At 32.9% G+C, this 72,089-nt stretch overlaps 1 protein-coding gene and 2 long non-coding RNA genes across 3 annotated transcripts; all 3 read left to right on the top strand.

Moving 5' to 3' along the window:
- Positions 1–34,613: 34,613 nt before the first annotated feature.
- LOC141717185 (uncharacterized) lies at positions 34,614–37,668 on the top strand. Its single transcript, XR_012573549.1, has 5 exons — positions 34,614–34,896; positions 35,628–35,723; positions 36,780–36,968; positions 37,084–37,389; positions 37,486–37,668. It is a non-coding gene; the product is annotated as an uncharacterized LOC141717185 (long non-coding RNA).
- A 3,863-nt stretch (positions 37,669–41,531) lies between these two features.
- On the top strand, positions 41,532–43,467 carry LOC141717184 (uncharacterized). The gene is made up of 4 exons (XR_012573548.1): positions 41,532–41,627; positions 42,685–42,873; positions 42,989–43,296; positions 43,393–43,467. It is a non-coding gene; the product is annotated as an uncharacterized LOC141717184 (long non-coding RNA).
- A 7,500-nt stretch (positions 43,468–50,967) lies between these two features.
- LOC141719733 (uncharacterized) lies at positions 50,968–51,834 on the top strand. Its single transcript, XM_074522109.1, has one exon. It carries the CDS (start codon positions 50,968–50,970, stop codon positions 51,832–51,834), a length of 867 nt encoding a protein of 288 aa, XP_074378210.1.
- The last annotated feature ends 20,255 nt before the right edge of the window (positions 51,835–72,089 follow it).

Genomic DNA, 72,089 nt, shown 5'->3' with positions numbered 1-72,089 from the left:
GAACCGAATCCGTCAAAGTTATTTCTAAAAACATAAAAAATGGAGATCTTTTTCCCGCCCTTTTCGGCTAAATTCAACAGAATCAAAATGGGCGATCCTATTTGTCAATTTATACGACCGATTTAATACAACGGTTTTTAAATATGACCACTTGGTGTCATTTCTTTGTTTGGCATTGTGCAAAATTTTACTCTGTTCACCCTAAATATGAAATACGATTGAATTTCATTAAATTTAGTCGCAGTCATATTAAATCGGTAATTTATAGCATTAGTTTCTTGTAGTGGGCGGTTATTTTCTTATATAGGCATTTTAGACAATAATGTTCAAAAATGGTGTATTTTCGCAATATATGTTAAATAATAAATATAAAAGAATTAAATTAATATGAAATTTTAAGAAAAATGAAATATATAAATTTAGAAAATTACTTATTTAAACAATTTGAAATATAGCGCTCTAAATTAGTATATTTAGTAATCTTTATTAATAAGTGAAACCCATTTTTAAATATTACTATTAATTTCGTTTCACCAATTTTTGGTACAACCTACTTTTAGTTTCACTTATTCATTCATTTATATCTTATTATTCTTCTTTTATATGTCTTTTAATTTTACTAAACTTTTTATTACATCATTTAATTCCATGTATTATGATTATATGAGGTTTGGTTTATTTTTGTATCTTATACTTCTACATGTCTTATGATTTTATTAATTTTAGTATTATTTTTGTTTACTTATATTTCTATCTATGAAGTTTGGCTGGCTTTCACATTTGTGTTCTTAATTCCCGTGTTGCTAATTTAATATATTATACATGCATGTTTGATTTTATAAACTTTTGATTTCAGTCTTTTGGAATTTAATTATAACTCTAAATGTATAATTTTTATTCTTTTTTTACTTATATATGACTTATAATATTATATTTATTATTTTACCCGTTTTTAATTGCAATTCTTATATTGATTTTAACTCATTAATGAAATAATAAATTTTTTGAAATCGTATAATAGTTATAATTTTTTAATTATAATCATAACACAAATATTGTACTCAATATTTTGGGTTGGATTTTCGAAGTAAAAATTAAAAATTTTGACATGCCACTTATACTATCAAGATTTTTAAAAATTATTTAAATAAATTAAGTGAGCGGTGCTTGGAACGGGTTATCAAATAGTATTACTAAACAAGGAAGTGTTCTTTCTTGTTAAAGCGGCTGCATTAGAAAAATGACAACTATCTTGGTCTAAAGATTTTGTACACTTCTCAATTGAAACGGTTACAATTCTACCACCCTCGAACATATAGCCTATTGCCTTTAAAAAGTACATAGGTCATTCCTCACTCGATTTCACTTCATTAGCAATCATGTCAAGTACAAGGGGAGCTGGAAAACCAGACATCTCAAGATACAGATTTAAAGTACTTGTTTTTTCACTCTAGATCTAAACTCACATATGTTTTTAAACACTGACTTTTCATTTTATTTTTGTGAAATTATTTGATTAGAGTTTGTGTTCATCTTTTTTGCTCTTTTTTGCTGCTAATATGCCAGGAGAAATAAGCTAGCGCGGCCGCCAATTCGAATGGAACAGGAGAATGATGGGCAGCAGCTAAATAAAAATAAGCCTGAGAGGTACAAAAATTTAGAAAATGCTGTTACTATGATTAATTGAATATTTTATCAAATGTGGTGCATAGTTAATTAGGGATAGACATCCTCATCACATCCCAATTTGAGATCAGGGAAAATTACCGTCACATCCAGCTGACAGAAGTATAATTGATAGGGCAGGATCACCCTCTAGTCAAGACTAAAAATTCTTGCCTCCACTTTTTACTATCATCAATACCATATCATGTGTGTTTCACATTAGTGTTGCAAACAACAATACCAGTTTTTATTTGTATAAACAATATTTTAAATATAAATATTAAATATAATATTAGAAATTAATAAATTTTATTTGTAGTATGAAACATTACAATTTTTTATTCACTTCATGGTTTGAAAATTATTAGAATATTTGAAACTGAGTTTATATATATTAATATTGGCTCCTTCAAGGAAGGTCATGAAGTGGAAATTCCGAATATAGTAATTATTAAAAAAGAGGTAATTAAAATTTTTATGAGAGGAATTGCTGTCAATTAAAGTAAGCAAGGGTGTGGGATATACGGACATATAGTGTTCCTTGTTCCATTATAGAACTTGTAGTTTGTTTTCTTAGTACAGATTTTTTGTGTTAGTGGGGTCTAGTGTTGTTCTCACTTTATAATATACCGGTAATATATTAGCTGGTAAGTGCCTGACATTAAAAAAAATTTCAAGTTAATTTTACATAAAATTGACTTATAATATTTCTTTTTAATACTAATATAACTTATAAATCTAATTATAGTTCTAATTATGTACTTGTTATATAAATCTAACATATTATGTTTTACTAATACGATTATTATAGTAACAAATAAAAATTAAAGTAAAAACAAAGTTTACAGAGAGAGTAGAAATAAATTATTTTAGTTGAGATTTAATTATATAAAAGTTTAAAAATAGTTATTTAATTTTTTAGTGAGTACCAAGATTTTTATTTTTGTGTTCTAATATAACAAGGTTATGCTTATTAGCATACATTATTGATAACGTGTACCAATCATATTAAAAATATTGGATTAATATTAGTAGTGCCAAACATCGATCTAAAATAATATTATTTAATATTAAATATTAAATACGTACTTTGATAATTTGTTACTTTTGTGCACTAATAAAATATGGTTGATTTTGCTTATTAAAAAAAGTATAGATTGGAGTAGAATAAGTGATTGGTTTGATAATTAACATGTAAGTTTGTTGCAAGTACTCTTTGTTGATACATGTAATTGTGTGCATTTACACGCGCAAGCAGTGTGAGCAAGGATGATATCTTAAAACAAAAAATCAGCAAGGACTCTTGTATGGGCTCTAGATATCATCAGAAATTAGAAACTGTAAAATCAGAAGAAAAGCTCCCGGATGAGAATGATCACATGCTAACATTATCTTCAGATTACATGGTAGTGGCCTCTCAAATTCTGGCACAAAAACCAGTTGAACACCTAGAGCCACTGGACAAGCTGATGAATGTGGACGAGGTTCTCACAGCATCGGCTGAGCAAGAGTCGTGGAAGCAGTTCGAATCAGAAGCATTTGCAAAATCTAAGTGAAAGACTATGTATTATTTTTAATGTAATGATATGCCTGAGTGGTTTAGTACCAGTCGTAGGTATCTTTAGTAATTTTAGTTCTGCGGAAAAGCTTTTTGCAGTTTAGCTTGGTTGTGGTCTGTGGAAGAAAATCTTATCATGTACTACATGGTCTTGTTAATACCAATCTATCGGCCAAAACTTAGTAAGGAGATTTTAATTATTTTAATTACTAATTTTTGAAGTTGCAATTGTGTTGATTGTGATTTATTTTGGTTGCAACTATGGTTGCAAAGTTAAGAAATATATTTTTACATATATATTTCAAAAAATGGTATTCTTGCAAAAGTATTCATGATTCATGATTCAGTTTAGCGTATTCATGATTCATGATTTAGGATTCTAACATATACATTATATTATAAAATGCTAAACATATTAAAAATCGGATATTCGGTCGATACTTGCTAAAAGTACTTAAATACACTTATTAATTAATATAATATTATGATGATTAATATTAAAGTAGACTTCTACTTTTTATATATAATTTAATATTATAATACATATGCTTTTTATTTTGATTAATCACCAATTTTCAATTAATTCTGAATCTGTAACTCGACCGATCTTTCCCCATTCCCGATTTTTTCGACACTGCCCTCGAGTGATTGTATGATCGAGTTTAAGTAGTTTTATGTAAATTATATAAAAGATATTGATGTTCTTATATTTATAATAAGATACTTTCTCGATTTCATGTTAGATTGCCACCTAAAAAAATCACACAGTTTAAGGAAAATTGAATGTTGATAAATTAATTTCATTAATTGACCATAATATGTGGAATGAGATTTATCTATAAAATATGAATATGAGATTTGAGAAATACAGTTGATTTTGGAAGTATAAATTCTGAATAATTAAATTGAAATATATTCTTTTTTTTTAAGTTGACATGTAATTTTAAAAGGAGGAAGTATTAGATAAACAACTATTGTACTTTCCATTGGGATACATGAAAATTCATGTACGCATAGTAGTGTATATATCTAGATTTCATCTAGCACGAGAGATTGATGAAAGTAAAGGGCTGCAATTTCACAATATAGAAGAGAATCATTTTCTGGATATAGTTTGGTGTTCAAAATTTCATTGGGGACAAATACAACTTGGTATATGAATGGGGTAAAATTTCAATTTCACGTCCAAATTTCTAGTGTCTTTCTTTTACTCACAATTTGCACATCGATTTTTTCATGGACAATAGATTAGGGATCAAGTGCAAATCACAAACTACAAATATTGGTTAAGCAATTTTGGTAGGAAGATACAAACGTCTACACATTATTTTCCATCCAGTATTCATCAAGGCACATCACCGTGATCTGATCAATTTTACATTCACATGGCACAGGAAATTGTGCGAGATTCGAACTTATTCATCATTACTCATTTGAAAGTGGATTTTAGGTAAGTCATATGTTAATAATACCATGGGCTAAGGTTTGTTTGGAATATTTTTAATTTAGGTGATCTTATTTTGGTTTGTTTCAAATTAGTATTGATTTTTACATATACGTCGTGTTGTTCATTTCACTTTTTACGTATCTTTACACGCACACACAAGCCGAGAGTCTTTTGGGAAACAGCCTCTTCATTCTTTCAGAATGAGGGGAATGTTGCGTATATCTTACCCTCCCCAGACCCTATATTAAGCGGGATATATTGGATATGTTTGGTTTGGTAAATTTTATACTTTCAGAAGAAGGCTTGATGAATTAGTTTTTTATATATTAGACCCAGAAAAGTTTGGAGAACCAGGAAGTCGCCTCCCTGCCCTCCTCCATGACCGATATACATTTCACCCTTGCAAATCTCAATGCTTCTATCCATCAGTCCTTAGCTCATCATTATTTCCCGTTTGAATCATTGTTTCACGTTTGAATCATCTCTATTAATATGTGCTCAAGAACAACAACATACCATTCTTTCCCATTTTTAAATTTTAATTAGAATATTTTTGAATTTTTTGTAATATAAACTTGCAAGCATGTACCGTAACAATTTTAAAAGTGAGAAGTCTCTCAATTACATTAACTGAAAGAAAGTTATTGATCGGGAAAGACATAAATCAAAACTCTAAATGAGGGCTTAGAGTTGTTTGGAAATGATAATTTAAAGATTTTTTTTGCATTTCGCACCCCTCCGTTATGGTGCTTTTTTAATTTGGTCTCATACTTTAATTATTCACAATTTGCACCCCTTAACGTTAAACAGTATTACAGTTTGCAGCCTTCCGTCAACTATATCCGTTAATGTTAAAATATAAAGGGTAAATTAGTCTTTTGCTAATTAAAGTGGAAGTAAAACAATCGTCAACTTCTGGAAATTGAAAAAATCGATAATTTTCCCACGCACCTCAATTCACCACAATTCAGTATTTCCCCATGATGTGTTAACCCAACTACATTTATATAAAAGATAGGAGAGGGTAGGTTATACAATGGAAGAATTTGAGGAGGAGGCTGATGAAGGTAGAGAAGAAAATGAAGATAACATCAGCTTTCAAGGAGACCCTTCTAACATGGATTCAAGTGAAAGCGAAGTTGAAATAGCAATAAAAATGAAGAAGAAAAGGGTTCCTTCACCAAATCCCCCTTATAGGACTAGAGAACAGAGCAGATATATTATGCTTAGGGTAAATGTTGGTAGTCCATTATTTGTTTATGTATCATTTTATTTAAAGTTCATATAAACTGAAATGCATATGTGTGTTATTTCAGGGCCTTTTTAAGAACATTGAGGACAACCATGTTGTATTGGATGATGTTGATGGACCTCCTTCAAGTCAACCTAATCAGCATGAAAATGTAAAAGATAAAAAAATATTGCAGAGAAGTTTAAATTCAATGTTGAACACATAATTTAAGATATGTTTGAAAAGGTTATTCAATAGAGGGTATATGGGGGAGATGAGGTTGTTTATAAATGTGGAAAAAAGGCTGGACATAACAAAGTAGGCAAGAAAAGAGTTGTAGATAAAAATGTTAATGATGATGTATGTTCAGAGGGGATGTTCGACAGTGATGAAAAGAGGATGGCTTTGTCCTTCTGTGATGAAGTTGAAATCCAATTTCCAGAGTTTAATGAGAACACTGATATGAAGGACCCTAAATTCATACTTGGTTTGTTTTTCACAAGTGGTGCTATTTTTAGACAAGCTATAATTAGGATATATGCAATAAAGTATCAAAGACCTATAAAATTCAAAAGGAATTTGTCAGATAAAATGAAGTGGATGTGTACTGAGGGATGAAGTTGGAAATGCTATGAAATAAAGATGCAAAGAACAGATACATTTTAAACCAAAACATTGAACAACCACCATACTTATAATCCAACCGGGGAGTAGAAGCAAGTTAATTTAACCTGGATTGCTAAGCCTTGTGAGAATGATATCCGGATGAAACCTAACTGGCCACCATCTACATTCCAATCAAAGGTGATTACAGACTTGAAATGTAATATTTCAATGTCCATGGTGTACAGAGCAATAAAAAACAAAGGAAAGTATAAATGGGAAGCATGGAGCTCAATATGCTAAGCTTTACACCTTTTCAATTAAAATTTAAAAATGAATGCCATCATCTACAATTAAACTCATATCAGAAGTAGCTGAAGCAGGAGTAGATGGAAGAAGGTTTAAAAGGTTATATGTGTGCCTTGGTCCAGTGAAGGAAGGTTTTCTTGATGGATGTAAGCTATTGATTGGATTAAAAAGGTCCATCTGAGAGGCCCTTTGGGAAGGATTTTATTAACAGTAGTGGGTACTGATCCCAATGATGGGATGTACCCACTAGCATGGGCTCAGGTGGAAGCAAAAAATAATGATAATTGTGACTGGTTCCTTGGCTTGTTGAAAGATGACTTGAGGATGGACAACATTGGCTCTTACACTTTCATTTTGGACTGGAAAAAAGGACTGGTGAAAGAATTGGAGAAGCAAGTACCTCATGCCGAGCAACGTTTCTGTGTGATGCAATTGTACAAGAATATGTACAAGGAGCATAAAGGAAATGATGTATGAAGACTGTTATGGTCTGCTGCAAAGTGTACTACAGACTACTATTTTAACAAACACATGAATAACATGAAAAAGGTATACAAAACTGTCTCTTGTATGACCTAACTTGGAACTAGTTACATGCTTATTATCTTATACATATCTGTTTATAGGTAGCCCCAAGGGCATATGATTGACTAGCTGCAAAACCAATATCCTAGTGGTCTAGATCTTCCTTTAGATATATATATATATATATATATATATATATATATATATATATATATATATGCAAATCTAATATGTTTGTAAATAGTAAGTGTGAAATGTTCAAAAATGCCATAAAAATATTCTAGGACATGCCTGTTATCACAATTTTAAAGAACATCCACATCACACGTATGGAGAGAATACAGAGGAGAAAAACTAAAATGGAGCAGAAGAACACAGTCTATTGCAACAATGCAATGAAGAAGCTACAAAAGTAAGAAAATACCAATGTAAAATACAAATTTTTATGACATTCCAATTATGAATGCTCACATGTCTTTCATAACATGCTTACAGGGCTATGGAGAATGCTTGCAAGGCTAGGCTAATTTGGAATGGTGGTCGTAAGTAACATGTCACCATGATAGAAGGAGGTTATAATTTTGTTGTAGACCTGCAACATAGAGTTTCTGCTTGCATAAAATAGTAGCTAACAGGTATTCCATGTTTTTATGCATGTTCATGCATATTTTTCCAAAAGCAAGATCCTGTTGATTATATGCATGAGTGTCACAAAAAGGAGTGGTATTTGAGGGTGTATAATCCTTATCTTGAACCCATAAATGAGGAAGAATTTTGGGAAGAAACAGAGGCAACTCCACTTTTAACTCCTTTATTCAAAGTTCATCCTCGAAGGCCCAAAAAAATGGGAAAAAAATCAGATATTGTGCAAACCAGAGCAAATGATCCGACAAGGTTGAAAATAGATGCTACAACACTACATTGTTCTTATTGGAAGGATGCTGGTCATAACAATAGTTCATGCGGGTCAAAGGTAATGACTACCACTTTCACTAAATACACTTTTTTCAATAACATAATTCCATATATCTTAGTCCTTATTGTGCATATGAAGGAAATTGATCAAAAAATACATCAATCCCAAATGGGAATATCACCGTGACTTCTTTTTATTGCAATGCCCCTGGTTATAATACAAGAATATGCCCTAAAAAGGTTCATCATCTTTTCTAAATGACAATAGTAGTTCATTAGATTTAGTCTTTTCTTCCTTATTACATCTTTTTCTAATTTTAGAGAGCTGCTGAAAAAGGGTAAAACAAATGGGAAAAATGTTGTCAAGAACCAAAATGTTGGAACATCATCTGTAGAGAAAGGATCTAATACACTGAAAAGAGAAGCAACTGCAGTGAAGACTAAAATATCGTCCAAAATACCTGTTGTGAAATAAAAGACATCATCTATTACTACTAGAAAAAACAACTTAGACATCGGTTAAAAACCGATATCTAAGTAATCTTACACAACATATCTAGAAAATTTCTGATGTCTAGTTCACATTCTTGTTATGTAATTGAGTAATGTCAAGTTCAGAAATGCAATATTAGGACGATTAGGCCTATTTAAAACTGTAGCACATAAGCAATATTTATGAATTGACATCGATTAAAAATAAAAAATTGATATGTCATACCTATTAGATATCGGTTGTTTCTAAAGAACCAATGTCAATTTGAACAATCGACATTCATTGTTTTCTAAATAATCGATGTCAATTTGAACAATAGACATCAATTGTTTTCTAAATAATCGATGTTAATATCATTAATAGGCATCAGGTGTTTATTTTTGAATCGGTGTTATTGCCCTGTTTACATGTGTTAATATCCCTTTATTAGCATCGAATATATTGTTTGACTGGTGTCTTTGTGATTTTAAGACATTGCTTTGATATGTGTAAACTGATATGTATTTATATTTTTGGACATTGGTTCTAAAAAACTGAAACAACCCTCCTGCAATAAGTTTTACAATGCATGTACATGAATCCGGTAAAGTAATCTTCTACGACTGATGGATACAAGTATTCCTTCTGCAATAAATTTTACAATATATAAATATGAATATCACTAGCCGTAATTACGTTTACTGAAATAAATATTAACAATTTTATATGAATTACATTTGATCAAACGAATAATACAAGAGCTACTACATAGTTGATATCAGACTACTACTAGTATACTTTGTTAGATCATTAAGACACTACTAAATCTGATCTTTTATGTATGTTTAAAAGAGAGAAAATAGAAATTAAATAATTACTACTATAATTTCATAACATAGTAGTTCTCTTGTCTGTTGACCCTATTGTGTGTTCTCTTCATATAGACCCACTAACTCCAACAAACACAAAAAAACACCAGAAAAAACAAAACAAAAACAAACCAAGCAAACCTAACCTCCTACCCTACACCCACCTAGAGACGATCTTTCTAGAGAAGTAAATCTGAAAAATCAAACAAGACAAGAAGCAACAAATGGCAGCTTCGAAGCTCCCAACTCCACGCAACTCCATAACTGCACTTGAGCAAACCATACCCCGCAGCAAAAAAGCAAGCTCAGACAACAATGATTCTCCTGAGAGTAAACTTGCACATCAAAAACACCAGGGAGACAGCTCAGAAAAATAAAAAGTCGAACAACATCACCCCAGAACTCATACCTTTCACCCTACATCTCTCTGCTACACGTTTCAAACAATCCTCCGGAAATCAAAATAGAGAAAAGACAATCCCTCCAAAACCAAAATCCAGCCACACCTTTATTTCAAAAATCAGACACCCAGACAAAAACAACAACACCAGCATCTCCTCGAAACCTCCACCTCCAAAACAAAACCCAAACAACTTCAAAAATACAAAAAACCAACAAACCACTAACGTCCAGCTCGACAAAATTAAAACAAATGAAACCATATAGCACCATACCAACCTCAGGACTAAAAAAATCCTCCAGTTCATCAAAACCTTTGAACCTAAAATGCACCTAAAAAAAGCAAGGTCAAGACAACATGAACAATCTCAAAACCTTTGAACCTAAAAAAATCAAGGTCAAGATGACATGCAAATTCTCAACACGGATTGTTTTGGTAAAATTTTGTAGGTTAATGATTGAACTTAAATGGTTTATGACATATTATTTAGCTAGATATGGTCGAATTTCATATTCAACTAGAGTTGGCGAAATTAAAGTAGTGACATATTCGACTGAGATTGGTCGAATTAAAATTGTGACCTAATCATGTCAAATTTAGATTTGACCAGAGTTGGTTGAATTTATTATACGACCAGAAATGGTCGAATTTAAACTGCGACCACAATTAGTCGAATTAAATGTTTTTGGAGGGATTTTTGAATGTTTTGAAAAAAATTAAAATTTCACCAAATATTTTGGGATAAATATTTACAACGGATATTGGTCGAATTTAGTCGGTCGAATTTAGTTTGGTCGATTGTTGTTAAATTCGACTGAAACACTCATTTTCGACTAGCCTTCATAAGACAAACATATTTTTCCGTCGAAAATAGCCAATTTCAACCGTTTTCGATCAAAATAAGGTAAATTTGACCGGGAAAATTCGGTCGAATTTAGGAAATTTTCTTGCAGTATTGTATCCTCAAACTTATATCAAAACTGAGATAAAAATAGTGTAAATTGACAATCCACGTGGTCAAATTGATGTTTATTTAATGACTTTAAAATGGTGCTCGTGTTTAAGACTCATAACAATGACTTTAAAGTGGCGGTTGTGTTTAAGATTAGTCGGCTTAGCCTCGAGTAGAATCGTTATATTGGATGGAAAACGTAGGAATTAGCTCGGTAGTCGACTTTATATTATTTTTTTGGGTTTTTCACTGGGGTCGTTCATGTAAATGGAACTTTCTTAGACAATAAGTGTTAAATAAAAATTAATTTTTTGATAAATAACCTAGATAAGTATATGTTTTTTTATAATTTAAGATAAATGAATAAATTAAAATGTAAGAAATATATCAAGTTTACGTAAAAATAAATGAATTAGTAACATTTATAGTCAGAGATAAGAATAATGTCAAGTTTACATAAGTTATTTTTTATAGTTGTTCGACTCCATTTTTCAGTAAGGAAATATCAATTATGACTAAAGAACAAAACTCTTAAAAACTCTCATAAGTTGGTTACACTTCAACATTATAATCAATATCATCATATTAATTTCTGTGATTTCAGAAAAAATTATAAAGATGTCATCATATATATACTTGCAAAATGTTTTTGAAAATTTTTGGCCTAGAGAGTTTTGGGACCCGAGACGGTCGCCCTCCCTGCCTTCCAACACACCCTGTTTTTTATACTCGAGAACCCCATTGCTTCAATCCATCAGTCCCCGGCTCATCCATTTCTCCCGTTTGAGTCATATCTATCAGCATGTGCTCAAGAAAAACGGCATACCATTCTACGCATTTTTTAAGTTTTATTAGAAAATTTAATGAGTTAATTTTCAAGTTTATTCTAAAAAATCAAAAAAGGTGCTAACTAGATTAGATTACAGCAATTCTCATAACGGTCAGGGTAGTATATAATGCTTATAGTGATCGGTTATAATAGCTGATCATGTATTGTAATAATTTGAAACTTTCAAGTTCAAATAATAAACAAAAGCAAGATTATCCCAAAAAGGAGACCATCAAAATTATCAATCTCATATTGTTTTAAACTAGGGGTGAAAGTTTGAGAATTACAGTAAATGAAATAAAATTGTTGATCAGGGAAGACATTAATATTCAAAAGTCTAAATGAAGGAATATAGTTATTTCGAAACGATAATTTAAACTAAAAAAAGGACCTCAAAAGTTAAGACCCAATAAATTAAATTAATAACAAACACAAAATATGAGGTAGAGTAATGTACATAATAAATTTTAGAATATATAATTTTACTTATGATTTTGTTTCATTAAAAAAAATGATTTAACTATCAATAACTTTACTTTTGAGTACACAAGCATAATATAAAGTTAGAGTGGGCCTAAATGTTACATACACAAGTCCAAGTCCAAGCCCTATATAACTCTTAGAAGTTGCTCATCTATTTGTATATATACATATAAATAGAGACCGGAGTCATTTCTCATTAGATCCTGTCCACTGTATTCAATATATATATTCGCGGGTACTACTTTGGCTTAATTTGCAATCACCATGTCTGGTAGTGGAGGCTCAGGCAATGAAAAATCATCCAGGAGAATTCCTGAAATCAAAGTATATTTACATTTTGACCTATGGTTAAATTTGTATGTACTGTGCAAATGTTTTAATATCTGCAAACACATTTCATGTTTAATTTACTACAGCCCTGAAATTTAGCCGTCTACGTTCTTTAATTTTGTTAATTAGTTAGAGATATGTGTATGTTTATATGTCTGCTTGTCTTTGTAGCATGTTTATGTTCGAAGGGGGAGAAAGACAGTAGTGCAGAAAGAAACGGAAAACCTTGGGTGTAATGGACGCCAGCCCCAAAAAGAAAAGCAGCCGCAATATGAAAGTCAGCCCAGCAGGTAACAATTTAGGGTTTCCAGACATTCATTTTGATGAGGAAAATTAGAATTTAAATTGGGTGTTTTATTTGAGTGTACTATGTTTTCGTCATCTATTATTTGTGTAACTATGATTCATGTGCTAGGGGGCCATTGAAATTTTATTAGTAATTAGCTGATCTAACAATATTTATTTTTTGTGCATTTCCGGAAAAAGAAGTCCAGGAGATGGTGCCATGTTTTCCGATGCTTCTCCTCCTGTCATCTCAACGTTAAGCAACACACAGTTGCTTAAGTACGTTGAGTTCATGGCTACTGCTAATAACAGGATCCAGCAAAACAAAAAAGCTGCAGCAGATAGAACCGAGACTAGTGGAGAGTAGATAAATTTATTTTGTATTTACATTTACCATTAATTTTGTTGAATTTGTTCATTTGAATGTGATATAATGATATTATATTTTTTTAATGAATCCTTATAGTTATTCTAAATTTGAACATATTTTCTAATAATTAAAAGATTGATATCTAGCCCATAAAAGTGAGCATCTTTTCTAATATACCAGTTAGTGAGAATGAAATACAATGTATCAACCTTAATTAGACAAGCATAACCATTGATTTTTTTGAATGAATCCTTATAGCTAATCTAAATTGGAACAAATTTTTTTAATAATTAAATTATTGTACCTTATAAAATGAGTATCTTTTTTAAGGGAGAATCAAACCCTGTGTCAAGTACACATACCATTACAGTTATCATCAAACTCCTAAATTCAAACCTCTTAAATATTCCTTTTATGAATATCTTTTAGGATTATTCTTAATATTGTCCATTTCATTTAGTTATATAAAACTATTGTAGTTTCAAAAAAAATTAAATGATTTTTTTTATTACATTTAGTTCTCTATTATATTTTGCTTAAATAAGACAATTTTCATGTATAAAGTTAGAAATAGAACAATATCGTTTAACGAAAAATATAGACAACGGCATCATTACTTATCTAACACTTGTTTTATAAAAGAAATATAACAATACTTTTAAACTCTTTTTTTTTTGAGTTGTGATTAGATGTTATTTATTGTAATTGAAAGAAAATAAACTTCAAAATTCAAAAAACATGAAAATAAAATATTAAGGAACAAAATGATTATTTTAAATTCCTGTAAAATAAGATTCTTAAACCAAAAGCCAAAAATGTAGTTAAAAGTATTCAAGTACTTCAAAATCAACCAATTGCCACAAAAAAGAATTAAAAAATAATTTTACAACAATACTTGTATCCCCCTTAATATTACCAGCATTAAAGTTAAAAAAGTTTAAATCACTGATCCAACATGTTTATTCAAAATTTGTAATATTAATGGCATAATCACCAAACACTTATGTATATGGTTTCATCAAATACTTATCCCAAACTAAATACAAATGATACAGGAATCATATATCAATCACAATCTAATGCCACACAAACTAATATGCTATACAAAATCATGTCAAACTCGTCCAAAGATAACTAATCTGACAAAGAAATATGGGATGATCCTAGTATGGCTATTATCCTCGCCTTGGCCACATCCCCAAAATATGTATTCTCATCCACGTCTATGTAATTCTTTTCTTACTCCATGAAGTTCCTTTACATACGCACACATGCAAGTAAATTAAAACACAAATAAAAGTAACACACTGAAAAAAATGAAAAATAAATACTAAATATTACCGCTTCAACACAAGCTTCCCTTTTTTGGACAAGGTTCTCAATCAAGGTCAAGACGACATGCACAATCTCAACGCGCATTATTTTGGTAAATTTTTGTAGGTTAATGATTGACCTTAAATGGTTTGACGGATTATTTAGCTAGATATGGTAAAATTTCATATTCAACTAGAGTTGGCCGAATTAAGGTAGTGACATATTCGACTCAGATGGGTCGAATTAAAACTGTGACCTAATCAGGTCGAATTTAGATTTGGCCAGAGTTAAATGAATTTAGGATATGACCAGAAATGGTCGAATTTAAACTGCGACCACAATTAGTCGAATTAAGTATTTTTGGTGGGATTTTTGAATGTTTTGAAAAATTTGAAATTTCACCAAATATTTTGGGATAAGTATTTACAACAGATATTGGTCAAATTTAATGGTCGAATTTAGGGTGGTCGATTGTAGCTAAATTCGACTAGCTAAATTCGACTGAAACACTCATTTTTGACTAGCCTTCGGTCGACAAACATATTTTTATGTCGAAAATAGCCAAATTCGACCGTTTCCGGTCGAACTAAGCTAAAGTCGACCAAAAAAATTCGGTCAAATTTAGGAAATTTTCTTGTATCATTGTATCCTCAAAATATTATCAAAAATGAAGTAAAAATAGTTTAAATTGACCATCCACATGGTCAAATTGATGCTTATTTAATGACTTTAAAGTGGTGCTCGTGTTTAAGACTCGTAACAATGACTTTAAACTGGTGGTTGGGTTTAAGACTCATAACATAACACATAACCATTTCATCAAATTTCCAAACCAAATTAAATACAAATCATACTGCATTCCAATATAATCACATTTTTATCCCACACAAATTAGTATATCCAAAATCATGTCAAACTCATCCAAAAATACACCACCATCCAATATTTACCATAAAATGTTAAATTAGAACCATTATTATTATTTATTAAAGATTTATGTAGTACGCCTTTTTATTGGAGTTCTCGAAGTCCATCTACATTCTGCAGATAAAATATCCTGTAAAATGTGTTATCCTGCAAAATATTTTTCACAAATATCATTACTTAATCAGGAAAATCTCATACATTTACAAGTACAATATGTATATTCTGCAATTAAACATGTATGTTCTGTAACATGAACATTAATGTTCTGTAAACTAAACATGTATTGTAGAATAATATATGTTTCAATGTTCAAGTTGTAAAATGTATGCAATTCGTAATATTTTCAATAAATTAGTGATGTTTGTAGAACATCATTTAAAAATTAATATGTTTTGTAAGATATTTAAGTTATATTTTACTTGCAGAACATATATGGACTTCAAGAACTCTAATGAAACAGTGTATATATATAGACACACACACAATCAAGTTCTTAAAAATTATTAATCATAATTAATCTGAAAAAGAAACATATGATGATCGGCCTGATTTGTTTTGGCTGTTTTCTTGGCCAGACAATGTTGTTTTGCAACTGATGTTGATGTCGGTGATGTCTATTCTATACATCGGTCATACACCGATGTCTTTTACCCCATTAAATATCGATTTCATTCTGAAAAGCTGATGTCTATGTGGCCAATTAAAGATCACTTTGACCCGATGTCTATATATATTGTAAACATCAGTTTGCACTTACAAAAACTGATTTGTATTTTATTAGCATACATCAATTTTTACACAATAAATATAATGTATATTTAGTTATTACACTACTTACACAATACAAAAATCAAATTACTTTTGGACCAAAATAACTACAAAAATGAATTCAATATTAAAAAAAAATCCAATATTATAATTTTCACATTATTGAGTATACAGATATGACTTTCAAATTCCTCTTCTGTTAAACCAAATTGTTAATACATTGAAATTATTCTCGAAACTCATCTCTCCCTCAGCTTTCTTCCGTTTAATTGTAACTTTACTACCATATTTGAGAAGGCCCAGGTACACATGGTTGCTTCCCTCTATTCCTGTCAAATTAGAGTTGGAGAACTTGTTTATTGCAATTTCCAGTTCAGAGTATGAAAATCATACAAGTGTTCTTTATATTATTCATGTTCTGATCCTGGATAAGAGTGAGGCTTTTTTAACCATCCTGCATGACATATGAGATCACAGATTTCTTTAACATCTACATCGTACAGTGAATAACAAGCCGCAATTACATAAAATTAAACATACGTTCTATAACAAAAATACATAAAAATTACAAATTAAAGACAATACAACAGACGGAGGAGAAAGGACCCAATACTGGATTCTAATATAGCAACAATAAAATAAAATAAAAGTTAAGAAGATGAGGGCAAAGATACATAGTGGATGGTGATACATTACCACTTCTTCTGTAATTTTTACATGGCACAAATTGTATAAACTAATAGATTTATCTTTTAAAGCACCAAAGACAAGAACCCTCACTATAATAGAAAATAAGAGAATAAGCACACGAAATTTGTTGGACTCTCTTTTTTCAGTAGACTCTGCCTCAGAAGTAGACCATGTTGAGTAACAACAAAAAATTACATAAACTGGGAAAAGGTGCAAAGTTATGGAAAAAAATTAATATAAAAGACTAGGTATAACCATATCAAACAAGATGAATCCCATAAGTGAACAACATTTCAAATATACAGTCTCTTTGAAATCTAAATAAGCCTTTACTTGTCATAAGGTTATAGAAAGAAACTTAAAAATTTATCATTTTAGGCACTTCAAAATTCACACAGAATTTTTTTTTTACTATAAACTTGTTGGAGCCTGGAAAGCTATATAATGGAAGAAGCAGGATGGAAAACTCATGCAGTTAATTCACATTTCAAATACGTGTATAAACTACGTAAATCCTTATTCCATAAAATATTCTCGTGCAGCTGCATACGCAAATGAAGCAACTAGAAGGCCTTAAATGTGCATGATCATGCATTTCTAATTCACTAATCAGAGTTACTATACAGGCCAGACAAAAACTGTAACCTGGGCCAACGAACTAGAAGCTAGACACACAAAAAAAGAAATGAGAACTTATAAAAGTTGATAACAGAACTACACAGATATATATATTGAAGGCTGAGACAAAATACATGATACCTAAATAATCATACATCTCACTTAATTAGTTGCATCAGTATCATTTGAACTATATTTCCAACCCATCAAATTAATAGCTATTTATCTAAAAGAAATTAATTCTGATTGAGACACTTTATATAGTAATTCTAGAAAATATTAAGAAAACATCAGAAATGTATTACAATATTTGCAACATAAATATGCACGCTTCTATGCGAGTCGTGTCTCTATAAGAAATAAAATATGATTACCTATTGATGTCTGGGTGGAGCTCACACATTTGATTATCATCACCAACGGCTAATAATATCCAGGCGATGTCAAACCCTGAAACAGAGAAATACTTCCTCATCACAAAACCATTATCGTAAACCCTGAATGCAACAGAAATCAGATACGTGACCACTACATAAATGCAATTCAGATTCTAATACAGGGTTATAAAACAAAATTAAATAAGGAGATGTTGTAAAAGGAAAGAAAAAAAAAAGTTAAACTTAGTATTTCCTTCATTTTTATCATCTATGACGGGTTATACCTCTGAATGCATTTAAAAATTTGTTATCCCTTATCAGCGCTGGACGACTACTCCTATCATCCTTAACCCTGCGAATGAAAAATTTATTTCTCAAAACACCACAAAAGAAACTCATATCTCTTTGTTATCTAAATCCAAATGACATAAAATATTACCATTGTGTGAGGATATTGAACTTTATAACAATCAAGAGTTACAGCAGACAACCATGAACCAGGAAGCATGTTCTGTAAAGAGTAAAACACACATTACTAAATATAAAAATATGAATTAGTATTTTTTTGTTTCCAGCGGCAGCTTTGGGGATTTATTTAACAGTTGTATTCTAAATTTGTAACATGGATGCGTTGTTTTGGCTAATTTTTTTCTTGATATAACTTTTTTAATAATAAAATGACCAAAATAGAGATGTATAACTCACAAGTCATGCCTGACAATCATATTCGGCTATTCGTGCAACATATGAATAACACATTGATATTATGCTTCTCTCAAACAAAATAATAAGGGTTATATAGCTGATTGTTTGTAGTTATCTTAACATACATAACCAAAATTATTCACCGCAGTAAAAAACACCTATTTCACTCAAATAAGGAAATCAAACCTGGAGAGGAAGCACCATGAGTGTTAACATCATCAGAGGCCTGTACATCAAGAGATATGATGCTTAGAGTTCTTTATAAATTAATTTTTATCACAAATACAATACATTACAAGCAGAACCCCAATTTAAAAATTAGGGTTTTGATTTAAAAATTTTCAAATTTAAATATGCTTAAAAATGCTAATCTACTATATTTACTCACCGAATTAGGGTGTAAAATAATCAATCCATCCTAGTCAACCGACTGACCTTCTCCACTCATCGAATCGGAGTTTGAAAAGATCAAATTGGGATGAGTACTTGAGAGGTAAAATTCAAGGGAATAGAGGTGAGTAATTGGGTGAGTAGAAGACCAGATTTAGGGTCTTTGATGGTGAGATTCGAGAGGGAGAGAGAGAATGGAGAGAGAGATGTGAGAGATAGAGAGAAATGATATGAGGTGTTTATTTTTAGTTTTTATTTAATGTATCTGAATGTAAAGAGGGAAAAGAAAAATGGTTAGGGAGGGAGTCAAAATATTGTTAAAGTGGGAAATAAACACGGAAAGCGCGCATTTAATTTTAAAATTGAACTTAAGACATTGGGTTTCAAATAAACGATATCTTAAAAATAGAAAGACATCGAATAAATGGGGTGTGATATCTATTATGCTTTAGACATCAGTGGCATTAGTGATCGATGTATAACATCTGATGTCTTTTAACATTTTTCTTGTAGTGAGGGCCGCCATCCTCAACATTTGTCTCCTCTCTAACGCATGTCTTCCTGCATAGAGTTCCCTTTTGCATATGCACACATTTATACAATAAAAAGTACTAATTGATACAATGAAAAAATAGGAATAATTATTACCGTTTCAACACGAGCTTCCATTTTTTGGACAAGGTCCTTAATCAATCTCTCGACGATAGGCACAATCTCACTACAAATGATAGTATTTCATGAAGCCCTTTGACTTGGATCTGCGGATGGATCAAAGGCCTCGAGAGAGGTGTGTGAAAAATTGTCTATCTATTCATCTTCATAATTTAGAGGACTAACAAATTGATGACGATTGTCATAGATCGCCACTAACACATTTCTAACAACGGGAGGAAGTTTTTTCAAGGAGGACTTCATGTTGTCTTGAACCGCATGAAGATGAGTCGGTTTAGCCTCGATTAGAATCCCTATATTAGATGGAAAACGTGGGAATTAGCTCGGTAGTCGACTTTATGTTATTTTTTTAGGTTTTTCTCCAGGGTCATTCGTGAGATTTTGTTGGCCTTGGGGAGAAACTAAAAAAATGGCACTTTCTTAGACAATAAGTGTTAAATAGAATTATTTTTTTGATAAATAACCTAGATAAGTATATGTTTTTTTATAATTTAAGATAAAATGAATAAACAAAAATGTAAGAAAAACAACAATTTTACGTAAAAATAAATGAATTAGTAACATTTATAGTCTAATGTTGTAGGAAAAAATAACAAAAATCGTGAATCTTGGATCATGACTTGATAACTTTGAAAACCCTAATTAAAATATACAATAAAATCAGTATAGAGCAACCATCACTACAAAAATATCAATATCCTCCACTACAAGAAGATCTAAAAGTTTTTCAAACTAATATAGATGTGCAACCTAATCAGACAAGTGAGGTATCGAATTGTTGAAGAAACTGCAAATGAACTTTGAGGAGAGTACTGATGTGATTAAAGAACTAAAAACTGAAAGTTTGATGATAGAGGTTTAAACTACAGAGCTGGTTAACTCTTCTACTACAAGGCAACTCGACTTTTTACCATTACAACTTATCCAACTAGAAAAGGACGAGAGTCTCACAACTCTTAATAATGATCTTGAGGATGATGATTTGTCAATGTTGAATGCTGATGTGAATATTAATTCAGAAGAAGAGCATGCCACTAAGATTAAAATCAATGATGTTGTTATTGAGGACAATGTGAGTGAGGATGATGAAATAAAAGAAAGCAATACCGCGATGATGGTTGTTTTTCTTTCATAAATTGTGCCGAAATTACCCTTCCTGAATCTAGACATAGCTTATATGGATCAACGGTTGGGTATTGATAAATTTTCTTTCACTTTAGGCTCTATTTACAAGGCACCTAAACTTGAGGTCACGTGGTACAAGGTTGTCATGAAGACACCAGTTGTTCAAAATATTTCTCAAACACTGGTTGATGATCCACTTAAAACGACTCTTAAGTTTCAAGCTGTAGAAGAGGGAAAAGATCGAGTTATCTCTTTGATCGTTAATGTGATAAGCCAAGATGTTTGAATGGCTCATGAAAAAGTGAGAAGTGAAGACAAGCCACCACCTTAGCCTCCACCTCATGTGAATGTTAATGGAGTTTGTTCTTCTGTTAGATTTCTCGGATGTTGCTCGTCTGGTTTGGACTGAGAATCAAGAACATTCCAGCCAATTTTTGCCAGAACATGGCATATCGGAATCGGTAGAACCCCGCCGGAAACTGGATTATTTCCAGAATCCGGTCGTTGTTCATACCCGACCCGAACCTATTCTTGGCAACCTGTTTGGGTGACCCGAGTTCGATCAATCCAAACCCAAACCCTTTTTCCCAAAACTAATTGTAGGATTTATATTTAAAAATAATTTCAAAATTCAATATTTAATTTCAAAATTCATTTAAAATTCTAAAATCTTATTTTAAATTCCAAAATTAATTTACTTAATTATTTTAAATAATTAACTGAATTATTTTAATTCCAAAAATATTTGATTTTATTATTTTTGAAAATTCAAATTTGATTTAATTATTTATAATTTGTTTTAGTTAATTATTTATGATTGAATTAATTGATTAATTCATTTAATAAATTAATTTTATTTATAAATGGTTAAATAATGTGTAATTATTTTTAATTAAGCCAAATAATTCCTAAAAATTAATTTTAAGCGTTTAAAATTTATATTTGGATAATTAAAAATCAATTAATATTATTATTAATTAATTTATTTCTATTTAATTCTAATTTTATTCGTAATAAATGAACCGGTTGTCCATTTAATATAAAATGAACACGTATAGGCTAAGAAAAACATTCTGATTCCAATAAAAATGCTTTTGAGACCTAATTTCTTTTGTGTTGTAAGGTCATTTGATTTGTGAGTCATTCTAAGTCAGTATTTAATCGATAAACACTGTTATTGAGCCAATTTCAATTCTAAATGTACTGAGACCTATCGTTTGACGAATTGACTTTGTGTTATATGAATAACATGGTTACGTGTTATGTGATAAGCATGATATTTGTTTATAGTTTTATAATGCCATGATTAGTTATAAATGATCGGGTAGATGTCGAGACGTATAGTTACGTCAATTGAGTTTGGTTCTGTCAATTAAGATAGTCCTTTTGTTTATAAAATTGAGTAGCAAGAAGTCTAGTCAAGTGTTGGACGAAGTTGATAGCCAGCAGTTACAAGCCAAGGTAATAGCGAGAAATTATCGAGCATACTAGGCAAGTATCTATATCTTCACTTATCGTTCAAGTGATATTTATTTTGAATCCTATTATTCTATAATCATATTGTTAATTATATCATACACAATTCCATTTAATTCAGAGATGGTCCAACAAGGAGAATCCAGTTACAGCAGCCTAGAAACTACAGTGAACAGATAGTGACGGATTTTTATTAAAGAATCATATGTGGTCTAGAACTCTGACTTGTAATTTGATTAGAATAATAAAATACTTCTATTATTAGAAGATGACAAATTTTATTATTAGTTTATACATATTAAACACCCGTATGCATAGTTAGGGTCTTATATACAGAGAAGAAAGCCAGAAATTTTGGTCTCGTGACAAGATTGAATATTACAAGTTTTCTTATCTAATTTTCTTACGTGTTCTTATTATTTCAATTATGCTTATTTATTATCTTAGTTGTTTTACTTTTTTGATTATTAGTGGGTAGTCGTTTCTAGGGCATTAAGGGGAAACAATGTTTGAACTATAATCTTAGCATAATCTTCACAGTAGGTCGATTTATTATGGTTAATTCTAATTGATTATGTTTTATTATTAATTTGTGTAATCGTCCGATATCATGAATTAATTGGATGCAATATGAGTAATAGATCGGGAGATTTTACTCACTAGTGGTACACATATAATTAACCTAATTGAATTTAAGAGCGGGAGCATTATTGGATTTCTGAGAGCGTTAATGCTCGGGAGAGATTCACATTGCTTTAATTGTCTGATTAATTAAATAACCAAAAGTTGTTAATGTGTGAGCATATTCCGAGAGTGTTAATACTTGAGAGAGATTAACAAACTCTAGTTGTGTAACCACTTTAGTGGCTTTAGCTTAGAACTCGATTATTGTGTGAACATGGTGGACCTAATTTCCCTAGGTTTTTAATTTTTTTGTTTAGAATCTATTAGTTTAGTGTTAATTTAGTTTTAGTTTTTAGCTGGTAAAATATTATTCATACAATTCCTTAATACAAGGAAAACATATACAATTATCCCATCTAAAACAAGACCTTTCCTCTCACAAGATTGAGAAGCAATTACAAGACCACTTTATCAAAGAAAAAATCTTAAAATTACTAAAACAAATAGAAGTAGAACTTTGTTCTAACTTACCAAATGCATTTTGGCATAGAAAATAACATATGATTGATTTACCTTATGAAAAAGATTTTGATGAAAAGGAAATACCAACAAAAGCGAAACTATCCAAATGAACTCCGACATAGAACAACATTGCAGAAAAGAGATCACCGATCTCGAATCCAAAGGAATCATATCAAAATCTAGATCCTCGTGGTCTTGTGCAGCTTTCTATGTAAACAAAAATGCTGAAATTGAGAGAGGGACACCAAGGTTAGTTATCAATTATAAGCCTCTAAATAAAGCCTTAAGATGGGTACGATACCCTATACCTAATAAAAAAGACCTTTTACAAAAATTAAGATCTTCGATAATATTCTCCAAATTTGATTTAAAATCAGGATTTTGGCAGATTCAAATCCACTCAAAAGATAGATATAAAACCGCTTTTACGGTCCCATTCGGACAGTATGAATTGAATGTCCTTCCATTTGGAATCAAAACTGCCCCTAACGAATTCCAAAGAATTATGAATGACATATTCAATGACTATTCTACATTCTGTATAGTATATATTGATGATGTTCTAGTTTTTTCAGAAACTATTGAACAACATTTCAAACACCTTAAAACTTTCTGCCAAGTATCTAGAAAAAATGGTTTAGTCATATCCAAATCCAAAATTTCCCTATTCCAAACTCGTGTACGATTTCTTGGTCACTACATATCAAAAGGAACAGTTACACCAATTGAAAGAGCCTTACCTTTTGCAACAAAATTTCCCGATAAAATCACAGATAAAACCCAACTCCAAAGATTTTTAGGAAGTCTCAACTATGTCCTAGACTTCTATCCAAACATCAATAGGATAGCCAAACCCTTACATGACCGCCTTAAAACTAACTCTGTCCCTTGGTCATCTGAACATACCGAAATTGTTCGACAAATCAAAGCTCAGGTTCTAGAAATCCCTTGTCTACACCTTGCTGATCCAAATGCTTCTAAAGTAGTTGAAATAGATGCTTCTGAGTTAGGATACGGCGGTATACTAAAACAAGTAGTCAATGGTAAAGAACAAATAGTCCAGTTTACATCTGCACATTGGAATGATTGTCAAAAAAATTATTCTACTATAAAAAAGGAAATACTTTCAATTGTTTTATGTATTACAAAATTTCAAAGTGATTTATCAAATCAAAAATTTCTCCTTAGAGTCGATTGTAAATCGGCAAAAGAAGTTTTACAAAAAGATGTCCAAAATATTGCATCAAAACAAATTTTCGCCAGATGGCATGCATTATTAAGCATTTTTGATTTTGATATTGAACACATTAAGGGAGATATGAACTGTGTCCCTGATTTCCTGACCCGTGAGTTTCTACAAAATAGATAAGTATCATGCCTCGAAAAAGCAGAGGTGGGGGAAAAACCCCAGCCTTTCCCGGACACCTCCCGGCCACTCAACAAAGCAAAGCGATTACTTCTTCAGGAAAACCGATCACATCCTGGATCGATAAGGTAATTGCAGATGAAGAGGGCAATAACTTATTTCTAGCTCTTCAAACCATCAAAGCCCATGGCCTCAACATCCAAAATCCCCAACAATCTCCCAAAGCTCTTCAGAAAAATCAACTAAAGTTACCCAACAAAACACTTCTTCCATCCAGCCTACAAATACTCCTTTTCAAACTACACAAACAGTCAGTTTTCAAAACCCGACCCTCTTAGTTCCTCAAAGATCCATGTCAAAACTAGATATAGTTACCTCAAAAATGCAAAACCAGGAGGTAGTAGTCAACCAGTCAAACTTTTTAAAATCTAATTCTGATTACTATTCCAAAAGAAACCACCAAAAAACAGTGTCAGTCGAAAGAGGATTTAACAATGTCGATACCTCCTTAGCAATTTCAAATATTTTCCCTAAAGGATGGCTGTTCAAACCCTGGGATCTATCAAAAAATAATGACTATTATCAAGCCATTCTCTTGTCTACTGAATCAGTCACGTTCAAATATTTTTACAATGCCCAAGATAGAGAACACTCAACGCCTTCATACACAACATGTCAAATACAAAAGGTCATCCACCCAAGTCAATGGGGCCAAGAACTCCACTGTCCAAAATTTTTTCCTTCGAACTTCAAAAGACAACTAAACCACTGCTCCTCATATTCTTACTAGGATTACCAGCAAGCATGGCATAATTCATTCTTTATCCAAAATCAGAAAAATAGTCATTCTTGGTTATTTTATTTCAATACCAAAATTCAAGTCCAGGAACTCCCTATTTGGTTCCTTCAATGGTGGGATTTCTTCGGAGCAATTGAAGACATTTGTACTCCAAATGCATCCGAATGTCTAAAACTGTTCAAAACACACTTCAAACCCACAAAATACGAAAGACGTTTTCCTCCTCTCTTAATGTTATGTTCAAAATTCTTCCTTCCATGGGTCTGTTCTTGGGAGTTTAAAATTCATTTCAACCAAATACAGTCCTGTATTGTTCGGTACTTTAAATTCAAATGGTGGAGCAATTTCAAAGAAGACCAAAAGATTTCCAAAGAGATCATTCAAAAATGCTTATCAAGTCAAAATTTTATTACCAACAAAGAAGTTACCACTTTCTTTGCCCAAAAGTCAAATGCCCAGGCATTATTAGCCCAAGCAAAAACCAGAAGCCAATACAAAGAATCCTTACTTTAACTCGCAAATTCAATTTATGATTCCGATGACGACAGCAGTCCGGTTCATTTATGAAATGACAACGAAGATGACTGTCATGGGATATTTTCCCCTGTAGTTTCCACTGATTAAAAAAAAATAGAAAAGGTCCAAAATACCCCCAAAAATTTCATCCAAATTTTCATCATTTCATATTGTTTAGTTTTCCTTTATTTCAATATTATAATCAGTTTGTAAATACACTTCTTTACTCCAAATTATTAGGGGTAAAACGGTAAAAAAAAGATATTGTACATCATTTAAATTTTGTATCTAGTTTTTATTTTATCAGCATTTCTCCCGAAAGAAGACAAAGAAGACACTTCCCACTGAGACTAACTCACCATTATTCAAAAGAAGACAAAGAAGACACAAAAGAAGATTCCCACTGAGACCAACTGAGCAATATTCTCCAAACAAAGCAACTTTCGGTGGAAGAGGAATCATACTCAAAATCCTGTGAAGAAAGCAGCCTCCCACTCAGGAAAGCAGCCCCTCCACTAAGAAAAAGAGGACCTCCCACTCAAGTCAAGCTGTCCACTCAGGAAAGCAGAACTCCACTACAAGAAAAAGAATGATCACTACTAGAAATAGTAGGTACGGCATCGGTGCTTAGACATCGGCATGCAATGCACCCGATGTTAAAATCATGTTTAACATCGGTTTAGAAAAAAACGATGTTGAATACGAATACTGACATCGGTTTCACATAGTAGGCGTTGTCTATGTTCAGAAATTAAAAAGGCCAAATATGTGCTTTTAACTTTGACATCGGTTAATTTGGTTAACCGTTGTCTATGCTCTTCTTTTAAAAAAATAAAAATTTACTTGTCTTTTCCCCCTTTAAAGTACACTTTTCCCCCATTTAACTTTAACAAAATTATTGTTCCCCCTTTACACATTTCATTTTCCTCTTTCCAAAACCATCTCCCCTCTCTCCTCTCCCCTCTTTCCCTCTTTGCCTGCAGGCCAGACTTTCTCTCTCTCTCAAACATCGATGGCAACTCTCTCTCTCTCTCTCTCTCTCTCTCTCTCTCTCTCTCTCTCTCTCTCTCTCTCTCTCTCTCACCTGAACTTCATCTCAAACACCACGACTCTTCCTCATCTCTCTTTTCTTTCTTTCTTTTCTTGCCACTCCCTTTCGTAAACCCTAATTAGAAACTTGTACATAATCGACACTGAAATTGGACCTGATTAGGAACCAAATCGAGCTTCAAATTGGTAAGGTTAGACCTAAATAGTGGCTTTAAAGCTTGAAAGGGCCATGGGTTTCATTCCAAAAATATCATCGAGTTCTTGTGTACATCTCTCTCTGTCCCTCGCGCTCTCCCCCCCCCCCCCCTCTCTCTCCCGATCTCTTTTATTGTTAGTGTTTCAGTTTATTCATTTATGTAAAAGTACATTCTTAGCTAGTATAGTTCTATTAGATATATTTAGGGCTTACCTACTGCTTATATTTTCTACTCTAATTTGGTGAATGTGAGGTGCTAATTTTATCGAAATTAAAAATCTATGTGTCTTCTCATAGACAATTGGTAATGATTAGTAAGTTTATTGAGTACTAAATGAGGTGTTATGTTTTTTTTATTTCTGTATATTTATATTTGCTTGGGCTTAATTGGTATTTATTTAGGCTAATAGGGATAGAGGTGTGATATGGTTGTTGGAAATAATTACATGAAGTTGAAGGTATAATGCTTTATTTTGCTGATATTTAGGTTTTGATATTGGGTAAAGAGGAACCTGAAGCGGTGGTGTCGCCTGCAATGATGCAGTACTAAGCAGTTTAAACAAGAGGTTTTTTATAAGGTTCATCTTGAATTCTATGTATTCTATGTATTTATTTTAACATAATTATTCAGTGGTATTCTTTGTAATGCAGTTACGTTTCTATAGAGGTATAACAACATGTTTTCTGATTTGAGCAGTCTGAAACAGAAGCATATAGGATTGATTGGGTAAACAAAATACAAGGTGTTATTGCTTCCCTTTTGAACTCTCAGTTGCGACAGGTCAAACTCTATAAATTTTTTGCATGTCCTGTTTCACATTAAGCAATCAGATTGGAATTTAAATATTTACGTTTCTGACTAACATGAATCTTCTGCAGCTGAAATCTGGGGGTAGCGAGTATAACAATACCTCTTCTGGATCACATGATAAAAGCGCAGACCAGAGTTCGAATCGAGAAGATAATGTGTCTAGGATCCTTAGAGAAATTCTTGGCAATGACATATGTGCAGAATGTGGTGCTCTTGAACCTGATTGGGCATCCTTAAATCTTGGTGTTCTGATGTGCATTGAATGCTCCGGTGTTCATTGCAACCTTGGTATTCATAGATCAAAGGTACAGACAAGTGCCAAAACATAATTACCTTGTGTCTAACTTGTCTTTTGTTCCTTTACGCTTTGCGATTGGTCTGGGATAGTTAGATTATTTTTTACTTTCTAATCATTTTTGGGCTGGGGTTAGTGATTCTTGTTACTAAGGGACCTATTAGGCAGCCTTACCTAAACTACTTGTGCATGAACATTTTGTGCTCTTGACTTGAATATTTTGCGTTTAATAAGTGTTGACTAAAGCATAATTTATAAACTACATTATAAATTCTGCATAGTACTGGAAGTTTAGAATGCGTATCTTGGAACTTACTGTTTAAAGGAAACTTCATCACTATGTCCGCATTTATGCTAATCCTGACTTCTTTTCCAACTTGCTTAAACACCTGGATGCTTATACTTTACTCTACTCATATATGTATAATGCATAAGGATCAATTTTTCTGCACATTAAGATAATTACAAGCCACTAAAGTCTAATACCATGTATTCTTTGATGACTCTGTTTGAAATAAGATTAAAGATTATTTATTCTTCATGCATATGAAGTAAATTCATGCACATTAAAAAGCATGTTAGGATATAAGTTTTATTGTCTAAATGACATCTCATTCTCATATTTCTACTATCTTTCTTGATCCTCATATTTTTGGCATGATATTTGACCTGCCTGATCAAGGTAAATTTGAGTTAAGGAGAAATTGACAAATAATCTGTTGATTTTGGTGGTGTATATTATAATGTATTGTTACTGCTATATTTATACACTGATATTTTTTTAAAAAAAAATGGGTATGTATATTAACTGATATCTTACAACTTGAATTGAATACATTAAGTAGTAGTATAATAAATGTACTGCTTGATTATTCTAATTATTGGATCCTCGCTAATTAAGAATGAACTAGTCTACTTGGTTTGTCCTACACGTCTACAAATCATGTACCATGCTTTCTAATTTGTTAAAATTATATGTTAATCAGGTGGTACAAGTGATAATAGATTTTGATGAATTGCCACTGGTATATTGGAACCTTCAAGTCAAAATAGACTATTACAAAGTCAGCTAGGAATGTTGTGTATTTTTCCTTCTGACATTGTCCCTATTTTGTTATGCATGTCATTTTAGAAGTATCACTGCACTCACTTGTACTTCATATATGTTCCTGCATAATGCACTTAACTTGCTTCCTAACTTCTCTGCATTATACATGAATTAGGTGACCTAAGGTTTGATTAAGCTTGTAAATTTCTATTGTAATGAATGCCTACTGATGTGCTCTCTAGAGCACGTATCTGTTATCATTTAACTGTGTTTTTGCTCATTTTGCATATCATTTAGTATAATAGACTGTTATTATTTTACTTTTGATGTCTATTTATAGACAGCTGGAATGGTTGAACTTTAGTTAAGGTCAAACGGATTCTCACCAAGATAGATTACAATATTTCGCTAAGGGTGTCCTATATGTTAAGAACTTATATTGACCTGTGCTTTAAAAGTATAATCTCACACACTTGTTCCTGGTTAAAGTTGAATATAAATTGATTAACCAAACTAGTTGACCATACTTTAGGTGGTCTGCCTTTATTCTGGTAACATTAAACCTTAACTAGGTGAATCTCTGCAACTATTTGTGTTTATTGGCATGTGTGCTAGATATTTCCTGCAATAAACACTAAGGATGTAACAGATGATATTGGCTAATATATTAAAAGATAATATGAATGTTAATTAATTAGTCAATGCAGCTTATCTAATTGTCAACATCCTCTGTGATAATTTACATTGCATAATGTTAGAATGAAAAGTGCCTCCCCTCTGAACACATACATATTTTGTGAGAAATATATAGAAGTGATAATTAAGGTGATGGTCCTTGTTTGAGGAGTTTAACAATAATTTATAAACTACATTTATAATTGACAGAACTTAATAAGTGTTGACTAAAGCATAATTTATAAACTTTTTGTATGCTTATTTCCTGCCTTTTTTCGAGATAGGTAATGTAGTATTCCCATTACCGCTGAAATCCTGATCTTTGTGTGCTGGTCTCCTGCGTATGTTAGACATCTTTAAGCTGGTCATGTTCTATCAATTATCTCCTTTCTAGAATTTACTGCTACATAGCTTATAAATGAACTTTAGAAACTCTACTCTATGGCAGTGTTCTTGGATCTGAGCCTGTTGGGAATCTTATATGTGCTAGCTATTATTTACTGACAGGTCAGGTCCATAAATCCAGATGTCAAGGTTTGGGAACCTACGATGTTGGATTTATTTCGCACTCTGGGCAATTTTTTTGTAATTCTATCTGGGAAAGTCTTCTTCAGGAAGACGTGTTAGCTTTAATATTAAATAAACGTGAAATTCACTGTGTCATTGAACTTTCTATATATTGTAAACGTATTGCTATCTTTTCTGTAGCTTAAAAGTTTCGTCAAGTATATCTATTTATCTTTTTGATACATAATTTTTCTTTCTTTCTTTATAACAGAGGCTATCAGGATCATCACTACTGATTTTGGCAAATAAGCAGGACATCACTACTCGTGTATCTTGGATAACATGACACCCTATATTTACTTTATATATAGACAAAGCCTAGAGGTACTCAAATTGTTGCAACAATGTCACCCTGGTTTTCCTTGTTTTACTTAAGTGTTCAATCTTCTTTTGTCCAACATAATTTCGTGGCTACAATCATCAGGGTTTTATCCTTCAATTTTTTTTATTTACAATTTATCCGATGAATCTTGGCTGGTAATTTATCAGATACATGGCTCCAAAGTATGCATCAAGTGGCAAGCTGACTGAAAAATATGATGTTTTCTCATTCGGAGTAGTTCTTTTAGAGCTCATCACTGGGCGTAAACCAGTGGATGGATCTCAGCCACTGGGTGACGAGAGACTGGTTGAGTGGGTATGTTTCACCCTCATGAACCTCAGTACTGTTTTTCCATTTCATATATTTCCTACATTATATATAAGGTAAAAGGAAACATATTATTCAATATGTTTTCAGGGTCAAGTAATAAAGTTGCAGCCAACTTTTACCACATTGGCTACGGAATTTGGCTGATATTTTGGCAATTGCACAATATCATGATGAAATTAGTGGTATTTACAAGCATTAGAGATGTTTATAATGTCGGATGTAATAACTAGGGAATTTGGATTTTATTATTTTTGGTTGGGATGTTTATTTTAGACTTGAATATATGTACAAATTGAGTTTGTTGTAGTGAATGTTAAGAAATCTGCTATCAATTTATTTTTATGTTTCTGTTGGATGTTTTTGGATATTTTTTGTTGGGATGTTAGCATTGTTTGGTTGTTTTTTGTTGTAGATACAATTGGTTCCTTGTGGTTGTAAATAGTACCAGGATGACATGCAATTTACAGAACATTAACATCATAATGATTAATGTAAATCGATGTAAAAAATGTACAAAAGACATCAGGTAAAATAATATTAAACGAAAAGGAACTAAAAAAATGATGTGAAATAGTCATTTGACATCGGTTCCGAAATGAAACTCAATGTATTTTAAGTCAAATAACATCGGTTAGAGAAATTGGCTGATGTTAAACAAAAAGATTTAACATCGGTTTCGTGAAGAACACCCGTATCTTATCCATCATTTCACATCGGGGGGCTAATATAACCGATGTCTGATCAAACATTTCATATCGGGCAACTAATCTAACCGATGTCTGATCTAGCATTTCACATCGGCTTGTTCAAAAGAATTTTAATAAATGGCTTTTAGAGCTTGTAGATTTCATGTTTTAATGGATAAATACCTCATAATATACTCATATTCACCTAAAAATACTGTAATATAAGCTAAAATTTGTTACAAAGACATCACATTTAATCTTAAAACCAATGTATAGCACTATAATACACATCAGCTGTTAACCGATGTCAAAGGCTTATGACATTTAACATCACACGCGAAGACATCAATTCAGATTTTTTTAACATCGGTTCTGAACCGATGTCTGATCCCATATTTCTAGTAGTGGATGCTGTTTCAAGAAATTAGACTCCTCATCCTTCTATAAATAGGAAGAAGAAGAGAGTAATAAACACACTTGAAATTAGAGAGCAGATAATATACACATCTTGTACCAGTGATAGCAGTTCATATTTCCGAAGTTTATTCTCAAGTTTTCTCAAATTGTAACACAAAGACTAGTAGATTGCTTTCAGATATATAATCAAAAGCATTTCCAAGTAATTTCAAATCCTATTCTTGTTCATATCATGTTTTAATATTTTGTGTTAATTCTTATGTTTTGCCATAACTTAGTTATATATTTATATATATAATATGCATACCATGCTTTAGTCTTACTATATTACTCTCCCTACTATTTCTATTAATATTTGTTGGTCCTATAACGTCCTTTTTGGTATCAGAGCCAGAGGGAGTTGTATTATTATTGTCTACTGTATCTCTGTTCTCAGTTCTTAAACTTTTGTAGATAAGCCTTTGCCGAGTCGTTTTGCCTAGTTTATCGGTTATAAGTCCAAAAGAGGCAATACACCCGTTTTTTCTAGGATTGTAAGCAAAAGCTTAGCCTACGTCTTTTTTGATCTTAGAACATGGATTCTGTATTCTGCAGAACTACATCTCTTTCCAACTCTTCCACTAGTACGATAGATTCAAGAAATATTACGCATAGTGCCGAAACCAAAGTCGAAAACCTCCAAAAAGCAATAGAGCGTTGGGACATCCCAAAAATCCCCAAAAGCCAAGTTTATGATACAAAATGGTATAGTTCAAGTTCTTCCATCGAAACCGAAGAAAGGGACATACACCTATCAAAATCATTCGAAACAATCCACCTTCTCACCAAAAGTTCCCTAGAAAAACTAGCAAAATCATACAATTACATCCATATAGGTTTAGTCCAAGTCGGAATTAAGTCCTTAACCAAAGAAGGATTAGACACCTCAATACTAGCCATTTTAAGAGATGCTAGATTCCTTGAGTTCAATGACTCTCTGTTAAGTTCCATAGAATCAAGTCTATGCAACGGACCCATCTCTTTTAGTTGTTATCCAAATTTATCCATTTCTCTTAAAGATATGAATGTTATCCATAGCATGACACTCCAAGTTAAAACTCACAACTATAAAATGTTAGAAGCACTACTAGAAATAGTAGATACGACATCGGTGTTTAGACATCGGCACGTAATGCACCCGATGTTAAAAGTTTTTTTAACATCGGTTTTTAATTAAGCGATGTTGAATAAGAATATTGACATCGGTTTTTTATACTAGCCATTGTCTATGTTTGAAAATAAAAACTGCCAAATATACGTTTTTAACTTTGACATCGGTCATTTTTACAAATCGTTGTCTATGACCAATTTTAAAAAATTTAAATTAACTTGTCCTTTTTCCCCCGTTTCAGTGCCAAAATTTCCCCCCTTTTTTTATAGAAAAAATTATTTCCCCCCTTTACATATAATTTTTTCCCTCTGACTGAAACTATATCCCCTCTTTTGCTCACACCCCCGATTCTCTCTCTCTCTCTCTTAAGATGGAAACTCTCTCTCCCTCTCTGTGAAACCTCAACTTCATCTCAAACCCTCTGACTCTCTCCCTCGTCTCTATGATCGTTCTCACCATTCCTTTTTATAAACCCTAATTTAGAACTGGTACAAAAAATCTCCTCTCTCATCGTTCTCTCCTTTCTCACCACTCCCTCTTACAAACCCTAATTTAAAACTACAAAAACGACACTGAAATTTGACCTAATTAAACATCAAATCCAGCATCAAATTGGTAAGCTTAGTCCTTGATAGCAGCTTTAGAGCTTTAAAGGAGACCTGGGTTTCGTCCGATTAAGTTCCAATTTTAAAATTGTTTTAGTAAATTTTAATTTTATAGATGTCAATATATATATATATAGTTGGTTAATTTATATGTTTACCCCCTCTCTTACCTTCTTTCTCCCTCGTTCTCTTTTTTCATGTTTTACTTTGTCTCTCGATTGTTATAGGGAACTCTCTTCCATTTGGTTTCGAGAAGGTGTCATATGGCTCTGACAAGTTAGAAAGAATAGCTTTATGCGGGTCAGGTGTTTTAAATTTTTTATGTGTAAATCTGAAAAATTTGTATGTTTATTGGAGATATTGATGCATGATTTATTCACTTGATATTCATAGTGTTGCTTATAAGAGGAAAGAGGCGGTCGAAAGTACTCTTAATATTTACAAGGCTGCTTAGTAAATATGTTTTATATTGTGTATTTGACTTCTTATGTATATGTTTAAATCATTAGTCTTTAGGATCTCTAGTTATTTATAATGTTGTTAATATTGTGACACTAATTATTTTGAGATCGCAGATGAGGAAGAAGCGTTTCACTTCAAAGAAATGATAATGTAAGTATAATATTTTACCGATGTAGCTGAAATAATATTTCTGTACTTGCTGTTTTTACCTCCATTTTGGTCTATGTACTAGAGCTACATATATATATAAATTGAAACTAAGAGTAAACTAGAAGTCTATTTCCACATGACTATTAAATCTTTAAAAGGTATAATCCACATGCAATGTTTTTATTAGATTTTTTCATGTCACTTCAATTACTAAACTATAGTTTAATCTTGCATGGTTCAATTTTATATGATCTGTTTGTGGGCTAAGGTCTATGTGCAAGTTTTGTTAGTTATGGAGTCATTGATAGACTTTGCATGTGTTAAATCCTGATTAAGTATAGTACATCATGTTGTTTTTTATATTATTTGTTAAACATTACTTTGCCTTTTCAGATTCTATAAGTATGTCATGTTTCTTTTATCCAGCACACATTCAAAAATGTTAGGAATTAGCATATACAAAAAGGGAACCAGTTATGTGGTTTTCTAAAATTTGGTTTGTAGGGGTAAAAATAGCCTCCCCTTTAATGGAGGAATATTTGGTAACTATTAGAGTTAATGAGATTGGCAGCATGAGATGGATTATAATGCTTGGGTTGTGTTTTTTTTTCTTTTGTCCAATGAAATCTTCATGTTCATAGTTGAGTGATTTTGTTCGCAAAAGTGCATGAAAGGCAGACTCCTTTCGCTTTAGGTGGTTTCTGGAAAGCCAGACTTCAAATTTGTTGCAGATGATGATGTATGTCCACCAGATGATGATGTATGTGCAATCTGCTTTGGTGATTTTAGTGTTCCTTGCATGACTAATTGTGGCCATTGGTTTTGTGGTACCCCCTTCCCTTCCCTTCCCTTTTCTTTCTTACCCTTGTTTTCATTGCTTGTTTTTTGTGTGGATATTTGGTTACACTATTTTTGTAACTTTTTGTTTGGAAATTGATTGCTCTATCAATCTATTAGACTTCATGTTATGGTGTTAGGGTTGGTCATTTCGGGTTGTGTTCGTAGAAGTGTTAATATGTATTGTGTCTATCTTATTCTATACATAATGCAATTCGATGAATGATGAGAATAAAAAGATGAGCAGGAAGCTTACCGAAATGAAATTTTAAGGAATGAATGAACGCTCTTTTTTTGCTGTCATATTTAGGTTTACAAATTTGCAGCATGTTATTCTGAGTATTTTCTATCTTCTGTAATCCTATCTTTTTTTAGATGTTTTCTTTTTTCCTTGACTTGCCCTTTTGTGTCAACTTTGGTTGTTTCTTTTTATATAAAACAACTATTTGTCAGTATTTTTTTCCATTCTAGATGCTATTATGGATTGATTAACATCAATGGCCTAGAAATCGTCTATAAATATAACCATATTTAATAGATTCCTTATATGGTTTTTACTTATGTTTAGTTATATTAAAATACCATATTGAACTTGAACCAAGGTGTATAATTTTGGTTTTTCGGCTTGGTATTTTTTTAATGGTTTTGGTTCAATTTCAGTTCATTTACTCACCCCTAGTTTGGCCCGCGTGAGCTAACTCATCCAGTTCTACACTAAACTAACCAATGCTTAGGTGGTTGTATCATATGTTTATATCACTTTAGAATCTTTTCTGCAGATAAAAAGCATGTAAAATCAGTGTTTTTAAACTTTTTTCTGGCTTAAAAATTTGAAGCATGCCTTTTGTAACCTGTGATATTTTAGCCTGACTTCAAATTTTGAACCTTAAAATGACTCAAAAATTGCACAAGTTTTTACTCCTCTGTTGTTATACTTATGTTCTCAACATTGAAATCTTGTTCTTCATTTCCCTCGATTATTTTTTCTTTGTGTAAATTTATGGATCTGACTAGACTTTGTGTTGTAATTTTTTTGTTTCAAGTAGGTTATTTCTAAAATGGGTGGATGCAATGGCAATGGGAAAAGGGCAATGGGAAAAGTGCAACAGGCAACTGTATATTGCAGGAGGATGCATTTGTATCTGATGCCGACTCATTTGGTGTTACTCGCACATGTGAGATGCGTACAACTGTCTTAGAAAACGGTCAGACTCTTAATGTTATTGACACGCCTGGTATAGTTTCTTTCTAGTTGTCTAGTTGGACTTCCATAGTTCTCTACTATAACAAACAAATAGTTTCCTTTAAGCTTTATTTGATCTAATAAATCTTACGCAATACATATGGCAGGTTTATTTGATTGTTCTACAGAAACATAATCCACTCTTAAAGAGATTGCTAAATATATCAAGATGGATCAGAATGGTATTCATGCGGTCCTTGTTGTTCTTTCGGCCAAGAGTCATTTCTCATAAGGTGAAGAGACAGTCATAAATAGCCTGAGGACTCTGTTGCAACATGTGAAAACAAGACAAAGTCTCCTGGTGCTACATATATATATATAAATTGCAACAGGTGGAAACAAGACAAAGTCTCCTGGTGCTCAGTCTGCACTTCGTGCACTTGCTCGTTCATGAATGAAAATTGGTCGCATTGGTAATTTTTTTTCCTGATTAGCTTATGAACTTGGAAATGAGTAGACTATAGCCATGTAAGGAGTACATAATTGACTTTCTATTTACCTCTTTTCAGAGGAAGTTACTCCATTCCCCACTGATAGCACTCGCAGAAAGGGTGGTTGAAGAGGAAGGAGGCTGTGAGTTCTGGTACAGCAGCACAGAGCAAGTTGCTTTTGGTTTTAGTACTTAAAAATTGTATAGTATGAGTTGGCTAATGGAATACTTGTATTTTATTTGAAATGTATGTATAGTATGGTATGAGTAATATTTTGGTATTAGAATTGTAATTTGGATGAGTACCTTTATGCTTCTGTTTGAATGTTTTTTGTTGTAGATACAATTGGTTCCTTGTGGTTGTAAATAGTACCAGGATGGCATGCAATTTACAGAACATTAACATCATAATGATTAATGTAAATCGATGTAAAAAATGTACAAAAGACATCAGGTAAAATAATATTAAATGAAAAGGAACTAAAAAAATGATGTGAAATAGTCATTTGACATCGGTTCCGAAATGAAACTCAATGTATTTTAAGTCAAATAACATCGGTTAGAGAAATTGGCTGATGTTAAACAAAAAGATTTAACATCGGTTTCGTGAAGAACACCCGTATCTTATCCATCATTTCACATCGGGGGGCTAATATAACCGATGTCTGATCAAACATTTCATATCGGGCAACTAATCTAACCGATGTCTGATCTAGCATTTCACATCGGCTTGTTCAAAAGAATTTTAATAAATGGCTTTTAGAGCTTGTAGATTTCATGTTTTAATGGATAAATACCTCATAATATACTCATATTCACCTAAAAATACTGTAATATAAGCTAAAATTTGTTACAAAGACATCACATTTAATCTTAAAACCAATGTATAGCACTATAATACACATCAGCTGTTAACCGATGTCAAAGGCTTATGACATTTAACATCACACGCGAAGACATCAATTCAGATTTTTTTAACATCGGTTCTGAACCGATGTCTGATCCCATATTTCTAGTAGTGGATGTTGTTTCAAGAAATTAGACTCCTCATCCTTCTATAAATAGGAAGAAGAAGAGAGTAATAAACACACTTGAAATTAGAGAGCAGATAATATACACATCTTGTACCAGTGATAGCAGTTCATATTTCCGAAGTTTATTCTCAAGTTTTCTCAAATTGTAACACAAAGACTAGTAGATTGCTTTCAGATATATAATCAAAAGCATTTCCAAGTAATTTCAAATCCTATTCTTGTTCATATCATGTTTTAATATTTTGTGTTAATTCTTATGTTTTGCCATAACTTAGTTATATATTTATATATATAATATGCATACCATGCTTTAGTCTTACTATATTACTCTCCCTACTATTTCTATTAATATTTGTTGGTCCTATAACGTCCTTTTTGGTATCAGAGCCAGAGGGAGTTGTATTATTATTGTCTACTGTATCTCTGTTCTCAGTTCTTAAACTTTTGTAGATAAGCCTTTGCCGAGTCGTTTTGCCTAGTTTATCGGTTATAAGTCCAAAAGAGGCAATAAACCCGTTTTTTCTAGGATTGTAAGCAAAAGCTTAGCCTACGTCTTTTTTGATCTTAGAACATGGATTCTGTATTCTGTAGAACTACATCTCTTTCCAACTCTTCCACTAGTACGATAGATTCAAGAAATATTACGCATAGTGCCGAAACCAAAGTCGAAAACCTCCAAAAAGCAATAGAGCGTTGGGACATCCCAAAAATCCCCAAAAGCCAAGTTTATGATACAAAATGGTATAGTTCAAGTTCTTCCATCGAAACCGAAGAAAGGGACATACACCTATCAAAATCATTCGAAACAATCCACCTTCTCACCAAAAGTTCCCTAGAAAAACTAGCAAAATCATACAATTACATCCATATAGGTTTAGTCCAAGTCGGAATTAAGTCCTTAACCAAAGAAGGATTAGACACCTCAATACTAGCCATTTTAAGAGATGCTAGATTCCTTGAGTTCAATGACTCTCTGTTAAGTTCCATAGAATCAAGTCTATGCAACGGACCCATCTCTTTTAGTTGTTATCCAAATTTATCCATTTCTCTTAAAGATATGAATGTTATCCATAGCATGACACTCCAAGTTAAAACTCACAACTATAAAATGTTAGAAGCACTACTAGAAATAGTAGATACGACATCGGTGTTTAGACATCGGCACGTAATGCACCCGATGTTAAAAGTTTTTTTAACATCGGTTTTTAATTAAGCGATGTTGAATAAGAATATTGACATCGGTTTTTTATACTAGCCATTGTCTATGTTTGAAAATAAAAACTGCCAAATATACGTTTTTAACTTTGACATCGGTCATTTTTACAAATCGTTGTCTATGACCAATTTTAAAAAATTTAAATTAACTTGTCCTTTTTCCCCCGTTTCAGTGCCAAAATTTCCCCCCTTTTTTTATAGAAAAAATTATTTCCCCCCTTTACATATAATTTTTTCCCTCTGACTGAAACTATATCCCCTCTTTTGCTCACACCCCCGATTCTCTCTCTCTCTCTTAAGATGGAAACTCTCTCTCCCTCTCTGTGAAACCTCAACTTCATCTCAAACCCTCTGACTCTCTCCCTCGTCTCTATGATCTTTCTCACCATTCCTTTTTATAAACCCTAATTTAGAACTGGTACAAAAAATTTCCTCTCTCATCGTTCTCTCCTTTCTCACCACTCCCTCTTACAAACCCTAATTTAAAACTACAAAAACGACACTGAAATTTGACCTAATTAAACATCAAATCCAGCATCAAATTGGTAAGCTTAGTCCTTGATAGCAGCTTTAGAGCTTTAAAGGAGACCTGGGTTTCGTCCGATTAAGTTCCAATTTTAAAATTGTTTTAGTAAATTTTAATTTTATAGATGTCAATATATATATATAGTTGGTTAATTTATATGTTTACCCCCTCTCTTACCTTCTTTCTCCCTCGTTCTCTTTTTTCATGTTTTACTTTGTCTCTCGATTGTTGTAGGGAACTCTCTTCCATTTGGTTTCGAGAAGGTGTCATATGGCTCTGACAAGTTAGAAAGAATAGCTTTATGCGGGTCAGGTGTTTTAAATTTTTTATGTGTAAATCTGAAAAATTTGTATGTTTATTGGAGATATTGATGCATGATTTATTCACTTGATATTCATAGTGTTGCTTATAAGAGGAAAGAGGCGGTCGAAAGTACTCTTAATATTTACAAGGCTGCTTAGTAAATATGTTTTATATTGTGTATTTGACTTCTTATGTATATGTTTAAATCATTAGTCTTTAGGATCTCTAGTTATTTATAATGTTGTTAATATTGTGACACTAATTATTTTGAGATCGCAGATGAGGAAGAAGCGTTTCACTTCAAAGAAACGATAATGTAAGTATAATATTTTACCGATGTAGCTGAAATAATATTTCTGTACTTGCTGTTTTTACCTCCATTTTGGTCTATGTACTAGAGCTACATATATATATAAATTGAAACTAAGAGTAAACTAGAAGTCTATTTCCACATGACTATTAAATCTTTAAAAGGTATAATCCACATGCAATGTTTTTATTAGATTTTTTCATGTCACTTCAATTACTAAACTATAGTTTAATCTTGCATGGTTCAATTTTATATGATCTGTTTGTGGGCTAAGGTCTATGTGCAAGTTTTGTTAGTTATGGAGTCATTGATAGACTTTGCATGTGTTAAATCCTGATTAAGTATAGTACATCATGTTGTTTTTTATATTATTTGTTAAACATTACTTTGCCTTTTCAGATTCTATAAGTATGTCATGTTTCTTTTATCCAGCACACATTCAAAAATGTTAGGAATTAGCATATACAAAAAGGGAACCAGTTATGTGGTTTTCTAAAATTTGGTTTGTAGGGGTAAAAATAGCCTCCCCTTTAATGGAGGAATATTTGGTAACTATTAGAGTTAATGAGATTGGCAGCATGAGATGGATTATAATGCTTGGGTTGTGTTTTTTTTTCTTTTGTCCAATGAAATCTTCATGTTCATAGTTGAGTGATTTTGTTCGCAAAAGTGCATGAAAGGCAGACTCCTTTCGCTTTAGGTGGTTTCTGGAAAGCCAGACTTCAAATTTGTTGCAAATGATGATGTATGTCCACCAGATGATGATGTATGTGCAATCTGCTTTGGTGATTTTAGTGTTCCTTGCATGACTAATTGTGGCCATTGGTTTTGTGGTACCCCCTTCCCTTCCCTTCCCTTTTCTTTCTTACCCTTGTTTTCATTGCTTGTTTTTTGTGTGGATATTTGGTTACACTATTTTTGTAACTTTTTGTTTGGAAATTGATTGCTCTATCAATCTATTAGACTTCATGTTATGGTGTTAGGGTTGGTCATTTCGGGTTGTGTTCGTAAAAGTGTTAATATGTATTGTGTCTATCTTATTCTATAACATAATGCAATTCGATGAATGATGAGAATAAAAAGATGAGCAGGAAGCTTACCGAAATGAAATTTTAAGGAATGAATGAACGCTCTTTTTTTGCTGTCATATTTAGGTTTACAAATTTGCAGCATGTTATTCTGAGTATTTTCTATCTTCTGTAATCCTATCTTTTTTTAGATGTTTTCTTTTTTCCTTGACTTGCCTTTTTGTGTCAACTTTGGTTGTTTCTTTTTATATAAAACAACTATTTGTCAGTATTTTTTTCCATTCTAGATGCTATTATGGATTGATTAACATCAATGGCCTAGAAATCATCTATAAATATAACCATATTTAATAGATTCCTTATATGGTTTTTACTTATGTTTAGTTATATTAAAATACCATATTGAACTTGAACCAAGGTGTATAATTTTGGTTTTTCGGCTTGGTATTTTTTTAATGGTTTTGGTTCAATTTCAGTTCATTTACTCACCCCTAGTTTGGCCCGCGTGAGCTAACTCATCCAGTTCTACACTCAACTAACCAATGCTTAGGTGGTTGTATCATATGTTTATATCACTTTAGAATCTTTTCTGCAGATAAAAAGCATGTAAAATCAGTGTTTTTAAACTTTTTTCTGGCTTATAAATTTGAAGCATGCCTTTTGTAACCTGTGATATTTTAGCCTGACTTCAAATTTTGAACCTTAAAATGACTCAAAAATTGCACAAGTTTTTACTCCTCTGTTGTTATACTTATGTTCTCAACATTGAAATCTTGTTCTTCATTTCCCTCGATTATTTTTTCTTTGTGTAAATTTATGGATCTGACTAGACTTTGTGTTGTAATTTTTTTGTTTCAAGTAGGTTATTTCTAAAATGGGTGGATGCAATGGCAATGGGAAAAGGGCAATGGGAAAAGTGCAACAGGCAACTGTATATTGCAGGAGGATGCATTTGTATCTGATGCCGACTCATTTGGTGTTACTCGCACATGTGAGATGCGTACAACTGTCTTAGAAAACGGTCAGACTCTTAATGTTATTGACACGCCTGGTATAGTTTCTTTCTAGTTGTCTAGTTGGACTTCCATAGTTCTCTACTACAACAAACAAATAGTTTCCTTTAAGCTTTATTTGATCTAATAAATCTTACGCAATACATATGGCAGGTTTATTTGATTGTTCTACAGAAACATAATCCACTCTTAAAGAGATTGCTAAATATATCAAGATGGATCAGAATGGTATTCATGCGGTCCTTGTTGTTCTTTCGGCCAAGAGTCATTTCTCATAAGGTGAAGAGACAGTCATAAATAGCCTGAGGACTCTGTTGCAACATGTGAAAACAAGACAAAGTCTCCTGGTGCTACATATATATATATATAAATTGCAACAGGTGGAAACAAGACAAAGTCTCCTGGTGCTCAGTCTGCACTTCGTGCACTTGCTCGTTCATGAATGAAAATTGGTCGCATTGGTAATTTTTTTTCCTGATTAGCTTATGAACTTGGAAATGAGTAGACTATAGCCATGTAAGGAGTACATAATTGACTTTCTATTTACCTCTTTTCAGAGGATGTTACTCCATTCCCCACTGATAGCACTCGTAGAAAGGGTGGTTGAAGAGGAAGGAGGCTGTGAGTTCTGGTACAGCAGCACAGAGCAAGTTGCTTTTGGTTTTAGTACTTAAAAATTGTATAGTATGAGTTGGCTAATGGAATACTTGTATTTTATTTGAAATGTATGTATAGTATGGTATGAGTAATATTTTGGTATTAGAATTGTAATTTGGATGAGTACCTTTATGCTTCTGTTTGAATGTTTTTTGTTGGGATGTTGCATTGTTTCGGTTCCCTGTGGCTGTAAATAGTACCAGGATGGCATGCAATTTACAGAATATTAACATCACAATGGTACATATAAACCGATGTAAAAAACTATATAAAAGACATCATGTAAAATAATATTAAATGAAAAAGAACTAAAAAAACCGATGTGAAATAGTCATTTGACATCGGTTCTGAAAAGAAACACAATATATTTTAAGTCAAATAACATCGGTTAGAGAAATTGGCTGATGTTAAACAAAAAGATTTAACATCGGTTTCATGAATAAAACCATGTCTTATCCATCATTTCAAATCGGGGGCTAACTTAACCTATGTCTGATCAAACATTTCACATCGGGCAACTAATCTAACCGATGTCTGATCTAGCATTTCACATCGGTTTGTTCGAAAGAATTTTAATAAATAGCATTTAGAGCTTGTAGATTTCATGTTTTAATGGATAAATACCTCATAATATACCCATATTCACCTATAAATACTGTAATATAAGATGAAATTTGTTGCAAAGACATCACATTTAATCTTAAAACCGATGTATAGCACTGTAATAGACATCGGTTGTTAACCGATGTCAAAGGCTGATGACATTTAATATCACATGCGAAGACATCGGTTCAGATTTTTTTTAACATCGGTTCTAAACCGATGTCTGATCCCACATTTCTAGTAGTGAAGGATCAATTCCAATGGCTTTAATCTTTCGAATTCATTACAAAGCAATAATGTCCATTGGAGATGATGGGCATAAAAATGCTTTCGTCAAAGGAGAAACCATCCTTCTCCAAACTGACCTTTCAAGGTCTAACACAGTTATTCCTCGATCCATAAAATGGCAGGACATTTCCCTTCCCACTGAATGGGTTTTAGAAGGAGTAGCTCGCCCTAGATTACCGGAAAGATTAGAACCAAACACACAAATACACCAAGTTCACCAAGATGATAATGGAAGAGTCACACTTGCATTTGATCGATCATCCCGAGCCTCTTTTTTTAGTTCTCGATATTCCGATGCTTCCTCAAGAACCTTAGAAAAGATTTCTCAAATCCCTTCTATCATTAACACTACCTCAAAACCAAGATACTCTACATCAGATATACCCAATACCTCTATGGGTGGTGTAGATTTTTCTTCCAATATACCTCACCCATTCTATAAACAAAGTCAATTACCACCAAACCAAAACACGGTTGCCCCTTCCTCACCAACATCCCCAACCTTCTCAGCTATAACTGAGAATATGGGAATGCCAAGTGAGCTAAATGTAATTGAAATAGAATTCTAAATCAATAAAACTTTTCTCCGTGAAGAGTTCTATTCTCCCCAAAACACTGAAAAAAGAAATTGGTTTTTTACCAAATTCAAAGAACAAAAGACACAAATTCAAGAAATTTATTATGAATTTCTTAACCAAAACAAAATCCAAATGATGTACAATTCAAGAAATTGTATCTGTTTTCTTGTTATGAATGCTCCTACAATACTTGCAATTCTCAAAATGCTCAGTTTGGATACATGAATTCTTTTAAGGATGGATATAAGTACAATCAATACTCTAGTACATTTGATCAAGAATGGGTTGATCAACCTGATTTCTCATACATGGATAATGGTGTTCATAATTTTACTTATCGTGGTCAACATCAATACCAGCAACAATATTTTTAAGAGCAACCATCACCACAATAATATCAATATCCTTCACTACAAGAAGATCTACAAGTTTTTCAAACTAATATAGATGTACAACCTAATTAGACAAGTGAGGTATCGAATTTTTGAAGAAACTGCAAAAGAGCTTTAAGGAGAGTACTGATGCGATTGAAGAACTAAAAAAGGAATGTTTAATGATAGAGGCTCAAACTGCAGAAACTGTAGAGCTGGTTAACTATTCTACTACAAGATAAGTCGACTTTTTACCATTACAACCTATTCAACTAGAAGAGGACGAGAGTCTCACAACTCTTAATAATGATCTTGAGGATGATGATATGTCAATGTTCGGTGATGATGTGAATATTAATTCAGAAGAAGAGCATGCCACTAAAATTAAGATCAATGATGTTGTTGTTGAGGATAATGTGAGTGAGGATGATGAAATAAAAGAAAGCAATACTGTGATGATGGTTCTTTCTATTTCACAAATTGTCCAAAAATTACCATTCCCAAATCTAGACATAGCTTATGTGGATCAACAGTTGGGTATTGATAAATTTTCTTTCACTTTAGCCTCTATTTACAAGGCGCCTAAACTTGAGGACACGCGGTACAAGGTTGACATGAAGACACCAGTTGTTCAAAATATTTCTCAAACACTGGTAGATAATCCACTTAGAATAGCTGTTAAGTTTCAAGCAGAAGAAAAGGGAGAAGATCGAGGTATCTCTTTAATCATTGATGTATAAGTCCAGATGTTCGACTGGCTCATGAAAAAGTGAGAAGTGAAGACAAGTTGCCACCTTAGCCTCCACCTCGTGTGAAAGTTAATGGAGTTTGTTCTTTTCATGGTGCTGAGTTCTATTGTTGTTTTATCACAAATTTTTCCAAAGTTGCAGAAGCATTCACTCAACTATTTATTATTGATGTCATATTTTATTTTTCTGATGTTTTCTTAGAAGTTTTTTGCAGTATTAAAACAACTCCTGATGATATTCTTGATAATTTTTGTGGTGATCAATTTATGATCGATAATGTGGATATTGCGCATTATAATGCTTCAATCAAGGTTAGAAATCAAGTTAATGACTCTAGAGGAGCACTTTTTGTGCTCCTTTAGAGTCATTAACTTGATTTCTAACCTTGATTAAAGCATTATAATTTGTATTAGTAATATATTATTTTATATGTAAATATTTGTATAGATTTTTTTATATAGAATTTTTGTATATTTTATTTAATTTGTACTCTCTCAAGGTGCCTTGATAAATTTTGTGTGAATTGTTTCAGGATTGTAAAAATAGGGGAAAAAATTGTCATGCAATTTATTCTCCCTGTGGTGCAATTAGCACCTGAAAAAAGAAGACTTTTATGACCCACTATGCAGATTTTACTATCCATAGTGTATCAGCTCTCTATAATTGGGAGCGGAAAATAATGAATCAGAAACACGGTGCTCTGACTGCTAGGACACGTAAAAAAATATGATTCCCGCGGTGCGTCGCTAGACGAACATGTACTTGTCATGTTAAACCCCCCACATGTAAAACACCCCCCTACAATCTCCCACTGCTGAACCTGTAATAACTGGGAAATTTATGTGAATATTTATGTTAAATAAATAAATATTATGTGTTCATAAAAGTTAAAATATTCATTTGCCATGATATGACATGCAGTAGTTGCTATTTGTGTTCCCGAGTGGACCAGAAAATTTTTCGATTGACTGTTATGTGTTTAAAATACCTTTATACGGATCAATCTATAATCTGGAAGCATGTTTATTAGAGTTTTTATCGAGGTACTCATTTTATCTCGTTTTATGTGCATTTGAACGTATCTTATGTGTTTTCGAAGTTTTCTGTTAATTTAAGAATCGTTTTGATTTCATAAAACTCAATGGACCGGGACTCCATCGGGACGTCAGCCCCTACAAAATTCATATTTTTATTTTTATAGAATTATACATATTTTAAATACCCATTATTATGGATTTTTGAATTATTCATATTTTTTGGGAAATTTTGACATAAATTTAATATTTATTTGCTTTTAAAATTATTCCCCAAAATTATTATTTTAATTAAAGGATAAAAACACCCTAAATTGATTTTGGGGTATTAAATTTTTAAAAAATAAAAATAGTTGCAAAAACTTGAAAAAAATTAAATTATTTTATTCATTTTTTATCAAAAATTTAGAATATAAGAAAATTGAAGAACAAGAATTTGGGGGTGAGATTTTGTTCTTGATCCTTATCCAGTGATTCCAGAAGCTACATTGATATGTTGTTGACGCTCTAATATCGAAATTAAAGCTCTCATCGAGCTCTTCGTGTTGATATCAATTTCAACTACAACTCTATCGTGGTGCCATCACATTGTTTTTGTTATTGTCCCAACAATGAACAAACGCTGTAATCTCATGGTAATAAAAAAGTAACGTAATATGTTTTGGGGGATCTTCAGCTTTTTTGGATTTTTTTGAACTTTGCACCCGTCTTCATTACAAATATCACACTTTATCTTCTCCTTATTTTCCTTCTAAAATATCGTGCAATCATTTTTGTAATCATCAGTGTTTTCCTTTAATCATCTTTTGCACATTGTAGTAGTTCTTGGAAAATTTATGATCATCAGGAAGTATTAATCCAATGAGGTGAATCAAGTCATCAAAACCACTATTACTATAGTTATGTATGTTACTCCAACGAAACATCTTCATTACAAACTCAAGTGTTATAAAATATGGAATTATTTATATAAATTAGTTTAGAAGCAACATTTGCCATCTTGTAAAAAATTTATGCCGCTTCATTCGGTTCTTCCTCAAAATCTTTACAATACACAAAATCATGCATATCATCATCATCATCATCATCATGTGTATCATACATACCATTTTCTCTATATTCGATGTTAACTAAACTCATTTTAGCCTTTTCCCTCGACATATTTTCTACCCCATGACAATCCCACTTAGTATACCATTGCATGATACCCTACCTAAACAAATCATGTTTCACGCTACTAGGAACTTTATAGTATTGATTCATACAAGACCATTGTCTTCGGATTTAAGATGTTCTTTAGAAAATTTAATCAAACTATCAACACCAACTTTATATTCTTCCTTATGACTAATCCAACTACGATCCAATGCCGTCTTTAAAGACATATAATTTGATATTACGAAATTATTAATCAAAAAATTAAATTAAATGAATAATTCAACAAAAAAAAGCAATCATATAAAATTGCACTAATTAAAATTCAATGTATTTAACATAAAATTTAAGTAAAAAATTAGTAACGAAAATAAAAAATTTACTTACTTGAAGGTTTAAGAGGATTACATGGATGCAAAATGGACCATATGGAGGAAACAAGGAGAGAATAAGGTGAAATGAGGGTGTTTTTTTGCCACTGGAAAGGTTAGTACAATTCTCGGTTAATTTCAGCAAAAAATAGTCGTTAACTTGTACAGCTAAATACGAATGCATCTCATGATTATGGCAAGGCTAAATACAGAAACACAACGTCATAATGAAAAATAAACCGACTATAATCGTTAATTTGCACGACTAAATATGACTGTCACGCATTGATAAAGTAAGGCTAAAGATGACATAATATCCTCATAAATAAAGTAGATGAATTTTAGTTATTTTTTAAATAGAACGACTCTTCGTTATAAATTTTAAGACAATCGGATTCCGTCAATTGTGCTTGTAAAATTTAGTTTTTGCAAAAAAAATTAGGAAATAAAAATTTAAAAAATAAAAAAATTGCACGCCGCTCAAACTTCTTAAAATAAAGACATCTATACGGTTGAATTACTTATGAAAATATTATAGACACTAACCCTAACATTATCGATACCCTAACCTCTAAATTACAACCCCTAAACTACATCTCATTGAATTTTTTATTCTATTGTGACAATTGAAAAAGTTTTGTTGTAAATTTCTTGAAAACTATTACATGAATGCACTAGGTATTCCTAAAATACGGTTGTGCATTGTAAGCTCTACCAAAATTAAATTTCGTCGATTATGATTGTAGAATTTGTTTTTTGCTAAAATCTTCTCGAAATAAAAGTTTGAAAACTAAAAAATTTTGCACACCGCTCAAACATCTTAAAATAAAGACATCCAACAGTTGGATTACTTAAAAATAGTTTATAAGTTATAGGCCCTAACCGTAACATTGTCAATACCCTAACCCCTAAAGTACAACCCCTACACCACATCTCATTGAACTTTGTTATTATTGTGACAATATTTGTAGTTTTTTTGTGTGTATTTTTTGAAAATATGATATACGTGCAATAGGTATTCCTCAAATAATTTTTCCTGACCGTTTATTTTTATTTAACAACCAAATATTTATAAATACAAGCTTTTCAATACAATCGATTATTATTGAAAGTAGGTTTCAATAAGCTGAAAAATATGGCTCTATATTTCCCTCCTTTTCAATATAAGGTTCAAATACAATCGGAAATTTTCCTACTTCTTTTAAAATATAAATATGACCCGAATCCGTCAAAGTTATTTCTAAAAACATAAAAAATGGCGATCTTTTTCCCGCCCTTTTCGGCTAAATTCAACAGAATCAAAAGGGGCGGTCGTATTTGTCATTATATACGACGGATTTAATACAACGGTTTATAAATATGACCACGTGGTGCTTTATTTGTTTGACATTGTGCAAACTTTTACCCTGTTCACCCTAAATATGAAATACGATTGAATTCCATTAAATTTAGCCGCAGTCATATTAAATCAAAATTAAAAAATTTCTAAGTAAAAATTAAAAATTTTGACATGCCACTTATACTATCAAGATTTTTAAAAATTATTTAAATAAATTGAGTGAGGGGTGCTTGGAACGGGTTATCAACTAGTATTACTAAACAAGGAAGTGTTCTTTCTACTTAAAGTGGCTGCATTAGAAAAATGACAACTATCTTGGTGGAAAGATTTTGTACACTTCTCAATTGAAACCGTTACAATTCTTCCACCCTCGAACATATCGCCTATTGCCTTTACATAGTACATAGGTCATTCATCACTTGATTTCACTTCATTAGCAATCATGTCAAGTACAAGCGGGGCTGGAAAACCAGACATCTCAAGATACAAATTTAAAGTACTTGTTTTTTCACTCTAGATCTAAACTCACATATGTTTTTAAACACTGACTTTTCATTTTATTTTTGTGAAATTATTTGATTAGAGTTTGTGTTCATCTTTTTTGCTGCTAGTATGCCAGGAGAAATAAGCTACTGTGGCCGCCAATTGGAATGGAACAGGAGAATGATAATTATAAACTAAATTCTTTATATTAGAAATATCAAAAGACACATTAATTGTGGTCCATGGAACTCAAAGGATGTAACTGATAGGTTCATGTATGATCTTCTAAATTCTCCTACTATAAGTGGAGAAGGTTGTATTATTTTTAATCATCAGAACACAAATATAATCTAGTAGTAGCAGAGAACAAGTTCCATCAGTAACTATTCAGCATTTGTGTTTGAGATTACTGAAATTATACTAGAATTCTATACACAGCAACACCCCAATACCCTAACAGATTGGTATCAGAGCTAGATACATCAGAGCCATCATCAAATTAAAATGAGCAATTTTGTTTCAGTCCCAAAGCTTACAAAAGACAACTATGGTCACTGGTACATCCGGATAAAAGCATTGCTTGGATCACAGGAGGCATGGGAGATTGTCGAGAAAGGATACGATGAACCAGAGAATAAAGGAGCCTTGAATCAGGCTCAGAAAAACAAACTATTACAAGCACGGAATCAAGATCAGCAAGCCTTATCTATCATACATATGGGCTTAGATGAAGCCATGTTTGAGAAAATCGCATCTGCAGCAAGAGCGAAGGAGGCCTGGGAAATTTTGCAGAACAATTTTAAAGGCGTGGATAAAGTAAAAAAGGTACGATTACAAACCCTACGTGGTGAATTTGAGTCTTTGCATATGAAAGATACGGAATCAGTTCCGGATTACTTCACGAGAGTTTCCTCGGTTGTAAATCAAATGAAGAATTACGGAGAAAAGATTGAAGATGCTCGTGTTAATGAGAAAATATTACGATCATTGAACACAAAGTTGCACCTTGTTGGGATTTCTATTGAAGAGTCAAATGATACAGAAACTATGACCGTTGATCAACTCATGGGATCATTACAAGCATATTCAGAACGTTTATTGCAAAATGAAGAGGTGGACTCTCAAGTACTAAAAACTGATGTCACTGTTGAAGACAAAGAGAAGGTGTTATACACGCAATATTCTAGAGGAACAGGAAGAGGACGTGGACGTACAAATCATAATTTTTCCAGAGGCAGAGGAGGTGGGCCTGGAAGTAGTAGATATGAAGAAAAGGCTCAAACATATCAACCAAACTGGAGCGGACAAGTACGAGGTCGCAGCAGAGGAGGAAGGTTCAATCCTGGAAGAGGTAGCAGATCCGTTGAATGATACAATTGCGGAAAACATGGTCATTTTGCCAAAGACTACTGGTACAACAAGAAGGTTGAGGAACAATCAAATCTGGCCGAAATGGAGGAAAAACAAGATAAAGGTGTTCTACTCATGGCATGCAAAGGTATGATTCCTGAAGATGAAATTATGTGGTATCTTGATAGTGGGGCCAGCAATCATATGTTTGGCCTCAAGCATCTATTTACTAATTTAAAGGAAATAAATTATGGAGTTGTATCATTTGGACATTCATCAAAAATTGAAGTGAAAGGAAAGGGTGAAATTTGCTTCACTAGAAAGGACGGAAAACAAGGAACTATTGAAGATGTTTACTATGTTCCTGACATGAAGAATAATATTCTAACTCTTGGACAGCTGCTTGAAAAGGGATACTCTATTTTTATGGAAAACAAAGTCATGTCCCTGAAGGTCAAATATGGCAGGATAATTGCTAAGGCTGAGATGTCTGAAAACCGGATGTTCAAATTGAATTTGAAAAATATTCAGGAGATGTGTTTGCAAACAAAGTCAGGGGACAAAGCAATTTTATGGCACAAGAGACTTGGACACTTATATTATGGTGGTTTGAAAGAGATGGCGAGTAAAAGAATGGTCAATGGGATGCCAAGCTTGGATTGTACAGGCGATTTTTGTGAAGTGTGTGTGTTGGGCAAGCAAACAAGGAACTCATTCCAGAAAAAGGCAATATATCGAGCCTCAAAGCCTCTCGAGCTAGTGCACACGGACATATGTGGTCCAAATACACCCATGTCATATGGTTCCAGGAGGTACTTTATTACTTTCATCGATGATTATTCTCGAAGAACATGGGTTTATTTCTTAAATGAAAAATCTGAGGCATTGAAAGTTTTCAAGAAATTTAAAGTGCTGGTAGAAAAGAAGGCAGTACTACAAATCATGTCATTGTGTTCAGATAATGGCGGAGAATATACATCAAAAGCATTCACTGAATATTGTGAAGAACATGGAATTAGAAGGTTTTTAACTGCTCCATATTCACCACAACAGAATGGCGTGGCTGAACGCAAGAATCGGACTATCTTAGACATGGTTCGATCAATGTTAAAGTGCAAGGAACTGCCTAAAGAGCTCTAGGCAAAGGCTGTGCAGTGTGCCGTTTTATATTCAAAATCGGTGTCCTCACTCAAACTTGGGAATTAAAACTCCTCAAGAATTGTGGAGTGGAAAAAAGCCTACTGTGTCACATCTTATAGTTTTTGGGAGCCTAGCATATTCACATGTACCGGATCAAAGGACGAACAAATTGGACGATAAGAGCAGGAAGTACATTTTCATTGGATACGACGAGAAAGCAAAAGCATATAGGCTTCTGGACCCGATTTTTATGAAGGTGGTTGTAAGTCGAGATGTGAAAATTCAAGAAGATGATGCATGGAACTGGAATAAAGCACCAGCAGAGGATGATGTTCAAATTTCTAAAATCCCAGTTACAAGTTTTGATACACCTGGAGAAGAAGAATTTGACGAGGATGAGCCCAGAAATCCTAGAACGAGAAGCTTACAAGATATATATGAACATGGTAAGGTACACCTAGTGTGTTTGGTGGCTGATGCAGAAAGCATAGACTTTGGAGAAGCAGTGAAAGACAAGAAATGGAATGTCGCAATGGATGAAGAAATCAAAGCCATCGAAAAGAACAAAACTTGGGAACTTGTTGAACCTCCAGAAGGTTGTAAGCCTATTGATGTTAAATGGGTTTATAAAAAGAAAATGAATGCTCAGGGGGCAGTAGAAAGATATAAAGCACGATTAGTTGCGAAGGGCTACCGACAAAAGGCCGGAATAGACTACGATGAGGTTTTCGACCCTGTTGCCAGAATGGAGACAATACGCCTATTGATCTCTCAAGCAGCTCAATGTAAATGGCCCATTTACCAGATGGATGTAAAATCGACTTTCTTAAATGGAGCACTAGAAGAGGAAGTGTACGTGAGCCAACCACCCGGATATGTAAAGGCAGGTAAAGAAAAGATGGTGTTGAGATTATATAAGTCCTTGTACGGTCTAAAACAGGCACCACGAGCATGGAACACTCGCATTGATGCTTATTTCAAGAAGAACGGGTTTGTGCAGTGTCCTTATGAAACTGCTCTCTATGTCAAAGAAACGCAAGGGAGTTTACTGTTCGTTGCACTTTACGTTGATCTCATTTTTATGGGAAACAATGAGAAAATGATTAAAGAGTTTAAGAAGGAGATGACCCAAGAGTTTGAGATGACTGACTTGGGTCTGATGAGATTTTTTCTTTGCATTGAAGTGAAGCAAGATGAGTCAGGTATATTTATATCTCAAGAAGCATATGCCAATAGTATTTTAAAGAAATTTCGTATGGAACACTGTAATTCAGTTGCAACACCTATAAAATTTGGCACAAAGCTGTCTAAATTTGAGGAAGGAAACGCGGTGGAGACAAACTTATATCAAAGCTTAGTTGGGAGTTTGAGATATCTCACATGTACGAGACCTGATCTATCATATAGTGTTGGAATTTTGAGCAGATTTATGGAACACCTAAAACAAGCTCACTGGAAGGCAATAAAGAGAATTTTGCGATATGTGCAAGGAACAAAATCTCTAGGATTATTTTACTCGAGGACAGAGGATTACAAGCTGCTAGGCTATTCTGATAGTGATTGGTGTGGAGACGAAGATGATCGCAAAAGTACGTCTGGATACATGTTTTTCATGGGAGACACGGTTTTTACATGGTACTCCAAGAAGCAGCCCATTGTTTCTTTGTCAACCTGCGAGGCCGAGTATGTGGCAGCATCTTACTGCGTAAGTCATGCGATATGGTTAAGAAGATTAGTTCGTGAGCTGAAAATTCCACAGCCGATGTCAACTGAAATTAGAATTGATAACAAATCTGCTATTGAGCTTGCCAAAAATCCAGTGCATCACGAAAGGAGCAAACACATTGATGTATGATTTCATTTTATTCGAGAACACGTAAAGGAGAAGAATGTGCAGTTGCGTCATGTTGCTAGTAGAGATCAGATTGCTGATGTTCTCACTAAACCGTTCTCCAAGCCTCTTCTAGATACTTTCAAAATGTTGATGGGCATGAAGGATCAAAAGGAATTAGTTTAAGGAGGGAATGTGTTAATTATAAACTAAATTCTTTATATTAGAAATATCAAAAGACACATTAATTGTGGTCCATGGAACTCAAATGATGTAACTGATAGGTTCATGTATGATCTTCTAAATTCTCCTTCTATAAGTGGAGAAGGTTGTATTATTTTTAATCATCAGAACACAAATATAATCTAGTAGTAGCAGAGAACAAGTTCCAGCAGTAACTGTTCAGCCTTTGTGTTTGAAATTACTGAAATTATACTAGAATTCTATACACAGCAACACCCCAATACCCTAACACAGAATGATGGGCAGCAGCTAAAATTTAGAAAGTGCTCTTACTATGATTAATTGAATATTTTATCAAATGTGGTGCATACTTAATTAGGGATAGACATCCTCATCACATCCCAATTTGAGATCAGGGAAAATTACCATCACATCCAGCTGACAGAACTATAATTAATAGGGCAGGATCACCCTCTAGTCAAGACTAAAAATTCTTACCTCCACTTTTTACTATCATCAATACCATATCATGTGTGTTCCAGATTACTGTTGCAAACAACAATGCCAGTTTTTATTTGTATAAACAATATTTTAAATATAAATATTAAATATAATATTAGAAATTAATAAATTTTATTTGTAGTATGAAACATTTCAATTTTTTATTCACTTCATGGTTTAAAAATTATTAGAATATTTGAAATTGAGTTTATATATATTAATATTGGCTCCTTCAAGGAAGGTCATGAAGTGGAAATTCCGGATATAGTAATTATTAAAAAAGAGGTAATTAAAAAAGTTCTATAAGAGGAATTGGTGTCAATTAAAGTAAGCAAGGGTATGGGATAGAGGGATATATAGTGTTCCTTGTTCCATTATAGAACTTGTAGTTTGTTTTCTTAGTGCAGATTTTTTGTGTTAGTGGGGTCTCCTGTTGTTCTCACTTCATAATATACCCTTAATATACAAGTAAGGTGCCCCACATTAAAAAAAAATTCAAGTTAATTTTATATAAAATTGACTTATAATATTTCTTTTTAATACTAATATGACTTATAAATCTAATTATAGTTCTAATTATGTACTTATTATATAAATCTAACATATTATGTTTTACTAATACGATTATTATACTAGCAAATAAAAATTAAAGTAAAAACAAAGTTTACAGAGAGAGTAGAAATAAATTCTTTTTGTTGAGATTTAATTATATAAAAGTTTGAAAATAGTTATTTAATTTTTTAGTGAGTACCAATATTTGGTATTTTTGTGTTCTAATATAACAAGGTTATGCTTATTAGTATATATTATTGATAACCTGTACCAATCATATTAAAAATATTCGATTAATATTGGTAGTGCCAAACATCGATCTAAATTAATATTATTTAATATTAAATATTAAATACCTACTTTGATAATTTGTTACTTTTGTGCACTAATAAAATATGGTTGATTTTGCTTATTAAAAAAAGTATAGATTGGAGTAGAATAAGTGATTGGTTTGATAATTAACATGTAAGTTTGTTGCAAGTACTCTTTGTTGACACATGTAATTGTGTGCATTTACACGCGCAAGCAGTGTGAGCAAGGATGATATCTTAAAACAAAAAATCAGCGAGGACTCTTGTATGGAATCTAGATATCATCAGAAATTAGAAACTGTAAAATCAGAAGAAAAGCTCCCGGATGAGAATGATCACATGCTAACATTATCTTCAGATTACATGGTAGTGGCCTCTCAAATTCTGGCACAAAAACCAGTTGAACACCTAGAGCCACTAGACAAGCTGATGAATGTGGACGAGGTTCTCACAGCAATGGCTGAGCAAGAGTCGTGGAAGCAGTTCGAATCAGAAGCATTTGCAAAATCTAAGTGAAAGACTATGTATTATTTTTAATGTAATGATATGTCTGAGTGGTTTAGTACCAGTAGTAAGTACCTTTAGTAATTTTAGTTCTGTGGAAAAGCCTCTTGCAGTTTAGCTTGGTTGTGGTCTGTGGAAGCAAATCTTATCATGTACTATATGGTCTTGTTAATACCAATCTATCGGCCAAAAATTAGTAAGGAGATTTTAATTATTTTAATTACTAAATTTTGAAGTTGCAATTGTGTTGATTGTAATTTATTTTGGTTGCAACTATGGTTGCAAAATTACGAAATATATTTTTACAAATATATTTCAAAAATGGTATTCTTGTAAATTATATAAAAGATATTGATTTTCGACACTGCCCTCGAGTGATTGTATGATGGAGTTTAAGTAGTTTTATGTAAATTATATAAAAGATATTGTTGTTCTTATAGTTTATAATAAGATACTTCCTAGATTTCATATTAGATTCCACCTTAAAAAAATCACACAGTTTAAGGAAATTTAAATGTTGATAAATTAATTTCATTAATTGACCATAATATGTGGAATGAGACTTATCTATAAAATATGAATAAGAGATTTGAGAAATACAGTTGATTTTGGAAGTATAAATTCTGAATAATTAAATTGAAATATATTCTTTTTTTTAAGTTGACATGTAATTTTAAAAGGAGGAAGTATTAGATAAACAACTATTGTACTTTCCATTGGGATACATGAAAATTCATGTACGCATAGTAGTGTATATATCTAGATTTCATCTAGCACAAGAGATTGATGAAAGTAAAGGGCTGCAATTTAACAATATAGAAGAGAATCATTTTCTGGATATCCTTTGGTTTTCAAAATTTCATTCGTGACAAATACAACTTGGTATATGAATCGGGTAAAATTTCAATTTCACGTTCAAATTTCTAGTGTCTTTCTTTTACTCACAATTTGCACATCGATTTTTTCATGGACAATGGATTTGGGATCAAGTGCAGAGCACAAACTACAAATATTGGTTAAGCAATTTTGGGAAGAGGATACAAACGTCTACAAAGTATTTTCCATCCAGTATTCATCAAGGCACATCACCGTGAACTGATCAATTTTACATTCACATGGCACTGTAAATTGTGCGAGATTTGAACTTATTCATCATTACTCATTTCAAAGTGAATTTTAGGTAAGTACTATGTTAATAATACCATGAACTAAGTTTTGTTTGGAATATTTTCAATTTAGGTGATCTTATTTTGGTTTGTTTCAAATTAGTATTGATTTTTACATATACGTCGTATTGCTCATTTCACTTTTTACGTATCTTTACACGGACACACAATCCGAGAGTCTTTTGGGAAACAACCTCTTTATTCTTTCTGAATGAGGAGAATGATGCGTACATCTTACCTTCCCAAGACCCTATATTAAGCGGGATATATTGGATATGTTTGGTTTGATAAATATTATACTTTCAGAAAAAGGCTTGATGAATTACTTTATTAAAAAATTGGACCAGAAAAGTTTGGAGAACCAGGAAGTCGCCCTCCCTGCCATCCTCCATAACCGATATACGTTTCAGTACCCTTGCAAATCTCAATGCTTCCATCCATCAGTCCCTAGCTCATCATTATTTCCCGTTTGATTCATTGTTTCACGTTTGAATCAACTCTATTATTATGTGCTCAAGAACAACAACATACCGTTCTTACCCATTTTTAAATTTTAATTAGAATATTTTTGAATTTTTTTATGACCGTAGATAGAGCTCTGCTATCAAATGTGGTTGAGAAAGCTGGCTCAGTGGTTACCTTTGGAGATAACATCAAATGTTTAACTGAGGGATATGGCTGTTTGCTAGCTGGAAATGTTATAATTGAAAATGTGTATGTTGTGCAAGGACTTGAACACAATCTGCTTAGCATTAGTCAGTTCTGTGACAACGGCTACAATGTTTTATTCGACAAGCTGAAGTGTTAGATTCTGCACAAGAAAAGTGAAAAACCCTCCTTGATGGGAATCCAGAAAGGAAATTTGTTCGTAGCTGACATGAACTCTGGAAGCAATCCTGAAGTCAATTGTTTCTATGCAAAGGCATTGTCAGATGAGAGTTGGCTATGGCACAAGAGACTTTCTCATCTCAATTTCAAAATAATGAATTCTCTTGTCAAAAGAGAATTGGTCAGAGGTCTGCCTCAGCTGGAATTCTCCCCAGAAGGACTATGCGAGGCTTGCCAGAAAGGAAAGTCAAAGAAAGCAAGTCACGGAGGCACTGACACATCCTCCATAACTGGTGTTCTGCAATTATTGCACATGGATTTATTTGGACCAGTTAATGTCCTTTTGATGTCAAAGAAGTGTTACTGTCTTGTGATAGTTGATGACTATTCCGAGTATACGTGGGTTTTATTCCTTCACTCTAAGGATGAAACACCACAAGTTGTGATTGATCATATCAAGTTGATCGAGTTAGATTCTAATGTTCCTGTTAGAGCAATAAGGTCAGATAATGGAACAGAATTTAAGAATTCACTTCTCAATGGATTATGTACAAACAAAGGGATTACCAGACAATTTTCATCTCCTAGAACCCCTCAGCAAAATGGAGTGGTAGAAAGGAAGAATCGTACATTGATTGAAGCTGCAAGAACGATGTTAAGTGAATCAGGTCTTCCAATGTACTTTTGGGCTGAAGCAGTCAATACTGCATGTTATACTCATAATCGAACTCTAATCAACAAAGACTTCATGAAAACTCCTTATGAGATTTTGAATGAACATAAACCTTCTATCAAATACTTTCATGTATTTGGTGCCAGATGCTTCGTGCTCAAGGATGGAGATGATCGTCGTGGTAAATTCGAGGCAAAGGCATATGAGGGTATTTTTGTTGGATATGGAAGAAGATCATACAGAGTGTATATCATTGATCAACACAAAGTAACTGAAAGTGTCAATGTTATATTTGATGACACTAAACTCCCTAGTATCCAAACTGAAGATCCGTCTGAGAAACTGAAGTTTGATGATATGTCAGATTCAAAATCAGAACATGGTCAAGAACCTGAGGTTGTTGCTGGTGAAGAACCTGTTAATCATGATGATACTCAAGGTAATGGTGATGGAAACTTTGGCAACAATGGAGATACCACTGCTACTGACGGAGAATCTTCAAGTCAACATGGCAATAACTCAGGGGAAGATGCTGAAGGATCAACTAGTAGGACATAACATCCCAATGAATTTCAAGGCGAATCATCAAAATCAAATCTTCTAAGACAGACTGTCTGGAATAAAGCTCATCCTTTTGAGTTGATTATTGGTGATCCAGATGTTGGAGTAAGAACTAGACGTGCTACTCAAAATGAGTGTCTGTTCTCAGGATTTCTTTCTAAGATGGAACCTAAGAAGATTGAGAAAGCACTGACTGATCCAGATTGGGTGATTGTTATGCAAGATGAACTCAATCAGTTTGAACATCAACAAGTCTGGAAACTGGTACCTAGACCTACACACAAGAAAGCTGTTGGTACTAGGTGGGTATTCAGGAATAAACTAGATGAAGATGGTGTGGTTACAAGAAACAAAGCAAGACTGGTAGCTAAAGGGTATTCTCAAGCTGAAGGCATTGATTATGATGAAACCTATGCTCCAGTAGCTAGACTAGAGGCCATCAGGATATTTCTGGCATTTGTAGCATTCTCTAACTTTAAAGTTTATCAAATGGATGTCAAGAGTGCCTTTCTGAATGGAAAGCTGGATGAAGAGGTATATGTAGAGCAACCTCCTGGTTTTGAAGATCCAGATCATTTGGATTTTGTCTACTTTCTTTTCAAGGCTATCTATGGACTCAAACAGTCTCCGAGAAAATGGTATGACACTCTCTCTAAATTTTTTATTGAAAATAGATTTATTAGAGGTGTCATAGACAAAACTCTCTTTTCTAAAAAGCATAAGAATGATACTATATTAGTCCAAGTCTATGTGGATGATATAATATTTGGGTCTACTAATGATAATCTCTGTAAGAGATTTGCTAAGTTAATGCACATCAAATTTGAAATGAGCATGATGGGAGAGCTGAAGTTCTTTCTTGGACTACAAGTAAATCAAAGGTTAGATGGAACTTTTATTTGTCAATCCAAGTATCTCAAGGAACTCCTCAAAAAGTACAATCTAGAGGATTCTGCATCAGCAAGGACTCCGTCAACTACAGCTGTCAAGCTTGGACCATGTGAAAACTCCATTAAGGTAGATGTCACAAGCTACAGAGGTATGATTAGCTCATTACTCTATCTTACTGCAAGTAGACAAGATATTATGTATGCTACATGCTTATGTGCAAGGTTCCAAGCGGATCCTAGAGATATTCATCTCGTTGCTGTTAAACGAATCTTAAGATATCTTAAGGGAACACCAAATCTAGGTATTTCGTACCCTAAAGAATCTGGTTTTAACCTTGTTGGATATACAGATTCAGATTACGCAGGAAGTATTGTTGATAGGAAAAGCACCTCAGGGAGTTGTCAATTCCAAGTAGCATACTAGTCTCATGGTACAGCAAGAAACAGCAAACAGTTTCAAATTTAACGGCCGAGGCTGAATATATTGATGCCGGAAGCTACTGTGTTCAGATCTTGTGGATTAGGAATCAGCTACGGGACTATGGCTCTGTATTGAACAAAATACCTATTCTATGTGACAATACAAGTGCAATAGCCATCACCAACAACCCTGTGCAGCATACAAGGACCAAGCACATTGACATCAGGTATCATTTTATTAGAGAGCACGTCATGAATGGTACTGTTGAACTATTTTTTGTTCCAACAGAAGAACAAATAGCAGATATTCTCACTAAACCTCTTGATGAATCCACATTTTCCAAATTAGTTGGTAAATTGGGTATGTTGAATAGTTTTAGTAATTAAACTTGTGAATATCTGAATTCTGTTCTTGAGTGAATTTACAAATGAATTTTTCATAAATGAAAAATTCATTTGCAAATTTATTTTATTATTTTCCATAATTTCTTGCTTATTTCTATGTAATTTTTATTATCTTATCTTATTTATTTACTCAACTTGTTAATTTTAATGTCTCAGAATATTTTATTTTCTGTAAAAATATTTTTCTATGAATTTTATTTGCTAAAATTCAAAAGAAATCTATTTTTGGACTGAAAATATAATTATCTCTGAAATATTTTAATTGTGTAAATATTTTTTGCCATATCTATATTAGTATTTATTGTAGTTTTCTGTAATTTTATATATATATATGTTCTGTTTTTGTTAAAAAAAACTGTTTGTATTTTTTTTTGTTAAAAACTGTTAATATTTGGTTTATAATATTTATATACATTTGTTTGTTTTAATTTGATACTTGAATGACAATCGGCAGGACAATTGAAATTGTCTTGCTGAAAGTCATTTCAGTATATTTATATAAATATGTAATTTATTTTATACTAGAATGACAATCGGAAAGACAATTGAAATTGTCTTGCTGAAAGTCATTTGGTATGACTGGCAAGACAATTGGTATGACTATTGATTGTCATGTCAGTAATAAAATTAATATCAGATATTTTTTGTTTTATTTAGTACTGGTATGACAATCGGTATGACTATCAGATTGTCATACCAGTTATATTGTTACAATATTTTTTTTGTTTTGTTTGTTTGTTTTGTTTTCTCAATTTGCCTTGTATGACTATCGGTATGACAATCGGTAAGACTATCCCGAATTGTCATACCAGTTGTCTACTTAATGTTTTTTCTGTTTTGTTTTCTAATTCACTCAGTACTCTTTCAAATTCCATCAGTTTTTTTTTCTCTCTCATTTTTTTTTCTCTCTCTCTATTCGATCAAACTCAATCAGCCTCCATTGTCTTCCCTGCTCGAGTTTTTACTCAGCATACAAAAATCATCACTCCTGTGATATATATATACACGTATATACATACAGAAGTGCTGTCGATTTTTTTGTTAAAAAAATCAGTTTGTGTTTGTTTGATTTTGGGTAATTCTATTTAATTTTGTTTGGTGTCTTGTGCATTTTTCAAATCTGCTTTTCTTAATATTACTCTTAAAATTCTGAAAGTGTGTGTCTTATTATTATTTTTAAAATGGCTCTCAATTTCCAAATTGTTTCGCATAATCTTGTTGTTTATTTTAATCTAGATAAATGTGATGTAGAAAAATTTAAGCTGTGGATTAGATTTTTAAATGACCATTCGATTGTTAGCTCTGCTATTAAATCAAATGTGATTTTAAATGTTGATCTGCTCAGACTGATTTGCACAACCTCTACTGTGGCCGATGATTTTAAATCTTTTTCATTCACCGTGGCCAACACACAATATGTAGTTGATGAAATAGTCGTCAATCGAGCGTTAAATTTTCCTACGGGCAATTTCTGTCATTTGCCCTCTGAAAATGATATTTCAAACTTTTTCCATGCTATTCACTATCAGGGGGTGATTAATTTAACCAAGTTGTCTAAATCCAATTTGGTTTCTGAATGGGACATTTTCTTCGATCTTCTTTCTAAAGTGTTTGCCAACTGCACTAAATCCAACTTTCACAACATCACTTCCATTCTGCAGTATAATGGTCTTGCGGTTATTTTCAATCAAAGGATCAATTTTGGCAAACTACTTTTACCCATTCTTTTGAGACGTCTCACTACTGCTTTACGTGATCATTCTACAAATCGTAGGGTCTCGTGCTACTATGCTCGTTTTCTCATGCTCATAGCAGAACATATTCTCTCACCTGAGCATAAAGCCCTTTTTGCTAACTCCTCAGTAACCGAACCCCCTCCAGTAAGCAACAAGATTTACACCCGCCAAGACACAACTTTCAAATTCATGCAAGTTCCAGTACTTGTATCTGCTTTCATGGCCACTTACATTCCTTTACCTATCTTCAATCTTCCCGGTTATGAACAACAAGCTCAACCTCCAGTGGTTCAAACCACCCAGGCTCAAACATCAGATGTTCTTCCTCTGTAGGTAATAATTCCTCAAAATCAACCTATTCCTACTTCTGTTGAAAGAACCACAGTGGTTGATATGACTGACCATGAAGTTGTAGAACCACAGCTTCAATCCCAGGTCATAGAGCCAAACACAGAGTCACAACCTATCTCAACCTCTCCCCCACTGTCTAAAATGTTGCGTAGAAGGTTAGTAGGAAGTAGTATGTTAGTGGATATGAATGAACCCTCAGCTCTGCCTCCACCCAAGAAAAGAAGAACATTTACTGAGGCATCTAAAAGCCGATCCTTGTCCTCCAAACAGGACATAGACTTTGAAATGGCCACTGAACAGTTACTAGAAACATTCTCTCAACAAGATGAATCTATTGAAATTCGCCATAGGGCCATGACATCCTGTACTGCGTCAAGCACAATTCCATTACTCACAATGGAAGCATACAGACCAGTAGATGATACTCAGGACACGGAGCGAGGAGTACACATTGAGTCGGTTACAGTGCCTACCATAGTTATGGCAGAAGAGCAGTCACATGCTTCTGAGGGAAAATCTGACTCTCAGCCACCTTTAATAGAGTCATTTTCTCCCCTCCCAGATCTAACACCTCTGGCTCCCTCACGGGATTCTCCACTCGCAGATTTATCTGGAGAAAGTGGAGGGCAACTCGGTCAATCTATCCCTGAAGCAATTCAGACATCTATTTCACATGAAAAGATAAGTTTGACTGAGGATCGGGACTCGCAGATTCCCATTACACCACCACTGACCTCTCTTGAAGAGGCTAGGGTGATTTTAAATGCAGGTACAGAAGATCAGCATCAGGAAGACTCCTCACGAGCAATTATATTGAGAGATACACATGCACGTGAGTTGAGTGAATTAAACATGAGAGATATTCAGGTGAGCGCACACACAGACACAAACACTGAAAATCTGTTAGCTCAAATTGCTGATCTCAAGGAACAACTTGAAAAAAGTCAGGCTGAAGCTAAATCATTCAAAGCACAAGTGGTTGAACGGTCTTCTTCTTCCACCTCTGTCAATAATCAGCTGGCTCTCATCAGGACTGAAATATCATATTTGAAGACATATGTTGTACCAAAGCTTAACTCAATCCAGGCATCTCCAACGTTATCAGCTGACGACATTTCAAACTTCTGCTCTCTACACACAAGAATGACTTCTCTTGAAGACTTGGTTGAAATGAATCATTCACTAGATTCTTCCAGATTTCTGAAGATAGAGACGGGCATAGAACATCGGAATGAAGGGATGAAGCACCTGTACTACATGATCAAAAATTCTCACTGCCCTAATGAAGAACAAAGGACTTTCTTTGATGGGCCGTCTGGTGGAGGCTCAGGCTCGGGTGGAGATGGAGGTCATGGAGGATCTAAGGAAAGTCTGTAGAGGATTCCTCAACTAAGGTGGAGAAAAAAGGGAGAAGTGAAAAGGGAAAAGAAAAAGATTCGTCTGCTGGAGGCACAGGGAAGCCTGATGATATCTACTATAGTGGAGAACATGATGAATTTGATATTTGTGACATTCCCACTGAACCAGTCTTGGAAGATAAAGATGGTTTCTTTGAAGCTGAGGAGGAAAGTGATTTTGGAGAATGGGAAGAGGAAGCTCCAGTGGATCCTCTGTTTGAGAAGGAGTTTCAGCAACAACAGTCATAATTGAAAAGAAAAGAAGCTGAACTCAAAAAGGTATCCCAGATCATTGACATGAGGAAAGACATCCAAAGAACAGAAGCTCTTCAAAAGCAACGTCTTCATGACATTAAAGCTCAAGAAAGGAGAAGAGATGTCAGACTGAAGATTGGTGAAAGATGGGATGAAGCTAGGAGAGTACTTGATATGCCTCAGCTGAGCATAAACAATGATAGACAATTTCTATATCTTCTGGACAAGCTGGAGATCTCTAATCCAAACAATGACATGTACATGAATGCTATAAAGACTGAAGTCTCAAGCTGCCTTTGACAGATCCCTAAATGAGATGAGCATATTTGTATATTGTCAGAGCGAAGGATCTTTCAAGGTGTCACTTCATCTGTTTGAGAATCGTTCTTTGTCAGAGATTTGGGTTCTTCTCAACCAAGTCAAAAGAAGCTCAGAATTGAATGAAGTTCTTCGAGAAAGGCTCAAAGAGTTTGCCAGCAGGGCTAGTCCTCAAGTGGTCAACAATCCTCATCAGGTAAGATTCTTTAAGTCTGACTGTCTTCAAATCTGCCAGCTCGATTCACAATCTCTTAAATACTACTCAGCTAAGCATCTGGTGTGGATGGAACATCACTTAAGAACTGCTGGATATTCATCCATGTTGAAAACTCAAGCAGCTGATCTGATTCAAGCTTATTGTGAAAAGAATATTAAAAGGTACAATCAACTCAAGAATAAGCTAAAGACAGTTGGAGTTCAACCAGTTAGACCAGACAGCTTCACTTCAGAAAAGGATCGTGTCTTTGACAAGGAGTTGCTTCAAGATTTGGAAGAAGGTGAAGTCGGAAGAGAAGACAACTGAATTCAATTAGCTCAAAACTCAATGTAATATGATTAGAGATTTATGAATCAAGATAGACTAATGTAGTTATATGTTCAGGCTAGAGGAACATCTATCTTGTATTCACTTGTAAATTTCTTCTGGATTCTGGAAAATGTTAAATATAATCCAGAACTTTTCTGCTATTTACTTTGCATTACTGTTTATATCTTTTTCTTATTTGTCAGTTGAGTTATCCTCTAGGTATTTGTTGTTATTGTCTAACAAACAAATAGGGGGAGATTGAAAGGCATATGTCATAGCCTATTTGTTTATTTGAGGATTTAAATCAATTCAAATAAGGATGTAACAAGTAAATAGTGGTTCTATCGTCAGAGAGATCTCTCGGAGTAACATATGCCAAAGGATTAAGTAACATTGTTCTTCTATAGACTTGATGACTTAATTCACTGGAAGAAGCTCAAGAAATTGATCAAGCCTCAGTGATATAAATCAAGATTGTGGATTTAATCAAGTGACAGAGATCTCGTCAGGGTATCAATTAATTACAAGGATTTAGTCTGAAGAAAATCAAGAGTATCAAGGTCAAGGCATGAAGAAACGTCACGGAAGTTAGTCACTCATGAACCAGACAGTACATCGAGTGTCAACATTGAAGTGGTGGAATTGATTCATAATTGACAGTGATTTTCAGAAGATTTTCAGAAGAATGGTTGCTGCTCAAGATTAGTATTAATTCTCTATTAATTAATTAAGTCATATAAATTAATTACGAGAATAAATTCAATCTGCAAAGATTAATTTATTGATTAATTAAATTAATTGATTAATTAATTCAGAATTATTATTTGATTAAAATCTGTTTTAATCCAGCAAGACTATCTTCTGTATTAGCAAGATAATCGGTATGACAATCAATAGTCATACCGAAAGTCATGCTAGTGCATTTAGATTGTCTTGCCGAAAGTCCTATCAGTTTAATTGATAGTCCTACCGAAAGTCTTACCAGTTCAAAGGATTGTCATGCTGAGCTAAATGGATTGTCTTGCCAGTTAAAAATCACAGGATTCTTTATTTAAAAACACAACAGCTGTTTTTCAAGAGAAGCAGAGCATTGAATATCATACAGAAGAACACAGAACAAAAAGAAAACCTGCAGAGAACTTATTGCAAATTCACAGATCATTTATTTCTAGTATTTATTGTTAAATCCAATCAACTAGAAATACCTTTCTTGTTCTTGTGTAACTATCTAGCGGATCGAAATCCCTAGAACTTAATCTCAAATCGCTTTTAGCATTTGATCTTTTTATTGCAAAAATAGAAAAAGTTCATGTCGAATTTATTCTAGATTTGTGATAATTGATTTGAGATTAATCCCTTGTAAACGATACCGTTGTTGTAACACCTTTCAAGTTTAATAATAATTTTATTTAACTTGAATTTTGTTTCACTTTTTTATTCCGCATTTTATTCAATTAAACGGTATTGTTTGTATTCAACCCCCCTTCTACAAACATATTGAGACCTAACACTTGGTTTTGGTGTTTAATGAATTGAATGACTAAGTAAAGGTTTAAAACAAGTTGGGAATGTAATTTAAGACTTTGCATGACAAAGATTGATCCTTGCATGTATGATTATTGAAAAACCCGAATGGGTCTTATGCTTAAAAAGAGAATTAAGTTGATTTTTGCTAAATATCTTAGTGGCTAGAGAGAACTTGATTGCATGGTAATGATTGGATGGTGTTTGTGTTCAAATTTTGATAATTAAAAGAAGGTGTTGATTTTCGATCCTATTGTGATTATGATTCAGATTTTTGATTAAAAAAGATGAAGTTTAATTGCGTAAATGACCCTTGTGATTTATATTATTTCTGTTTGATTATATGAGATTGAAAATGAGTATACGTGGTTGTGTTTTATGTGTATGGCCGAATGGTATATAAGAAGAAAAGCGACTGATTTGATTCCAATACCTTGCTAAGTGATTGCATGTGAAATCCTAGGAGTTATGTGATTCATTTATGTGATTGGTTGTGTTATGGTTCAAATTAAGGAATAAAATGACAAGGTAATTAAATGGTTTGTTATTAAAGAACTATAAGTGACAGTTATGGTCACAAAAAGGTTTAGTTTTGAATAAATCATGTACTCGTAAGAGTTATATTAGTGTGATTTGAGAAATAGTTAAGGTTAAGCAAGTACGCGTCGATTGTTGAGTATATAAAGATATAGAGGTTATGAGAAAGGAATGTGTTATATGCTATGTGCTTATGTGTATTGAGTGATCGTTCCGGGAACGAGAGTTGAGAAATTGATTAAGGTTTTGGTTTTTATTGTAGGTTCGGAACGTGAGGGCATTCAGGCTAGGAAAGGAAATGGTATACTAGGTGGCAGTAGTTCAACCTTCAGGAAAGCAAATTCAAGCAAGTAACTCTCATTTCTTGTGAAAATGATTATAGAGAGGTTGATGTTCATACCATGAAGAGTATGGAGTGTTAATTAATGAACCTTGTTAATGACTTGAGATATCCTGTTTTGATTCTGATATACTGTTATTGATAATCTTACTGATTCAACCCTTTTGTAGCCTGTTCTTTCTGTTCAAGTTATTTATTAAGCCATGAATTGTATTGAACCTTATAATTATCCTTGTGCACCCTATTTAATGATACCTTATTTCCTGATCACCCTATTGATCCCCAAACAGATGTTGATCCTTCTAACTTAAGTACCTTGTTATCCTTGAAACAGAATCCTTAAGAATTGTTCCTTGCTTATCCTTGAATCACTCCTTGAACTTTGTTTTTCTTAAAATTTGACTTAAGAATGAGTTTCGACTTGGAAGAGTTTGAATGATTTCATACTCTTGGTAATGATAAAATGAATTTTAGAAAACCTATTTGTTTTTCCAACACAAGGTTTTCCTAACGAATTCTTGATGGATTGTATTGGGACGTAAGAGGCAAGTTGGACTAGTCCAGTCATGGTAAGAGGCTAGCGGGGCTAGTCCAGCTTAAATAGCGGGGCTTTTTAAAAGGGAACTGAAACATTCTGTTCAGTAAATTGATTCTTGAAAATGAAAATGGTTAATATTATTTTGAAAAGAGTTGATTATGTTAATGTGAAGCTTAAAGCTCGAGAACCCTGATTCTTAAATCTGTTGATCATATGATTGATTCCATATAATGAAATATTATTGCTTTCCTCTTTTTGAAAGATCTATTCTGATCCTTTAATGATTTGTGATGAATGTCGGCTTTCGTCCTACGTTGATCCTTGTTCCTTAAAAGCTCCAAATTGTTCCTTCAAAACCTTTCCTTAACCCAAAAGCTGGAAATTTGCCACCTAGAACAAATAAAGTAGAATGCCCTGAGTTTGGTAAAGTATATTGTGGATTTGATATCGTAGAACTGCTTTATAGTTACTTGCTGAGTTTTATACTCATATATTTTGGTTTATTCCAACCATGGAAGTTAAGCAAGAAGATGGCCAGGCTTAGGCGCATTGCTCGTAAGAGCGTACCTGGTGGGCCCTATCGTGTTGAGGGCTTCCGGTTGCCAGAGCGGGTAGTGGTATTTTTTTGAGTGAGCACGCGCCTAGAAGGAAATCTGTAAAGATACAATGGGTTATCTATCGGTTCCACGCCGGAATCAATATTGTTTATCTAATAATATTTTGGGGTTGTAAGTTATATTTTTTGATTGGTAGTTGTAATCTTGTCTCATACTTTATCCTGTTGATCCTGTTAGTAGTTAATCGGGATTTATGTTTATTTAATTATTAGATGTGTAAGTCATATGTCATAGCCTATTTGTATATTCGAGGATTCAACTCAACTCAAATAAGAATGTAATAAGTAAATAGTGGATCGACCGTCAGAGAGATCTCGCAAAGTAATATCTGTCAAAGGATTCAGAAACAAGGTTCATCTACAGACTTGAGGAGGTAATTCACTGGAAGAAGTTCAAGAAGTTGATCATGCCTCAGTGATATAAATCAAGATCGTGGATTTAATCAAGTGACAGAGATCTCGTCAGAGTATCATTAATTACAAGGATTTAATCTGAAGAAAATCAAAGCGTCAAAGTCAAGACATGAAGAAACGTCACGGAAGTTAGTCACTCATGAACCAGACAGTACATCGAGTGTCAACGTTGAAGTGGTGGAATTGATTCATAATTTTCAGTGATTTTCAGAAGATTTGCAGAAGAATGGTTGCTGCTCAAGACTAGAATTAATTCTCTATTAATTAATTAAGTCATCTAATTTAATTAAGAAAATAAATTATATCTGCGAAGAATAATTTATTTATTAATTGAATTAATTGATTAATTAATTCTGAATTAATTTTAGGAATTTTCAGAAGTTTAATTGGTTTAAAAACAGTCTTAAAACAGCAAGACAATTGAAAATGAACTAGCATGACAATCTGGATTGTCATACCGATTGTCATGCCAAGTCATTTCAATTGTCTCACCGAAAGTTACTCTAGGAGGATGATTGTCTTGCTAGTTCATTCTGATTGTGTTGCTAGTTCATTCTGATTGTCTTGCTAGTTCATTCTGATTGTCATGCTAGTTCATTCAGATTGTCTTGCTAGTTCAATCAATTGTCTAACCGAAAGTCTTGCTAGCTATAGGATTGTCATGCCAATTACATTCTATTCAGCTGATTGATTAAATAGAAGCAGAGAAGCAGCATATCATTAATCTCTCAATCAAGACAAGAAAAAAAGAAAGCAGCCGCCTCTGAAAAATATCATCTTTTATCTGCAGAAATTCAAGATCAATTTCTAGTTTGTTAATGTTAAATCCAAACCACTAGAATTATTTATCTTGTTCTTGTGTAACAATCTAGCGGATCAAAATCCCTAGAACTTAATCTCAAATTGCGTTTAGCATTTGAATCTTTTTATTACAAAAATAGAAAAAGTTCATGTCGAATTTATTCTAGATTTGTGATAATTAATTTGAGATTAATTCCTTGTAATCGATACAGTTATTGTAACACCTTTCAAGTTTAATAATATTTTTATTTAACTTGAATTTTGTTTCACATTTTTTATTCCGCATTTAATTCGATTATTCGGTACTGTTTGTATTCAACCCCCCTTCTACAAACATATTGGGACCCAACAATTGGTATCAGAGCCTTCTGATTAACGAACAAATCAAGATCCTAGACTTTTGTGATTTTTCAACTCCTTGAATTTTTATTTATTCAAAAATTCATAATGACTTCACATAAAGTTGGAACCGTTAAAATTCCACAATTTGATAAAGAGAATTATATCATGTGGAAGAAGAAGATGCTATTATTTTTACAAGTTGCAAAGCCCAAATATTCAAACTTGTTAAAGAAGGGTATAAAAACTCCGATGGTTATTGAACCGGAGGTAATAATAGATGGTGTGGTGACTACTGAAGCTAGAACCTATCCAAAAGAGCCTGAAGATTTTACTCCTGCTGAGAAGGAAGAAGCCTCCTTGGATGCCAGCCTTCAATTAATATTAATTGATTCCCTTGATCCCTTGATGAACAGACATGTGATGAACTGTAAAAATTCCAAACACATGTGGGAAACTATTGAGGTGATTAATGAAGGCACAGAGGAAGTTAGGGAGAACAAGTTGGAAATCCTAACCTCTGAATATGAACATTTCAAATCAAATCCAGGAGAAGGAATTACTGAAGTGTTTGAGAGGTACAATGCGTTGATCAACAACCTGAACATCAATGGAAAGT

Source organism: Apium graveolens, chromosome 4, assembly GCF_009905375.1.
Source record: "Apium graveolens cultivar Ventura chromosome 4, ASM990537v1, whole genome shotgun sequence".
NCBI classification, from domain to species: Eukaryota; Viridiplantae; Streptophyta; class Magnoliopsida; order Apiales; family Apiaceae; genus Apium; species Apium graveolens.
The sequence above is the reverse complement of the archived record's forward strand: the minus strand, read 5'-3'. Positions and strand labels throughout refer to the sequence as shown.

Coding starts and splice junctions, on each gene's coding strand:
- LOC141719733 (XM_074522109.1), top strand. CDS start 50,968: ATGAGCAATTTTGTTTCAGTCCCAAAGCTTACAAAAGACAACTATGGT.